General features: G+C 43.0%; 2 protein-coding genes across 4 annotated transcripts; one reads left to right on the top strand and one right to left on the bottom strand.

Moving 5' to 3' along the window:
* Positions 1-10,165: 10,165 nt before the first annotated feature.
* On the top strand, positions 10,166-30,583 carry LOC135510143 (butyrophilin subfamily 1 member A1-like). Of its 3 annotated transcripts, none has more exons than XM_064930923.1 (5): positions 10,166-10,327; positions 11,144-11,527; positions 12,183-12,467; positions 12,589-12,710; positions 27,182-30,583. In XM_064930923.1, the coding sequence occupies exons 1-5, from the start codon at positions 10,234-10,236 to the stop codon at positions 27,278-27,280; spliced, it is 984 nt and encodes a 327-aa protein (XP_064786995.1). In that variant the 5' UTR covers positions 10,166-10,233; the 3' UTR covers positions 27,281-30,583. The 3 variants fall into 3 exon arrangements, with proteins under 3 accessions (XP_064786995.1, XP_064786996.1, XP_064786997.1); XM_064930924.1 differs by having other exon boundaries at positions 11,144-11,464; XM_064930925.1 differs by lacking the exon at positions 12,589-12,710 and having other exon boundaries at positions 12,183-12,454.
* Positions 30,584-45,643: 15,060 nt separating this feature from the next.
* Positions 45,644-64,905, bottom strand: LOC135510151 (butyrophilin subfamily 2 member A2-like). Its single transcript, XM_064930934.1, has 4 exons — positions 64,841-64,905; positions 64,081-64,365; positions 63,831-63,958; positions 45,644-45,963 (listed from the first exon to the last, which is right to left on the bottom strand). The coding sequence occupies exons 2-4, from the start codon at positions 64,328-64,330 to the stop codon at positions 45,859-45,861; spliced, it is 483 nt and encodes a 160-aa protein (XP_064787006.1). The 5' UTR covers positions 64,331-64,365; positions 64,841-64,905; the 3' UTR covers positions 45,644-45,858.
* Positions 64,906-72,089: the final 7,184 nt, after the last annotated feature.

Consider the following 72,089-nt stretch of genomic DNA (forward strand, 5'->3'; position numbering starts at 1 on the left):
ACAGAGAGTTCTCCATAGTCTCTGATGCTGTAACACAGAGAGTTCTCCATAGTCTGATGCTGTAACACCTAGAGAGTTCTCCATAGTCTGATGCTGTAACACCTAGAGAGTTCTCCATAGTCTCTGATGCTGTAACACAGAGAGTTCTCCATAGTCTCTGATGCTGTTACACAGAGAGTTCTCCATAGTCTCTGATGCTGTAACACAGAGAGTTCTCCATAGTCTCTGATGCTGTAACACAGAGAGTTCTCCATAGTCTCTGATGCTGTAACACAGAGAGTTCTCCATAGTCTCTGATGCTGTAACACAGAGAGTTCTCCATAGTCTCTGATGCTGTAACACAGAGAGTTCTCCATAGTCTGATGCTGTAACACAGAGAGTTCTCCATAGTCTGATGCTGTAACACAGAGAGTTCTCCATAGTCTCGTATGCTGTAACACCTAGAGAGTTCTCCATAGTCTCTGATGCTGTAACACAGAGAGTTCTCCATAGTCTCTGATGCTGTAACACAGAGAGTTCTCCATAGTCTGATGCTGTAACACAGAGAGTTCTCCATAGTCTCTGATGCTGTAACACAGAGAGTTCTCCATAGTCTCTGATGCTGTAACACAGAGAGTTCTCCATAGTCTGATGCTGTAACACAGAGAGTTCTCCATCGTCTCTGATGCTGTAACACAGAGAGTTCTCCATAGTCTCTGATGCTGTTACACAGAGAGTTCTCCATAGTCTCTGATGCTGTTCCATCTGGAACTCTCAAGTATTATTAGCGTGGTCGTAAACATCATTTCCTCCACATAGGTATTTAATTTGGAACAATAAGGACATTTTGTATAGACACAAGCCTTTATGTTCTAAGAACTGGTTTAATAACCATATCCTGCTGGTGAATCAACTTTATGATGTAGAAGGATTGTTACTCAATTATGAGGACCTTTTATCTTGTTACAATATCCCTGTTACACCGAGAGAGTTCGCCATAGTCTTTGATGATGCTGTTCCATCTGGAACTCTCACGTTGTTTAGAGGTGTAACCAGACCTCAACCTTCTTGATCCACCCTCCTTAATCCAGTTGACTCTCCAATGGGGAAACTATGTTTCTCCTCGTTCCCTCAGAACAACAGATCTGCTTCATTTCAAAGGGAGATTGTATCCATTCCTTATGTCACAACTTACTGGAATACATTGGTCACTAATATCTGTTGGGAAAAGTCTGGTTATTACCACACAAATACCTGCTTGTTAACAAGGTCAAAGAGGTCTCCTTCAGAATGATCCATGAGTATTACCCTGAGAATCATTACCTGAAGAAACCCAAAAAAGACATTAACATTGATTGTACTTTTTGTGTTGAGCATCCAGAAACAGTTAATTTATTTTGGCATTGTCTACATGTAAAACAATTATGGAAAGATATTTATAGTTTTATAATTGTTAATATTCTTGATGTCTTTTGTTTGTTTTGGGAGAATGTGCTGCTCGGTCTCCTTAACCATAAAATCGATAAAGAAAACCTATTTTACCTTTATAAATTCAAATGTGCGAATGGAAAAATGTCATATTCATAAATGTAAATTCACTAATAAAAAAACTTCCGTGTTTTCTTTTACGAATTCGAGCAGTAAATTAAGACCATTCAGCGGGGCGGCAGGGAAGCCTAGTGGTTAGAGCGTTGGACTGGTATCCGAAAGGTTGCAAGTTCAAATCCCCGAGCTGACAAGGTACAAATCTGTCATTCTGCCCCTGAACAGGCAGTTAACCCACTGTTCCCAGGCCGTCATTGAAAATAAGAATTTGTTCTTAACTGACTTGCCTAGTAAAATAAAAAATAAAAAAATTAATTATGCAAATCAGCCATATCTGTCTTGTAAAATAAAGGTAAAATTAAAAGTAAAAATAAAAAAATCTTCTGTTCAAACAATCAATCTGTGATTCTTTTAAGGTCTTTATATAATCTGTAATTTGTTGTACCCCCCCCCCCCCCAGCATATGTTATCACTATCTATTTACGTACTTATTGTATATATACAGACTATTCTACATTATTATTAAAATAAATATGTTAAAAATAAATAAATTAAATATAATGGATCAGCTAGCATGCTGTGGCTGGTTTGTTGCTATGCTTTAGAGAGAGGACGGAGAGATGAGAGAGAGATGAGAGAGGAGGGTGAGATGAGAGGAGGGAGAGATGAGAGAGAGAGATGAGAGGAGGGAGAGATGAGAAAGGAGGGAGAGATGAGAAAGGAGGGAGAGATGAGAGGAGGGAGAGATGAGAGGAGGGAGAGATGAGAGAGAGAGATGAGAGGAGGGAGAGATGAGAGAGAGAGGAGGACAGAGAGGAGGGAGAGAGAGATGAGAGGGAGAGAGCAGGGAGAGATGAGAGGAGGGAGAGATGAGAGAGAGATGAGGACAGAGAGGAGGGAGAGAGAGATGAGAGGGAGAGAGCAGGGAGAGATGAGAGGAGGGAGAGATGAGAGAGAGATGAGGACAGAGAGGAGGGAGAGAGAGATGAGAGGGAGAGAGCAGGGAGAGATGAGAGGAGGGAGAGATGAGGACAGAGAGGAGGGAGAGAGAGATGAGAGGGAGAGAGCAGGGAGAGATGAGAGGAGGGAGAGATGAGAGAGAGATGAGAGGGAGAGAGCAGGGAGAGATGAGAGGGAGAGATGAGAGAGAGAGATGAGGGAGAGATGAGGGAGAAAGCAGGGAGAGATGAGAGGAGGGAGAGATGAGAGGGAGAGAGGAGGGAGAGATGAGAGGGAGAGAGCAGGGAGAGGTGAGAGGAGGGAGAGATGAGAGAGAGATGAGAGGAGGGAGAGATGAGGGAGAGATGAGAGGAGGGAGAGATGAGGGAGAGAGGGGGTGATGGAGTGAGAGGTATATTTTTAGACATGGTAGCTGTTATGCTGGACGGTATGATGTGGTAGTTGGTATGGTCAGTCTGTCTCTATTACCTCAGCGTCAGGTCAGTCTGTCTCTCTCTCTTGCCTCAGCGTCAGGTCAGTCTGTCTCTCTCTCTTGCCTCAGCGTCAGGTCAGTCTCTCTCTCTTGCCTCAGCGTCAGGTTAGTCTGTCTCTCTCTCTTGCCTCAGCGTCAGGTCAGTCTGTCTCTCTCTCTTGCCTCAGCGTCAGGTCAGTCTGTCTCTCTCTCTTGCCTCAGCGTCAGGTCAGTCTGTCTCTCTCTTGCCTCAGCGTCAGGTCAGTCTGTCTCTCTCTCTTGCCTCAGCGTCAGGTCAGTCTGTCTCTCTCTCTTGCCTCAGCGTCAGGTCAGTCTGTCTCTCTTGCCTCAGCGTCAGGTCAGTCTGTCTCTCTTGCCTCAGCGTCAGGTCAGTCTGTCTCTCTTGCCTCAGAGTCAGGTCAGTCTGTCTCTCTTGCCTCAGCGTCAGGTCAGTCTGTCTCTCTCTCTTGCCTCAGCGTCAGGTCAGTCTGTCTCTCTTGCCTCAGCGTCAGGTCAGTCTGTCTCTCTTGCCTCAGCGTCAGGTCAGTCTGTCTCTCTCTTGCCTCAGCGTCAGGTCAGTCTGTCTCTCTCTTGCCTCAGCGTCAGGTCAGTCTGTCTCTCTCTCTTGCCTCAGCGTCAGGTCAGTCTGTCTCTCTCTCTTGCCTCAGCGTCAGGTCAGTCTGTCTCTCTTGCCTCAGCGTCAGGTCAGTCTGTCTCTCTTGCCTCAGCGTCAGGTCAGTCTGTCTCTCTTGCCTCAGCGTCAGGTCAGTCTGTCTCTCTTGCCTCAGCGTCAGGTCAGTGTCTCTCTTGCCTCAGCGTCAGGTCAGTCTGCTTCTCTAGCCTCAGCGTCAGGTCAGTCTGTCTCTCTAACCTCAGCGTCAGGTCAGTTTGCCTCTCTTACCTTAGCGTCAGGTGTGTCTTTAGTTACCTTCCACTGAATGCAGGGAGACATTAATAATTTTTACAGCAGCTCAACCAGTGACATTTTTATGAGAAATAATAGTATTTATTGTTTGTGGACTTGGACAAAAGGGGAACATTTCCTGTTTCAAGTGTGGCTGAAAGTGGGACGTAAATTCTCACAATCTGTTTTTAGTCTGCTGGTTTAGTGTAACTGAATGCAATGATGTGGATAATAAAACACAGATGATGGAGACTAATTGGACAATCAATCAATCAATCAAAACCTGTCCTGTTCACTGAGCACATGGAGTGGAGGTTTGAAAACTGGAACAAGGCTGACACCTGCTGGTGAAATGATTCTACAACACTGTATGAAAATCCTTCTTGACCAGCTCCAGGTATGTTTAGAGACATGGTAGCTTCTTGACCAGCTCCAGGTATGTTTAGAGACATGGTAGCTTCTAGACCAGCTCCAGGTATGTTTAGAGACATGGTAGCTTCTAGACCAGCTCCAGGTATGTTTAGAGACATGGTAGCTTCTAGACCAGCTCCAGGTATGTTTAGAGACATGGTAGCTTCTAGACCAGCTCCAGGTATGTTTAGAGACATGGTAGCTTCTTGACCAGCTCCAGGTATGTTTACAGACATGGTAGCTTCTTGACCAGCTCCAGGTATGTTTAGAGACATGGTAGCTTCTTGACCAGCTCCAGATATGTTTAGAGGGGCGGCAGGGTAGCCTAGTGGTGGGAGCGTTGGACTAGTAACCGGAAGGTTGCAAGTTCAAACCCCCCGAGCTGACAAGGTACAAATCTGTCGTTCTGCCCCTGAACAGGCAGTTAACCCACTGTTCCTAGGCCGTCATTGAAAATAAGAATTTGTTCTTAACTGACTTGCCTGGTTAAATAAAGGTAAAATAAAAAATAAAATAAAAGAGACAGGTATGACAGGTATGTTTAGAGACATGGTAGCTTCTTGACCAGCTCCAGGTATGTTTAGAGACATGGTAGCTTCTTGACCAGCTCCAGGTATGTTTAGAGACATGGTAGCTAGCTGGTATGCTGGACCATGGCTGGTGGGATAAATAAATACAGTAGGGGAAGAGCTGGAGCCCGTGCTACAAATGGGTGTTGCTATGGTGACCAGTGAGCTGAGATAAGGCGTGGCGTTACCCAGCAAAGACTTATAGATGACCTGGAGCCAGTGGGTGACGACAGCGTACAGGTCGCAGTGGTGGGCAGTATATGGGGCTTTGGTGACAAAACGGATGACACTGTGATAGACTGCATCCAATTTGTTGAGTCGAGTGTTGGAGGCTATTTTGTAAATGACATCGCCTTCCGTTTGAATTAGCACACATGGATCTGGTCAGATCGTTACGTCATACTGGCAAGTAATAACCCAAAAAGTGTTAAACAAATCAAAACATATTTTATATATTTCAGATTCTTCAAAGGAGCCACCCTTTGTCTTGATGACAGCTTTGCACACTTGGCATTCTCTCAACCAGTTTCATGAGGTAGTCACCTGGAATGCATTTCAATTAACTGGTGTGCCTTGTTAAATTAATTTGTGGAATTTCTTTCCTTCTTAATGTGTTTGAGCCAGTTGTGATGTGACAAGGTAGTGGTGGTATACAGAAGATATCTCTATTTGGTAAAAGACCAAGTCCATATTATGGCAAGAACAGCTCAAATAAGCAAAGAGAAACAACAGTCCTTCACTACTTAAAGACATGAAGGTCAGTCAATGCGGAACATTTCAAGAACTTTGAAAGTTTCTTCTACGATGAAACTGGCTCTCATGAGGACCGCCACAGGAATGGAAGACCCAGAGTTACCTCTGCTGCAGAGGATAAGTTCATTAGAGTTACCAGCCTCAAAAATTGCAGCCCAAATAAATGCATCACAGAGTTCAAGTAACAGACACATCTCATCATCAGCTGTTCAGAGGAGACTGCATGAATCAGGCCTTCATGGTTGAATTGCTGCAAAGAAACAACATTCTAAAGGACACCAATAAGAAGAGACTAACTTGGGTCAAGAAACACGAGCAATGGACATTAGACCGGTGGAAATCTGTCCTTTGGTCTGATGAGTCCAAATTTGAGATTTTTGGGTCCAACCGCCGAGTCGGCGAACGGATTATCTCCGCATGTGTGGTTCCCACGGTGAAGCATGGAGGAGCATGGATGAGGAGGTGTGGTGGTCAAACAACAAGTCATAATCTTCACGGTGAAGCATGGAGGAGCATGGATGAGGAGGTGTGGTGGTCAAACAACAAGTCATAATGTGCTCTTCACGGTGAAGCATGGAGGAGCATGGATGAGGAGGTGTGGTGGTCAAACAACAAGTCATAATGTGCTCTTCACGGTGAAGCATGGAGGAGCATGGATGAGGAGGTGTGGTGGTCAAACAACAAGTCATAATGTGCTCTTCACGGTGAAGCATGGAGGAGCATGGATGAGGAGGTGTGGTGGTCAAACAACAAGTCATAATCTTCACAGTGAAGCATGGAGGAGCATGGATGAGGAGGTGTGGTGGTCAAACAACAAGTCATAATGTGCTCTTCACGGTGAAGCATGGAGGAGCATGGATGAGGAGGTGTGGTGGTCAAACAAGTCATAATGTGCTCTTCACGGTGAAGCATGGAGGAGCATGGATGAGGAGGTGTGGTGGTCAAACAACAAGTCATAATGTGCTCTTCACGGTGAAGCATGGTGGAGCATGGATGAGGAGGTGTGGTGGTCAAACAACAAGTCATAATCTTCACAGTGAAGCATGGAGGAGCATGGATGAGGAGGTGTGGTGGTCAAACAACAAGTCATAATGTGCTCTTCACGGTGAAGCATGGAGGAGCATGGATGAGGAGGTGTGGTGGTCAAACAACAAGTCATAATGTGCTCTTCACGGTGAAGCATGGAGGAGCATGGATGAGGAGGTGTGGTGGTCAAACAACAAGTCATAATGTGCTCTTCACGGTGAAGCATGGAGGAGCATGGATGAGGAGGTGTGGTGGTCAAACAACAAGTCATAATGTGCTCTTCACGGTGAAGCATGGAGGAGCATGGATGAGGAGGTGTGGTGGTCAAACAACAAGTCATAATGTGCTCTTCACGGTGAAGCATGGGGGAGCATGGATGAGGAGGTGTGGTGGTCAAACAACAAGTCATAATCTTCACGGTGAAGCATGGAGGAGCATGGATGAGGAGGTGTGGTGGTCAAACAACAAGTCATAATCTTCACGGTGAAGCATGGAGGTGTTCTGCTGGTGACACTGTCTGTGAATTATTTAGAATTCAAGGCAACAACAAAAATCTGTGAAAGTAAAGTCTGTCAATGTTTACATATTTAAATCAATATTTATATATATCATATTTAAATCTGCTGTTTCACAATTATTGTAAATTTAAGCTTTAAAAAAAAATAACATGCCAGACAAGACAGTGTTTGAATCAAATGTATTAATGGAGTGGAAATGAGCTGATTTTGTGATCTGTAAAGTAAGTGAATCTGTGTGTGTGTGTAACGGTTTTCTTGAGTTGAAGGAGAGGCGGACCAAAACACAGCGTGGTTATTATATTAATAAAGAAACTACACATGAATAGACTAACAAAACAAGAAATGTGAAAAACCAAAACAGCCCTCCCTGGTGCAAACACAGAGACAGGAACAATCACCCACAAAACCCAACACCAAACAGCCTACCTAAATATGGTTCCCAATCAGAGACAATGACTAACACCTGCCTCTGATTGAGAACCATATCAGGCCAAACATAGAACTAGACAAACTAGACATGAAACATAGAATGCCCACTCAGATCACACCCTGACCAAACAAAACATAGAAACATACAAAGCAAACTATGGTCAGGGTGTGACAGTGTGGGAGGCACATCGACGCAGATGGTAGTGAATATCATTAACCGCAAATTAATAGGAAAACATTAAAAACGTATCAATAGGACTACGTTTAGCCTAATTTGAAACAAATATCGCCCGAGGTAAAGTATATCATTATAAGCCGAATAACACATTACCTACTGTATTCTTTTTTTCTACCTTTATTTTACTAGGCAAGTCAGTTAAGAACAAATTCTTATTTTCAATGACGGCCTAGGAACAGTGGGTTAACTGCCTGTTCAGGGGCAGAAGGACAACCTTTCGGTTACTAGTCCAACACTCTAACCACTAGGCTACCCCGCCGCCCTGCCTTCATAGCTGTTTACATACAGTTGAAGTCGGAAGTTTACATACACCTTAGCCATCGACATTTAAACTCAGTTTTTTCACAATTCTTGATATTTTATCCTAGTAAAAATTCCCTGTCTTAGGTCAGTTAGGATCACCACTTTATTTTAAGAATGTGAAATGTCAGAATAATATAGTAGAGAGAATTATTCATTTTCAGCTTTTATTTCTTTCATCGCATTCCCAGAGGGTCAGAAGTTTACATAAACTCAATTAGTATTTGGTAGCATTGCCTTTAAATTGTTTAACTTGGATTAAATGTTTTGGGTAGCCTTCCACAAGCTTTCGAAAATAAGTTGGGTGAATTTTGGCCCATACCGCCTGACAGAGCTGGTGTAACTGAGTCAGGTTTGTAGGCCTCCTTGCTTGCACACACTTTTTCAGTTCTGCCCGCAAATGTTCTATAGGATTGAGGTCAGGGCTTTGTGATGGCCACTCCAATACCTTGACTTTGTTGTCCTTAAGCCATTTTGCCACAACTTTGGAAGTATGCTTGGGGTCATTGTCCATTTGGAAGACCCATTCTTTAACGACCAAGCCTTAACTTCCTAACTGATGTCTTGAGATGTTGCTTCAAAATTTTCCACGATGTCAAGCAAAGAAGCACTGCGTTTGAAGGTAGGCCTGGAAATACATCCACAGGTACACCTCCAATTGGATACAGCATTTCACTGTGAGGTCTACTACACCTGTTGTATTCAGCATGTCACTGTAAGGTCTACTACACCTGTTGTATTCAGCATGTCACTGTAAGGTCTACTACACCTGTTGTATTCAGCATGTCACTGTAAGGTCTACTACACCTGTTGTATTCAGCATTTCACTGTAAGGTATACTACACCTGTTGTATTCAGCATTTCACTGTGAGGTCTACTACACCTGTTGTATTCAGCATTTCACTGTGAGGTCTACTACACCTGTTGTATTCAGCATTTCACTGTAAGGTCTACTACACCTGTTGTATTCAGCATTTCACTGTAAGGTCTACTACACCTGTTGTATTCAGCATTTCACTGTGAGGTCTACTACACCTGTTGTATTCAGCATTTCACTGTAAGGTATACTACACCTGTTGTATTCAGCATTTCACTGTGAGGTCTACTACACCTGTTGTATTCAGCATTTCACTGTGAGGTCTACTACACCTGTTGTATTCAGCATTTCACTGTAAGGTATACTACACCTGTTGTATTCAGCATTTCACTGTGAGGTCTACTACACCTGTTGTATTCAGCATTTCACTGTGAGGTCTACTACACCTGTTGTATTCAGCATTTCACTGTAAGGTCTACTACACCTGTTGTATTCAGCATTTCACTGTAAGGTCTACTACACCTGTTGTATTCAGCATTTCACTGTGAGGTCTACTACACCTGTTGTATTCAGCATTTCACTGTGAGGTCTACTACACCTGTTGTATTCAGCATTTCACTGTGAGGTCTACTACACCTGTTGTATTCAGCATTTCACTGTAAGGTCTACTACACCTGTTGTATTCAGCATTTCACTGTAAGGTCTACTACACCTGTTGTATTCAGCATTTCACTGTAAGGTCCTCTACACCTGTTGTATTCAGCTGTCGGCACATGTGACTAATAACATTTCATTTGAGGGTTGCAGAGATAGCAGGTACAGTGGAAGAGACACACTAAGGGCAGGCATGTATTTCAAGTACAGAGGAAAGTCGTGTAGGGGAGGACGGCAGGAAGGGACAGAAGAGAGGAGGCTAATTTTACAAGATTAAGGGGTTGAGACCTTAAATGTGATAGGAAAGCATCCAATGGGAAAGTGTGAATATTGCCAGGAAAAGAGACTCTGGGGCATGTATAGCTACAGTGTGTTCAGTATCAGAGGGAAAGAGAGAGGCTAAGATATATTATGAGGGAGAAGGGTATACAGGAAATTAGTTTAAAGAGTATATTGACAAGAACGTCTTAGATATAGTCTAAAATATTTTGCTATCTTTTTTTAAGAGCAACGGGGCTGGAAGGTAGGATTTAGTTGCTCCCAGTTCCTCCAGTACAGTAGGAGGCGGTAACGCACCATAACATTGGACAACAACTACTGATTAACATCCGTCACAGCGAGCGACTTACGCAAATTCCGGAAGTATCTATATATTTTTTTTACCTTTATTTAACTTGGCATGTCAGCCAATATGAAGACTTCTTTGCCCTTCTGGTTGTGTACAATGTCAATGTCAATCATCGGAATATCATCAACATCTAGTGATACACTTGGTAAGTAAGTTAGCTTGCTTGGGCTAATGTGGATTATATATAGCTTCTGTAGCATTGAACACGGCCCGGTTAGGATCCTACGGTTCTAACGATAAACGTTGCCTTAAGATGCTTCTTGTAAACCGGAGCCAAATCAAAGTTTATTTGTCGTGTACACTGATTTGCAGGTGTAACATTTTGCCGAAACAAGGGCACGGAATAGGCTTTGTTATTGTTTCAACAGCTAATTGCCGCTTTAAAGAAATGTCTGCAGGTAACTGTTCAGGAGAACTATTAAAGGCCCAGTGCAGTCAAACATGTGATTTTCCTGTGTTTTATATTTACACACTGAGGAATAATGCTGTGGAATTGTGAAAATTATGATTATGCCATTTTAGTGTTGGAGATGCCACTTCTATTCTATCACAAAAAAAACGTGATCTCTTTAACTTAAGTTCCCCAGAAATGATTTGATATTCAGATTGGACCTTTTAAAAGTGTCTCCTGAGGTCGCCTAGCATCATGTGAAAGCTCTCACTAAAGAGAGATCAGCTGTCTGTGGAAATGTGATTGATTCAAACACCCCCGATCAACTCATCAATAAACCGATTGTTCTAACTGATCCCTACTATTTAGTGAGACGCTTTATTGAATTGTGTATGAGAGTAAAGTGCACATTTGTAGGACTGATGTTAGTCAATGTTCATGGACCATTTCATGTTTCAAATGACCTTAGCTGCTGTGGGAGTCACTGTCAACCTGCTCAACATTCAGTAGGCATATGTCTTGCTTTGTCTCACAGTATATGAATCTGTAATCTGTCTCTCTCACGGACAGTTCAACCCATTGTGGCCTTAGTTGGTGATGACGTCATCCTGCCTTGCACCCTGAGACACACCGTCAGTGCTGTGCATCAGTCAGTAGAGTGGCAGAGACCGGACCTAAAACCAAAAGAGGTCCATCTTTACAGAGATGAGAAGGACGATCTTGTGCTCCAGAATCCAGTCTTCAAGGGAAGGACGTCACTGTTTAAAGAAGAACTAGAGAACGGCAACACTAGTTTAAAGTTGACCAGAGTGAAACTATCTGATGCTGGAAACTACACCTGTTACATTCCACTGCTGGACCACCAGAAAACCATCATTCAACTCCTTGTTGGTGAGTCAACACACCTGCTGACCACCCAAACCCCCTTGAGAGACAGATCTCATGAAATCAAGGGTGAGTTCAATGTCAAGTCCATTGCAAGATGAATATTAGTTCCATACTGTAGATTGGTTAGACTACATACTTACCTTTAATTTTTTTTTTTTAATTTTACCTTTATTTTACTAGGCAAGTCGTTTAAGAACAAATTAACAAATTCTTATTTTCAATAACGGCCTAGGAACAGTGTACCTTGTCAGCTCGGGGATTCGAACTTGCAACCTTTCGGTTACTAGTCCAACGCTCTAACCACTAGGCTACCCTGCTACCTTAACCCAAGTCCATGTACAATGCTGTGATCTATTGTTAGTTCCTCGTTTAATTTAAAGGTCCAAGAATATCAACAAACCCTTGTGTTATATTTAAGCAATAAGGCCCTGGGGTGTGGTATATGGCCGATATATCACGGCTATGGCCTGTCCTTATGCACGATACAGCCATTAGCCGTGGTATATTGGCCATATACTACTAACCCTGAGTTGCCTTATTGCTATTGTAAACTGGTTACCAAGGTAACAGAACAGGTTACCAAGGCAACAGAACAGTTAAAAAGTATTGTTTTGTCATACCTGTGGTATACGGTCTGATATCACATACATTATAAACTAGGTGGTTTGAGCCCTGAATGCTGATTGGCTGAAAGCTGTGGTATATCTGTGTCCCTGTATAGGTGCTGTGTCCAGACCAGTTATCATCATTGAGGGAATGGAAGGTGATGAGGTGGTCCTGCGGTGTGAGGCTGAAGGCTGCTACCCAGAACCTGTCATGGAGTGGTGTGACGCTCAGGGACGTGTCCTTCCTGCTGCTGGACCTACAGAGACGTCCAGAGACCGTGAAGGCTGCTACACTGTGACAAGCCATGTCACCGTCCCGAACTCTGACAACAACACCTTCACCTGTCGGGTTCAACAGTTGGAGATCAAACACATGAAGGAGAGACAGGTTCATGTTCCAGGTGAGAGTCTGTTTTGGATATTTGAATGAAGGCACTATCTGTAAAAAATGTCCTGTTTTAAAAGTAATTTCATGTGTAATAAGCATTAGGTATTGTAATAATTCTACATCCTGTGTTTCAGATCAAATGTTTCCTAAGACGTGTCATTCCTGCTGGCTGACAGTTCTTGTAGCAGTTCTTGTTGAAGCTGTAGCTGGAGGTCTCTACCTGTTGACAAAAAAAGGGATATTGACCTTCAGAAAGGTAAGTCACACTTCCTGGTGTGGTAGTGTTACTTCCTGGTGTGGTAGTGTTATGGGGTGGAGTTACTTCCTGTTGTGGTGGAGTTACTTCCGGGTGTGGCGGAGTTACTTCCTGGTGTGGTAGTGTTATGGGTGGAGTTACTTCCTGTTGTGGTGGAGTTACTTCCGGGTGTGGCGGAGTTACTTCCTGGTGTGGTAGTGTTACTTCCTGTTGTGGTGGAGCTACTACTTTAACGCCTGAAGGTACCATGTTCATCTGTACAAACAATAGTACACTAGTATAAACACCATTGGACAATACAGCCGTCATACCGCTCACGAAGGAGACGCGTTCTGTCTCCTAGAGATGAACGTATTTTGGTGCGAAAAGTGCAAATCAATCCCAGAACAACAGCAAACGACCTTGGGAAGATGCTGGAGGAAACAGGTACAAAAGTATCTACATCCACAGTAAAACTATTCCTTTAGCGACATAACCTGAAAGGCCACTCAGCAAGGAAGAAGCCACTGCTCCAAAACTGGCATAACAAAGCCAAACTACGGTTTGTAACAACCACCACTGTAGCTGTAATGAATGAATACAACCACCCCTGTAGCTGTAATGAATGAATACAACCACCCCTGTAGCTGTAAAGAATGAATACAACCACCCCTGTAGCTGTAAAGAATGAATACAACCACCACTGTAGCTGTAATGAATGAATATAACCACCACTGTAGCAGTAATGAATGAATACAACCACCCCTGTAGCTGTAATGAATGAATACAACCACCCCTGTAGCTGTAAAGAATGAATACAACCACCAGTGTAGCTGTAATGAATGAATACAACCACCAGTGTAGCTGTAATGAATGAATACAACCACCACTGTAGCTGTAATGAATGAATACAACCACCAGTGTAGCTGTAATGAATGAATACAACCACCAGTGTAGCTGTAATGAATGAATACAACCACCAGTGTAGCTGTAATGAATGAATACAACCACCACTGTAGCTGTAATGAATGAATACAACCACCACTGTAGCTGTAATGAATGAATACAACCACCAGTGTAGCTGTAATGAATGAATACAACCACCAGTGTAGCTGTAATGAATGAATACAACCACCAGTGTAGCTGTAATGAATGAATACAACCACCAGTGTAGCTGTAATGAATGAATACAACCACCAGTGTAGCTGTAATGAATGAATACAACCACCAGTGTAGCTGTAATGAATGAATACAACCACCAGTGTAGCTGTAATGAATGAATACAACCACCACTGTAGCTGTAATGAATGAATACAACCACCACTGTAGCTGTAATGAATGAATACAACCACCACTGTAGCTGTAATGAATGAATACAACCACCACTGTAGCTGTAATGAATGAATACAACCACCACTGTAGCTGTAATGAATGAATACAACCACCCCTGTAGCTGTAATGAGTACAACCACCACTGTAGCTGTAATGAGTACAACCACCCCTGTAGCTGTAATGAGTACAAACACCCCTGTAGCTGTAATGAATACAACCACCCCTGTAGCTGTAATGAATACAACCACCCCTGTAGCTGTAATGAATGAATAAAACCACCACTGTAGCTGTAATGAATGAATACAACCACCACTGTAGCTGTAATGAGTACAACCACCACTGTAGCTGTAATGAATGAATACAACCACCCCTGTAGCTGTAATGAATGAATACAACCACCACTGTAGCTGTAATGAATACAACCACCCCTGTAGCTGTAATGAATGAATACAACCACCACTGTAGCTGTAATGAATACAACCACCACTGTAGCTGTAATGAATACAACCACCACTGTAGCTGTAATGAGTACAACCACCCCTGTAGCTGTAATGAATGAATACAACCACCACTGTAGCTGTAATGAATACAACCACCACTGTAGCTGTAATGAGTACAACCACCCCTGTAGCTGTAATGAGTACAACCACCCCTGTAGCTGTAATGAGTACAAACACCCCTGTAGCTGTAATGAATACAACCACCCCTGTAGCTGTAATGAATACAACCACCCCTGTAGCTGTAATGAATGAATAAAACCACCACTGTAGCTGTAATGAATGAATACAACCACCACTGTAGCTGTAATGAATACAACCACCCCTGTAGCTGTAATGAATGAATACAACCACCACTGTAGCTGTAATGAATACAACCACCACTGTAGCTGTAATGAATACAACCACCACTGTAGCTGTAATGAGTACAACCACCCCTGTAGCTGTAATGAATGAATACAACCACCCCTGTAGCTGTAATGAATGAATACAACCACCCCTGTAGCTGTAATGAATGAATACAATCACCACTGTAGCTGTAATGAATACAACCACCCCTGTAGCTGTAATGAATGAATACAACCACCACTGTAGCTATAATGAATACAACCACCACTGTAGCTGTAATGAATACAACCACCACTGTAGCTGGAATGAATACAACCACCACTGTAGCTGTAATGAGTACAACCACCCCTGTAGCTGTAATGAATGAATACAACCACCCCTGTAGCTGTAATGAATGAATACAATCACCACTGTAGCTGTAATGAATGAATACAATCACCACTGTAGCTGTAATGAATGAGTACAACCACCACTGTAGCTGTAATGAATACAATCACCCCTGTAGCAGTAATGAATGAGTACAACCACCACTGTAGCTGTAATGAATACAACCACCACTGTAGCTGGAATGAATACAACCACCACTGTAGCTGTAATGAATACAACCACCACTGTAGCTGGAATGAATACAACCACCACTGTAGCTGTAATGAGTACAACCACCCCTGTAGCTGTAATGAATGAATACAACCACCCCTGTAGCTGTAATGAATGAATACAACCACCCCTGTAGCTGTAATGAATGAATACAACCACCCCTGTAGCTGTAATGAATGAATACAACCACCCCTGTAGCTGTAATGAATGAATACAATCACCACTGTAGCTGTAATGAATACAACCACCCCTGTAGCTGTAATGAATGAATACAACCACCACTGTAGCTGTAATGAATACAACCACCACTGTAGCTGTAATGAATACAACCACCACTGTAGCTGGAATGAATGAATACAACCACCCCTGTAGCTGTAATGAATGAATACAACCACCACTGTAGCTGTAATGAATACAACCACCACTGTAGCTGGAATGAATACAACCACCACTGTAGCTGTAATGAGTACAACCACCCCTGTAGCTGTAATGAATGAATACAACCACCCCTGTAGCTGTAATGAATGAATACAATCACCACTGTAGCTGTAATGAATACAACCACCCCTGTAGCTGTAATGAATGAGTACAACCACCACTGTAGCTGTAATGAATGAGTACAACCACCACTGTAGCTGTAATGAATACAATCACCCCTGTAGCAGTAATGAATGAATACAACCACCCCTGTAGCTGTAATGAATGAGTACAACCACCACTGTAGCTGTAATGAATACAACCACCCCTGTAGCTGTAATGAATGAATACAACCACCCCTGTAGCTGTAATGAATGAATACAACCACCACTGTAGCTGTAATGAGTACAACCACCCCTGTAGCTGTAATGAGTACAACCACCCCTGTAGCTGTAATGAGTACAACCACCCCTGTAGGTGTAATGAATGAATACAACCACCACTGTAGCTGTAATGAATGAATACAACCACCACTGTAGCTGTAATGAATACAACCACCACTGTAGCTGTAATGAATACAACCACCACTGTAGCTCTAATGAATGAATACAACCACCCCTGTAGCTCTAATGAATGAATACAACCACCCCTGTAGCTGTAATGAATGAGTACAACCACCACTGTAGCTGTAATGAATACAATCACCCCTGTAGCAGTAATGAATGAATACAACCACCCCTGTAGCTGTAATGAATGAGTACAACCACCACTGTAGCTGTAATGAATACAACCACCCCTGTAGCTGTAATGAATGAATACAACCACCACTGTAGCTGTAATGAATGAATACAACCACCACTGTAGCTGTAATGAGTACAACCACCCCTGTAGCTGTAATGAGTACAACCACCCCTGTAGCTGTAATGAATGAATACAACCACCACTGTAGCTGTAATGAATGAATACAACCACCACTGTAGCTGTAATGAATACAACCACCACTGTAGCTGTAATGAATACAACCACCACTGTAGCTGTAATGAATACAACCACCACTGTAGCTGTAATGAATACAACCACCCCTGTAGCTCTAATGAATGAATACAACCACCCCTGTAGCTGTAATGAATGAGTACAACCACCACTGTAGCTGTAATGAATGAATACAATCACCCCTGTAGCAGTAATGAATGAATACAACCACCCCTGTAGCTGTAATGAATGAGTACAACCACCCCTGTAGCTGTAATGAATACAACCACCCCTGTAGCTGTAATGAATACAACCACCACTGTAGCTGTAATGAATGAATACAACCACCCCTGTAGCTGTAATGAATGAATACAATCACCACTGTAGCTGTAATGAATGAATACAATCACCACTGTAGCTGTAATGAATACAACCACCCCTGTAGCTGTAATGAATACAATCACCCCTGTAGCAGTAATGAATGAATACAACCACCCCTGTAGCAGTAATGAATGAATACAACCACCCCTGTAGCTGTAATGAATGAGTACAACCACCACTGTAGCTGTAATGAATACAACCACCCCTGTAGCTGTAATGAATGAATACAACCACCACTGTAGCTGTAATGAATACAACCACCACTGTAGCTGTAATGAATACAACCACCACTGTAGCTGTAATGAATACAACCACCCCTGTAGCTGTAATGAGTACAACCACCCCTGTAGCTGTAATGAGTACAACCACCCCTGTAGCTGTAATGAGTACAACCACCCCTGTAGCTGTAATGAATGAATACAACCACCCCTGTAGCTGTAATGAATGAGTACAACCACCCCTGTAGCTGTAATGAATGAATACAACCACCCCTGTAGCTGTAATGAATGAGTACAACCACCACTGTAGCTGTAATGAATACAATCACCCCTGTAGCAGTAATGAATGAATACAACCACCCCTGTAGCTGTAATGAATGAGTACAATCACCACTGTAGCTGTAATGAATACAACCACCCCTGTAGCTGTAATGAATGAATACAATCACCACTGTAGCTGTAATGAATACAACCACCACTGTAGCTGTAATGAGTACAACCACCCCTGTAGCTGTAATGAATGAATACAAGCACCCCTGTAGCTGTAATGAATGAATACAACCACCCCTGTAGCTGTAATGAATGAATACAACCACCACTGTAGCTGGAATGAATACAACCACCACTGTAGCTGGAATGAATACAACCACCACTGTAGCTGTAATGAATACAACCACCACTGTAGCTGTAATGAATACAACCACCCCTGTAGCTGTAATGAATGAGTACAACCGCCACTGTAGCTGTAATGAATACAATCACCCCTGTAGCAGTAATGAATGAATACAACCACCCCTGTAGTGTTAATGAATGAGTACAACCACCACTGTAGCTGTAATGAATACAACCACCCCTGTAGCTGTAATGAATGAATACAATCACCACTGTAGCTGTAATGAATACAACCACCACTGTAGCTGTAATGAATACAACCACCACTGTAGCTGTAATGAATACAACCACCACTGTAGCTGTAATGAATACAACCACCCCTGTAGCTGTAATGAATGAATACAATCACCACTGTAGCTGTAATGAATGAATACAATCACCACTGTAGCTGTAATGAATACAACCACCACTGTAGCTGTAATGAATACAACCACCACTGTAGCTGTAATGAATACAACCACCACTGTAGCTGTAATGAGTACAACCACCCCTGTAGCTGTAATGAATGAATACAAGCACCCCTGTAGCTGTAATGAATGAATACAAGCACCCCTGTAGCTGTAATGAATGAATACAACCACCACTGTAGCTGTAATGAATACAACCACCACTGTAGCTGTAATGAATACAACCACCACTGTAGCTGTAATGAATGAATACAACCACCACTGTAGCTGTAATGAGTACAACCACCCCTGTAGCTGTAATGAATGAATACAATCACCACTGTAGCTGTAATGAATACAACCACCCCTGTAGCTGTAATGAATGAGTACAACCACCACTGTAGCTGTAATGAATACAATCACCCCTGTAGCAGTAATGAATGAATACAACCACCCCTGTAGCTGTAATGAATGAGTACAACCACCACTGTAGCTGTAATGAATACAACCACCCCTGTAGCTGTAATGAATGAATACAATCACCACTGTAGCTGTAATGAATACAACCACCACTGTAGCTGTAATGAATACAACCACCACTGTAGCTGTAATGAATACAACCACCACTGTAGCTGTAATGAATACAACCACCACTGTAGCTGTAATGAATACAACCACCACTGTAGCTGTAATGAATACAACCTCCCCTGTAGCTGTAATGAATGAATACAATCACCACTGTAGCTGTAATGAATACAACCACCCCTGTAGCTGTAATGAGTACAAGCACCCCTGTAGCTGTAATGAGTACAAGCACCCCTGTAGCTGTAATGAATGAGTACAAGCACCCCTGTAGCTGTAATGAATGAATACAACCACCACTGTAGCTGTAATGAATACAACCACCACTGTAGCTGTAATGAATACAACCACCACTGTAGCTGTAATGAGTACAAGCACCCCTGTAGCTGTAATGAATGAATACAACCACCACTGTAGCTGTAATGAATACAACCACCACTGTAGCTGTAATGAGTACAACCACCCCTGTAGCTGTAATGAATGAGTACAACCACCCCTGTAGCTGTAATGAATGAATACAACCACCCCTGTAGCTGTAATGAGTACAACCACCACTGTAGCTGTAATGAATGAGTACAAACACCCCTGTAGCTGTAATGAATGAGTACAACCACCACTGTAGCTGTAATGAATACAACCACCCCTGTAGCTGTAATGAATACAACCACCCCTGTAGCTGTAATGAATACAACCACCCCTGTAGCTGTAATGAATGAATACAACCACCACTGTAGCTGTAATGAATGAATACAACCACCCCTGTAGCTGTAATGAATGAATACAACCACCCCTGTAGCTGTAATGAATGAATACAACCACCCCTGTAGCTGTAATGAATGAATACAACCACCACTGTAGCTGTAATGAATACAACCACCACTGTAGCTGTAATGAATACAACCACCACTGTAGCTGTAATGAATACAACCACCACTGTAGCTGTAATGAATACAACCACCACTGTAGCTGTAATGAGTACAAACACCACTGTAGCTGTAATGAATGAATACAACCACCCCTGTAGCTGTAGTGAATGAATACAACCACCCCTGTAGCTGTAGTGAATGAATACAACCACCACTGTAGCTGTAGTGAATGAATACAACCACCACTGTAGCTGTAATGAATACAACCACCACTGTAGCTGTAATGAATACAACCACCACTGTAGCTGTAATGAATACAACCACCACTGTAGCTGGAATGAATACAACCACCCCTGTAGCTGTAATGAGTACAACCACCCCTGTAGCTGTAATGAATGAATACAACCACCCCTGTAGCTGTAATGAATGAATACAATCACCACTGTAGCTGTAATGAATACAACCACCCCTGTAGCTGTAATGAATGAGTACAACCACCACTGTAGCAGTAATGAATGAATACAACCACCCCTGTAGCAGTAATGAATGAATACAACCACCCCTGTAGCTGTAATGAATGAGTACAACCACCACTGTAGCTGTAATGAATGAATACAATCACCACTGTAGCTGTAATGAATGAATACAATCACCACTGTAGCTGTAATGAATGAATACAATCACCACTGTAGCTGTAATGAATACAACCACCACTGTAGCTGTAATGAGTACAACCACCCCTGTAGCTGTAATGAGTACAACCACCCCTGTAGCTGTAATGAATGAATACAACCACCACTGTAGCTGTAATGAATGAATACAACCACCACTGTAGCTGTAATGAATGAATACAACCACCACTGTAGCTGTAATGAATACAACCACCCCTGTAGCTGTAATGAATGAATACAACCACCCCTGTAGCTGTAATGAATGAGTACAACCACCACTGTAGCTGTAATGAATACAATCACCCCTGTAGCAGTAATGAATACAATCACCCCTGTAGCAGTAATGAATGAATACAACCACCCCTGTAGCTGTAATGAATGAGTACAACCACCCCTGTAGCTGTAATGAATGAGTACAACCACCCCTGTAGCTGTAATGAATACAACCACCCCTGTAGCTGTAATGAATGAATACAACCACCCCTGTAGCTGTAATGAATGAATACAATCACCCCTGTAGCTGTAATGAATGAATACAATCACCACTGTAGCTGTAATGAATACAATCACCCCTGTAGCAGTAATGAATACAATCACCCCTGTAGCAGTAATGAATGAATACAACCACCCCTGTAGCTGTAATGAATGAGTACAACCACCCCTGTAGCTGTAATGAATGAGTACAACCACCCCTGTAGCTGTAATGAATACAACCACCCCTGTAGCTGTAATGAATGAATACAACCACCCCTGTAGCTGTAATGAATGAATACAATCACCCCTGTAGCTGTAATGAATGAATACAATCACCACTGTAGCTGTAATGAATGAATACAATGACCACTGTAGCTGTAATGAATACAACCACCCCTGTAGCTGTAATGAATGAGTACAACCACCACTGTAGCTGTAATGAATACAACCACCCCTGTAGCTGTAATGAATACAACCACCACTGTAGCTGTAATGAATACAACCACCACTGTAGCTGTAATGAATACAACCACCACTGTAGCTGTAATGAGTACAACCACCCCTGTAGCTGTAATGAGTACAACCACCCCTGTAGCTGTAATGAATGAATACAGGCACCCCTGTAGCTGTAATGAATGAATACAGGCACCCCTGTAGCTGTAATGAATGAATACAGGCACCCCTGTAGCTGTAATGAATAAATACAACCACCCCTGTAGCTGTAATGAATGAATACAACCACCCCTGTAGCTGTAATGAATGAGTACAACCACCCCTGTAGCTGTAATGAATGAGTACAACCACCACTGTAGCTGTAATGAATGAGTACAACCACCACTGTAGCTGTAATGAATACAACCACCCCTGTAGCTGTAATGAATGAATACAACCACCCCTGTAGCTGTAATGAATGAATACAATCACCACTGTAGCTGTAATGAATACAACCACCACTGTAGCTGTAATGAGTACAACCACCCCTGTAGCTGTAATGAATGAATACAGGCACCCCTGTAGCTGTAATGAATAAATACAACCACCACTGTAGCTGTAATGAATAAATACAACCACCACTGTAGCTGTAATGAATACAACCACCACTGTAGCTGTAATGAGTACAACCACCCCTGTAGCTGTAATGAATGAATACAACCACCCCTGTAGCTGTAATGAATGAGTACAACCACCCCTGTAGCTGTAATGAATACAATCACCCCTGTAGCAGTAATGAATGAATACAACCACCCCTGTAGCTGTAATGAATGAGTACAACCACCCCTGTAGCTGTAATGAATGAGTACAACCACCCCTGTAGCTGTAATGAATACAACCACCACTGTAGCTGTAATGAGTACAACCACCCCTGTAGCTGTAATGAATGAGTACAACCACCCCTGTAGCTGTAATGAATGAATACAACCACCCCTGTAGCTGTAATGAATGAGTACAACCACCACTGTAGCTGTAATGAATGAGTACAACCACCACTGTAGCTGTAATGAATACAACCACCCCTGTAGCTGTAATGAATGAATACAACCACCCCTGTAGCTGTAATGAATGAATACAATCACCACTGTAGCTGTAATGAATACAACCACCACTGTAGCTGTAATGAATGAATACAGGCACCCCTGTAGCTGTAATGAATAAATACAACCACCACTGTAGCTGTAATGAATAAATACAACCACCACTGTAGCTGTAATGAATACAACCACCACTGTAGCTGTAATGAGTACAACCACCCCTGTAGCTGTAATGAATGAATACAACCACCCCTGTAGCTGTAATGAATGAGTACAACCACCCCTGTAGCTGTAATGAATGAGTACAACCACCCCTGTAGCAGTAATGAATGAATACAACCACCCCTGTAGCTGTAATGAATGAATACAACCACCCCTGTAGCTGTAATGAATGAGTACAACCACCCCTGTAGCTGTAATGAATGAGTACAACCACCCCCGTAGCTGTAATGAATACAACCACCACTGTAGCTGTAATGAGTACAACCACCCCTGTAGCTGTAATGAATGAATACAACCACCACTGTAGCTGTAATGAATACAATCACCCCTGTAGCAGTAATGAATGAGTACAACCACCCCTGTAGCTGTAATGAATACAACCACCCCTGTAGCTGTAATGAGTACAACCACCCCTGTAGCTGTAATGAATGAGTACAACCACCACTGTAGCTGTAATGAATGAATACAACCACCACTGTAGCTGTAATGAATGAATACAACCACCACTGTAGCTGTAATGAATGAATACAACCACCACTGTAGCTGTAATGAATGAATACAACCACCCCTGTAGCTGTAATGAATACAACCACCCCTGTAGCTGTAATGAATACAACCACCCCTGTAGCTGTAATGAATGAATACAACCACCCCTGTAGCTGTAATGAATTAATACAACCACCCCTGTAGCTGTAATGAATGAGTACAACCACCCCTGTAGCTGTAATGAATGAATACAATCACCCCTGTAGCAGTAATGAATGAATACAACCACCCCTGTAGCTGTAATGAATGAGTACAACCACCCCTGTAGCTGTAATGAATACAACCACCCCTGTAGCTGTAATGAATACAACCACCACTGTAGCTGTAATGAATGAATACAACCACCCCTGTAGCTGTAATGAATGAATACAATCACCCCTGTAGCAGTAATGAATGAATACAACCACCCCTGTAGCTGTAATGAATACAACCACCCCTGTAGCTGTAATGAATACAACCACCACTGTAGCTGTAATGAATACAACCACCACTGTAGCTGTAATGAATACAACCACCACTGTAGCTGTAATGAGTACAACCACCCCTGTAGCTGTAATGAGTACAACCACCCCTGTAGCTGTAATGAATGAATACAACCACCACTGTAGCTGTAATGAATACAACCACCACTGTAGCTGTAATGAATACAACCACCACTGTAGCTGTAATGAATACAACCACCACTGTAGCTGTAATGAATACAACCACCCCTGTAGCTGTAATGAATGAATACAACCACCCCTGTAGCTGTAATGAATGAGTACAACCACCACTGTAGCTGTAATGAATACAATCACCCCTGTAGCAGTAATGAATACAATCACCCCTGTAGCAGTAATGAATGAATACAACCACCCCTGTAGCTGTAATGAATGAGTACAACCACCCCTGTAGCTGTAATGAATACAACCACCCCTGTAGCTGTAATGAATACAACCACCCCTGTAGCTGTAATGAATACAACCACCACTGTAGCTGTAATGAATGAATACAATCACCACTGTAGCTGTAATGAATGAATACAATCACCACTGTAGCTGTAATGAATACAACCACCCCTGTAGCTGTAATGAATGAGTACAACCACCACTGTAGCTGTAATGAATACAACCACCCCTGTAGCTGTAATGAATGAATACAACCACCCCTGTAGCTGTAATGAATGAATACAACCACCCCTGTAGCTGTAATGAATGAATACAACCACCCCTGTAGCTGTAATGAATGAATACAACCACCCCTGTAGCTGTAATGAATGAATACAACCACCCCTGTAGCTGTAATGAATGAATACAACCACCCCTGTAGCTGTAATGAATGAATACAACCACCACTGTAGCTGTAATGAATGAATACAACCACCCCTGTAGCTGTAATGAATGAATACAACCACCCCTGTAGCTGTAATGAATGAATACAACCACCCCTGTAGCTGTAATGAGTACAACCACCACTGTAGCTGTAATGAGTACAACCACCACTAGCTGTAATGAGTACAACCACCACTGTAGCTGTAATGAGTACAACCACCACTGTAGCTGTAATGAGTACAACCACCACTGTAGCTGTAATGAGTACAACCACCCCTGTAGCTGTAAGTAATGAGTACAACCACCCCTGTAGCTGTAATGAATGAATACAACCACCACTGTAGCTGTAATGAATGAATACAACCACCACTGTAGCTGTAATGAATGAATACAACCACCACTGTAGCTGTAATGAATGAATACAACCACCCCTGTAGCTGTAATGAATGAATACAACCACCCCTGTAGCTGTAATGAGTACAACCACCACTGTAGCTGTAATGAGTACAACCACCACTGTAGCTGTAATGAGTACAACCACCACTGTAGCTGTAATGAGTACAACCACCCCTGTAGCTGTAATGAATGAATACAACCACCCCTGTAGCTGTAATGAATACAACCACCCCTGTAGCTGTAATGAATGAATACAACCACCCCTGTAGCTGTAATGAATGAATACAACCACCCCTGTAGCTGTAATGAATGAATACAACCACCCCTGTAGCTGTAATGAATGAATACAACCACCACTGTAGCTGTAATGAATGAATACAACCACCACTGTAGCTGTAATGAATGAATACAACCACCCCTGGAGCTGTAATGAGTACAATCACCACTGTAGCTGTAATGAATACATTCACCACTGTAGCTGTAATGAATACAACCACCACTGTAGCTGTAATGAATGAGGACAAACACCACTGTAGCTGTAATGAATGAGGACAAACACCACTGTAGCTGTAATGAATGAGGACAAACACCACTGTAGCTGTAATGAATGAGGACAAACACCACTGTAGCTGTAATGAATGAGGACAACCACCCCTGTAGCTGTAATGAATGAATACAACCACCCCTGTAGCTGTAATGAATGAATACAACCACCCCTGTAGCTGTAATGAATGAATACAACCACCCCTGTAGCTGTAATGAGTACAACCACCACTGTAGCTGTAATGAGTACAACCACCACTGTAGCTGTAATGAGTACAACCACCCCTGTAGCTGTAATGAGTACAACCACCACTGTAGCTGTAATGAGTACAACCACCCCTGTAGCTGTAAGTAATGAGTACAACCACCCCTGTAGCTGTAATGAATGAGTACAACCACCCCTGTAGCTGTAATGAATGAATACAACCACCACTGTAGCTGTAATGAATGAATACAACCACCACTGTAGCTGTAATGAGTACAACCACCACTGTAGCTGTAATGAATGAATACAACCACCCCTGGAGCTGTAATGAGTACAACCACCCCTGTAGCTGTAAGTAATGAGTACAACCACCCCTGTAGCTGTAATGAATGAATACAACCACCACTGTAGCTGTAATGAATGAATACAACCACCACTGTAGCTGTAATGAATGAATACAACCACCACTGTAGCTGTAATGAATGAATACAACCACCCCTGGAGCTGTAATGAGTACAATCACCACTGTAACTGTAATGAATACAATCACCACTGTAGCTGTAATGAATACAACCACCCCTGTAGCTGTAATGAATGAGTACAACCACCACTGTAGCTGTAATGAATGAGTACAACCACCACTGTAGCTGTAATTAATACAATCACCACTGTAGCTGTAATGAATACAACCACCACTGTAGCTGTAATGAATACAACAACCACCCCTGTAGCTGTAATGAATACAACAACCACCCCTGTAGCTGTAATGAATACAACAACCACCCCTGTAGCTGTAATGAATACAACAACCACCCCTGTAGCTGTAATGAATACAACAACCACCCCTGTAGCTGTAATGAATACAACAACCACCCCTGTAGCTGTAATGAATACAACAACCACCCCTGTAGCTGTAATGAATACAACAACCACCCCTGTAGCTGTAATGAATACAACAACCACCCCTGTAGCTGTAATGAATACAACAACCACCCCTGTAGCTGTAATGAATACAACAACCACCCCTGTAGCTGTAATGAATACAACAACCACCCCTGTAGCTGTAATGAATACAACAACCACCCCTGTAGCTGTAATGAATACAACAACCACCCCTGTAGCTGTAATGAATACAACAACCACCCCTGTAGCTGTAATGAATACAACAACCACCACTGTAGTTGTAATGACTACAACCACCACTGTAGCTGTAATGACTACAACCACCCCTGTAGCTGTAATGAATGAGGACAGGTGACTGTTAGTTGACTGATCATGTGAGGTTCTATTAGACAGTTCTGTTCTAATCTTGTCTCCCGTTTAAACAGGAAGCGTGGACGTCAGTAATGAAGAACAAGGAGACGACGAAGAATGAGGAAGATGAGGCCAGTGAATCCCAGTCTGTCATCGGTTTAAATGTGAAATGATCTATGATAATAGTATGATGTGCCATTTAACAGACATGTTTGGATGGTCCCAGGAATCAAACCCACTATCCTGGAGTTACAAGAACCTTAACTATGACTACATAGGAATATGCATGGTTATGTTTACATTTGAGGCATTTAGGAGACGCTCTTATCCAGAGCAACTTACAGGAACAATTCGGGTACATTGGCATACTTTTCATCTTGTGGTTCAGGGATTTGAACCAGCGACATTGGTTACCGGCCCCACGCTCTTAACCACTAGTCTACCTGCCACTCCATATATGGCACTGTGTCAGAAGCATTAGTTTTTTATATCAGACTTCTTTGGTGTAGTTTATGTTGTCTGTAATAGGTGCGGATTTATTTGACAGGGACAATGCATATAGTGAAAGGACCAGCTATTGCATACAGAAGCAATCAATGCCTGGCTGAGTTGGTGAGAGACTTCTGTGATGCCGGGGTCACGACAGAGGTCACACGTAGGGAGTTGCAGAAGGGACGGTCTTATCAGGCTCTTCTAAGGTACTAAGATTTGTCTCTGGGGTCATAATGACCTTTAACTGTGCCAGTAATCTGGAGGAGGAGTTGGTGAGGGTTACAGTGTTTCTCAATCTTGCTCCTGGAGACCTCAAGGGGTACATGGTTTTGTTTTGGGAAACAATGGCATGGTATCATACACATCACTCATATGGAAACCACATGTTTGACTCCATTCCAGTGATTCCGTTCCAGCCATTACAATGTTACAATGAGCCTGTCCTCCTATATCTCCTCCCACCAGCCTCCACTGACTGGGTTAGAGAGTAATGATTGTTAACTTCTCGGAGGGGACCATCACAGGAGACGTGAGGGCGATGTGTCTGTAGTGTTTGAGTTCCCATGAAAAGATGGGGGAAACGCTCTCTAGAGTTTCTCGTCACTGCAACGGATTTCCGAAGATGTCGTTTTGAAAATCAACAGGTGGTGGGGGGGGGGACGGGACTCTGATAGAGGTGCTGGTTTAGATACAGGGCCTTCGGAAGGTATTCACACCCCTTTTCCACATTCTGTTACTTTACAGACTCATTCTAAAAATGGATTAAATAAAATCGTCAATCTAGACACAATACCCCATGATGACATCACAATACCCCATAATGACATCACAATACCCCATAATGACATCACAATACCCCATAATGACATCACAATACCCCATAATGACAAAACAGGTATATAGAATCTTTAGCAAATTGATTAAAAATAAAAGCTGAAATAACTTATTTACAGAGCCAGGTAAAGGGTACCAAAGAATGCACAAAAAAACCAACGATTTAATCCATTTAAGAATAAGGTTGTAAATGTAAAAAAATGTGGGAAAAGTCAAGGGGTCTAAACATTTTCTGAATGCAGCTGGGGGATTCGATCCAGCAACCTTTCGTTTACTGGCCCAACGCTTTTCTCTAGGCTACCTGCCGCCCCATGGCTCTATGTAGTAAGGTGTTGGCAATGGTCTTATATGATAAACTTAGCACACAATATATACAGCTAGCAAAAGTAATAACTTAGCACGCTAGGATAGCAGGCTGAATATATATTAATGAATGTGAACTCAGCAACCGTAATTCCAGAACAGTCCCACTGTTGTAAGCTCTTTTTTTCTAAATCAGCCTTTGGATTCCTTGCACCTTGCGTTTGGAAGGATCTACAATGCACTTAAATGGGAGGAATTGGTGTCTCTGGGGCATTTGACAGTTGTTAGGTGACCTTTTTATTGAAGAATGTCTTTTTTTTGTGATCGTGTTTTACTTTTCATGTATTTTAAGGCCAATATCAAAGCTGTCACCCCTGGTGAACAGCTAAAAGAGTTTTTATTTACTAACTCTATTTTATCAATGTACCAATCAGGCTTCAGGAACAAGCATAGCACAATTACAGCAACCATGAAGGATTTAAATGATATCACTGAAGCCATTGACAAAAAACAGCACTGTGTCTCACTTTTTATTGATCTCTCGAAGGCTTTCGATACAGTTGATCATGCTATACTAAGGGAGAGATTGTCGAGTGTAGGTCTTTTGGGGGAGCATGCTCAGTGCACTCAATTTGATAGGCTTATGTCTGTTAAATTGTCTGTCTTGAATGGTGTGCCCCAAGGCTCTGTACTTGGTCCTCTCTAATTCACTATTTATATAAATGATGTAGACAAATGTCCAATGCACAACTTTATTTATATGCTGATGATACTGTTATTTACTGTTGTGCCTCGTCTCTTACAAAAGCTTTCCAGAACATGCAAACTGCTTTTCATACTGTTCAACATACCTTGTGTCAATTGAAGCTGACTAAACTAATGGTGTTTTCTAAAGCAAGAAATAGACCTCTGAACCTTTCACCTATTACTACCTGTCAGAGCAAGGAGAATGAGGTTGTAACCTCATATAAATATCTTGGAATTTTAATTGATGACGGCCTCTCTTTTAAATTGCATTTTCAACAACTTACAAAATAATTTAAGCTGAAATTGGGATTTTATTTGAGGAATAAGGCCTGTTTTTCTTTTGAAGCCAGAAGGAGGCAAGTATCAGCTACATTTATGCCTTTACTAGACTTTGGGGATATTTTATATATGAATGCTTCCACTCAGTGTTTGAGATCAATTGATACTCTTTACCATGGCACTTTGAGATTTATTTTAAACTGCAAACCCTTACGCACCACCACTGCACTTTGTATACCAGGGTTGGCTGTCCTTCTCTAGTCACTCGTAGGCTCAGTCACTGGTATACTTTTATTTACAAAGCTATTTTGGGTTTACTACCTTTTTATTTGGGCATTTTTATTGTTCAGAAATATAGTGGGTCGTCTCTTCGTTCGCTGGACTTTATCCTGCTAACTGTTCCAAATGTCCCAACTGAATTTGGTAAAAGGTCTTTTATGTATTCTGCACCATCGGCTTGGAACACCTTACAAAATACTTATAAACTGGAAGAACTTGACCTGATTGGTGTTTTTAAATCACTGATGAAGGACTGAGGCTGATTCCCTGACCTGTCAATGTTTTTATTTAGCTGTTTTATACTCTTGTGAATTCAATGGTTTTTACTAGATTACTTGTAGTTTTTCATCTTGTCTGTCTGTAGTTTCTTTTGTAATGACTTGGTGCTGCCTATCTTGGCCAGGAATTTTAATCTCAATGAGCCCTTCCTGGTTGAATAAATAAAATGTGTAGTGTATTGTGGTGATATACAGGGCTCACCTGGAAATGAGACCTGTCTCAGCATTAACTTCCTGTCAAAATACAAAAATGTGAAAAATGTTCATTTGGCTCCATGATTTGTAAACTGTAACTGTTGCTTGTTGAGCTCCAGACATGGATTATCTGCAGATAAATGATCAAAACATTCTCTGAAGATGTAATTCCTCAGGGCAGGAACTATATAGAGAGGACAGCGCATCATTCTGGTCCAGTCTCATTTGTTCAGTCCATGTTTGTTGTTGCAGACCATCTAATAATTTGGTAAAAATGTATTTCAACTCACATTTCACCATCTGACATAATGGTAGTCAACGTTTTAGAGTTTGTGGGGACTATTTCCATTTCTAAGCCATACTGAACAAACAGCCGTTCGGGAGCTGAATGAACGTCTCTTTTAAGGTGGACCGAGACAAAGGATCCGGCTCACAGAAGACTGAATGACCATCACGACACAACAGAGAAAACGGGAAAATTACCAAATTTTATCATATAAATGAAAACATCTCATTTTAGAGTGAATAATAACTAGTCATTATTTATGTATTTATAATACCAATCATGAAGTGAGACCAACCCCAGGCTTCTGGACCTTTTAGTAATATAATACCAATCAGGAAGTGAGACCAACCCCAGGCTTCTGGACCTTTTAGTAATATAATACCAATCAGGAAGTGAGACCAACCCCAGGCTTCTGGACCTTTTAATAATATAACACCAATAACTATAGATGGGCTGTATGGTCCACTGTGTTACACTATAGATGGGCTGTATGGTCCACTGTGTTACACTATAGATGGGCTGTATGGTCCACTGTGTTACACTATAGATGGGCTGTATGGTCCACTGTGTTACGCTATAGATGGGCTGTATGGTCCACTATGTTACACTATAGATGGGCTGTATGGTCCACTATGTTACACTATAGATGGGCTGTATGGTCCACTGTGTTCCACTATAGATGGGCTGTATGGTCCACTGTGTTACACTATAGATGGGCTGTATGGTCCACTATGTTACACTATAGATGGACTGTATGGTCCACTATGTTACACTATAGATGGGCTGTATGGTCCACTGTGTTACACTATAGATGGGCTGTATGGTCCACTATGTTACACTATAGATGGGCTGTATGGTCCACTGTGTTACACTATAGATGGGCTGTATGGTCCACTATGTTAAACTATAGATGGGCTGTATGGTCCACTATGTTACACTATAGACTGGCTGTATGTTACACTATAGATGGGCTGTATGGTCCACTATGTTACACTATAGACTGGCTGTATGGTCCACTATGTTACACTATAGATGGGCTGTATGGTCCACTGTGTTACACTATAGATGGGCTGTATGGTCCACTATGTTACACTATAGATGGGCTGTATGGTCCACTGTGTTACACTATAGATGGGCTGTATGGTCCACTATGTTACAATACTACACTATAGATGGGCTGTATGGTCCACTATGTTACACTATAGATGGACTGTATGGTCCACTGTGTTACACTATAGATGGGCTGTATGGTCCACTGTGTTACACTATAGATGGGCTGTATGGTCCACTATGTTACACTATAGATGGGCTGTATGGTCCACTGTGTTACACTATAGATGGGCTGTATGGTCCACTATGTTACAATACTACACTATAGATGGGCTGTATGGTCCACTATGTTACACTATAGATGGGCTGTATGGTCCACTATGTTACACTATAGATGGGCTGTATGGTCCACTGTGTTACACTATAGATGGGCTGTATGGTCCACTATGTTACACTATAGATGGGCTGTATGGTCCACTACAGCTCAGTGTGTGCCCCCTACAATAGGGACTGTTACTGCATCAATGCCCCCTACAATAGGGGCGCCCTGGAGATTTTGTAACATTCTTGTGTAATTTCGGCAAAATAGAGAAAGTGGCAATTTCAGGGTGTTGAACATCCCAAAAGTCGTGTTATTTTTTGGTGATTTGACCAGAACTTAAATACCCATCTAGGACAGTAAATATAGTATTCTGAAATTGGGAAGTGGGGTCACTTCTGAGTTTCTTGTAAAAGGTGTTGTCAAGCATCTGTCTATGACCCTCATTTACATAAACTGTCCTATCCATGAGTACAACCGACCCACCCTTATCAGCAGGGAGGGTAAGGACCGACTATCGGATTGTAAATCAAGCAAAGCTTGTTTATCATCCGGAGGTAAATGATGGTAAGAGATGTTCTCCTGTTTGTTCTTCAGTAGATTAACACCAAAGAGATTGTGATTGGATGGCGGTACAAAATACCTCTTATTTCTAAAAGGAGCAAAATAGCACGTGTGTAAACACCACTCCCTAATGCAGGACAGACCACTGGGTGTTGACCAATCATATCTAGTGGTTCTCATATCGAATTTGACGCGACATTCTTCAGCAGAAAAGGGAGGATCGGGCAGACTGCATTACCAAGGGTACTTCCTGCTGCAGCGGAGGAGACTATAAGACAGTGTGTTTGCTGCACCTCAGCGGTTTCAGGTCAATGTATCCTGTCATGTTGACATGATCCTATAGTTCTACATGACTTCTGTCTTTAACCGGACAATATGAGGATTTATTCGGTCTGCATGTTGTGTTCACTAATTATTATATCATCAACAGCAAGTGACACAGGCGGTAAGTACGTTTTCTAGCTAGTGATAATGTGGGTTTTGCAGTTGTAACGTTACTTTCTACAACACAGGATCTGTAGAGTCGAACCGGGTTGGGTCAAACAACTAATACCAAGTCGTATAGCGGCAGAGTAAGATACCAGGTAGGGAGTGAGACATTTAGTTACGTTTTTCACTCCCCACGTTTATTCCGGAAAATGCCTGTCCTCACTCTAGTAGTTATGGACAAACATGAATAAAGGTACGTGGTGGGTTGATGCCTATTCGTCAACTTGTTGAATTGATCGCGCTACTTGTTTGAATGTTAAATGACGAGACGGAGGCATTGATGCGAGTAACCAGTCTTGTTCTGTACGTCTCAATCTGGGCATCTCAAACACACCAGGAAAAACCATGCCTTTCAGTAATGAACATTTACCAGTCGATGGCGTCACTGTGCCATCTTACACCCATAACACTACTTTGCATGCGTTGTTTGTTGGTAACCTTGTTATTTACCAAGTTTTAGTAAACAGATTCCTGTTGGAACGTTACACAAATTATATCCACCCAGACAGTCTGGCCGTGTACCAGGGATGCAAACTCGTCACCTTTAGGCGAAATTCACCGCGTTGAATCCAAGACAGTTTACCAACGTGATTCCTGTAGATCCGATGAGTTGTTGAGGGGGGGGGGGTGCTTTGGATCAGTACTGTCTGTATCCAAGACTGGTGAGCACTACCTGTCTGTATCCAAGACTGGAGAGCACTACCTGTCTGTACCCAAGACTGGTGAGCACTGCCTGTCTGTACCCAAGACTGGTGAGCACTGCCTGTCTGTATCCAAGACTGGTGAGCACTACCTGTCTGTATCCAAGACTGGTGAGCACTACCTGTCTGTATCCAAGACTGGTGAGCACTACCTGTCTGTATCCAAGACTGGTGAGCACTACCTGTCTGTATCCAAGACTGGTGAGCACTACCTGTCTGTATCCAAGACTGGTGAGCACTACCTGTCTGTATCCAAGACTGGTGAGCACTACCTGTCTGTATCCAAGACTGGTGAGCACTACCTGTCTGTATCCAAGACTGGTGAGCACTACCTGTCTGTATCCAAGACTGGTGAGCACTACCTGTCTGTATCCAAGACTGGTGAGCACTACCTGTCTGTATCCAAGACTGGTGAGCACTACCTGTCTGTATCCAAGACTGGTGAGCACTACCTGTCTGTATCCAAGACTGGTGAGCACTACCTGTCTGTATCCAAGACTGGTGAGCACTACCTGTCTGTATCCAAGACTGGTGAGCACTACCTGTCTGTATCCAAGACTGGTGAGCACTGCCTGTCTGTACCCAAGACTGGTGAGCACTGCCTGTCTGTACCCAAGACTGGTGAGCACTGCCTGTCTGTACCCAAGACTGGTGAGCACTGCCTGTCTGTACCCAAGACTGGTGAGCACTGCCTGTCTGTACCCAAGACTGGTGAGCACTGCCTGTCTGTACCCAAGACTGGTGAGCACTGCCTGTCTGTACCCAAGACTGGTGAGCACTGCCTGTCTGTACCCAAGACTGGTGAGCACTGCCTGTCTGTACCCAAGACTGGTGAGCACTGCCTGTCTGTACCCAAGACTGGTGAGCACTGCCTGTCTGTACCCAAGACTGGTGAGCACTGCCTGTCTGTACCCAAGACTGGTGAGCACTGCCTGTCTGTATCCAAGACTGGTGAGCACTGCCTGTCTGTATCCAAGACTGGTGAGCACTGCCTGTCTGTATCCAAGACTGGTGAGCACTGCCTGTCTGTATCCAAGACTGGTGAGCACTGCCTGTCTGTATCCAAGACTGGTGAGCACTGCCTGTCTGTATCCAAGACTGGTGAGCACTGCCTGTCTGTATCCAAGACTGGTGAGCACTGCCTGTCTGTACCCAAGACTGGTGAGCACTGCCTGTCTGTACCCAAGACTGGTGAGCACTACCTGTCTGTACCCAAGACTGGTGAGCACTACCTGTCTGTACCCAAGACTGGTGAGCACTACCTGTCTGTACCCAAGACTGGTGAGCACTACCTGTCTGTACCCAAGACTGGTGAGCACTACCTGTCTGTACCCAAGACTGGTGAGCACTACCTGTCTGTACCCAAGACTGGTGAGCACTACCTGTCTGTACCCAAGACTGGTGAGCACTACCTGTCTGTACCCAAGACTGGTGAGCACTACCTGTCTGTACCCAAGACTGGTGAGCACTACCTGTCTGTACCCAAGACTGGTGAGCACTACCTGTCTGTACCCAAGACTGGTGAGCACTACCTGTCTGTACCCAAGACTGGTGAGCACTACCTGTCTGTACCCAAGACTGGTGAGCACTACCTGTCTGTACCCAAGACTGGTGTGTTTTTTCAAGTGTCCAGTGTGTGTTTACAGGTGATTTGAACACTTGTTATGGGCATTTTACACACTTTCATTACACCTGTCCAGTGTGTGTTTACATATATACCTGTTGTATTCAGCATTTCACTGTGAGGTCTGCTACACCTGTTGTATTCAGCATTTCACTGTGAGGTCTACTACACCTGTTGTATTCAGCATTTCACTGTGAGGTCTGCTACACCTGTTGTATTCAGCATTTCACTGTGAGGTCTACTACACCTGTTGTATTCAGCATTTCACAGTGAGGTCTACTACACCTGTTGTATTCAGCATTTCACTGTGAGGTCTACTACACCTGTTGTATTCAGCATTTCACTGTGAGGTCTGCTACACCTGTTGTATTCAGCATTTCACTGTGAGGTCTACTACACCTGTTGTATTCAGCATTTCACTGTGAGGTCTACTACACCTGTTGTATTCAGCATTTCACTGTGAGGTCTACTACACCTGTTGTATTCAGCATTTCACTGTGAGGTCTGCTACACCTGTTGTATTCGGTGCATGTGACAAATAACATTTGATTTGAGGGTTTGTCTCAGACATTGAAAACACCTGTTGTAGATGGGTACATTAGGATTAGCTATGGAAATGCTATGCATATAGATGAAGATTTGACTCCAGTCCACATCCAGTATGTTTACTATAAACAGCTACAACACTTCCTGTATGATGAAACACATGACGGTCAAAAATAGGAAAAGGAAAAAGCGCAATTTTTATTTCTCTGCAACGGGGTAAAGCAACACCAAGACAAATCCCATTACTGAAGCTCAAGTGGATCTGATGAGTTATCTGGGGCCAAGTTAACCTCCCCGTTCAACAGAGAGGATCATTTTGTACATGTTTTACACTGCGAGTTGGACCAATTCCGGTCCCATTGAGGATCAGGGGTCCTCCCAGTTTTACTTTTTAAAGGAACCTTCTACTCCTAATGAATTAACAATAATGCATGTTCAAATTATCAGAGCCTTGTAGCCCAACAATAGCCTATCTATGTTGGAACATAGTGGACCATACAGCCTAACAAAGTGGACCATACAGCCCATCTATAGTGGACCATACAGCCCATCTATATTGTAACATAGTGGACCATACAGCCCATCTAGAGTGTATTATTGTAAAACAGTGGACCATACAGCCCATCTATAGTGTATTATTGTAACACAGTGGACCATACAGCCCGTCTATAGTGTATTATTGTAACATAGTGGACCATACAGCCCATCTATAGTGGACCATACAGCACATCTATAGTGTAACATAGTGGACCATACAGCCCATCTATAGTGTAACATAGTGGACCATACAGCCCATCTATAGTGTAACACAGTGGACCATACAGCCCATCTATAGTGTAACACAGTGGACCATACAGCCCATCTATAGTGTAACATAGTGGACCATACAGCCCATCTATAGTGTAACACAGTGGACCATACAGCCCATCTATAGTGTAACATAGTGGACCATACAGCCCATCTATAGTGTAACATAGTGGACCATACAGCCCATCTATAGTGTAACATAGTGGACCATACAGCCCATCTATAGTGTAACACAGTGGACCATACAGCCCATCTATAGTGTAACACAGTGGACCATACAGCCCATCTATAGTGTAACACAGTGGACCATACAGCCCGTCTATAGTGTAACAGAGTGGACCATACAGCCCATCTATAGTGTAACATAGTGGACCATACAGCCCATCTATAGTGGACCATACAGCCCATCTATAGTGTATTATTGTAACACAGTGGACCATACAGCCCATCTATAGTGTATTATTGTAAGACAGTGGACCATACAGCCCGTCTATAGTGTAACACAGTGGACCATACAGCCCATCTATAGTGGACCATACAGCCCATCTATAGTGGACCATACAGCCCATCTATAGTGGACCATACAGCCCATCTATAGTGTAACATAGTGGACCATACAGCCCATCTATAGTGGACCATACAGCCCATCTATAGTGGACCATACAGCCCATCTATAGTGTATTATTGTAACACAGTGGACCATACAGCCCATCTATAGTGTATTATTGTAAGACAGTGGACCATACAGCCCATCTATAGTGGACCATACAGCCCATCTATAGTGGACCATACAGCCCATCTATAGTGGACCATACAGCCCATCTATAGTGGACCATACAGCCCATCTATAGTGGACCATACAGTCCATCTATAGTGTAACATAGTGGAACATACAGCCCATCTATAGTGGACCATACAGCCCATCTATAGTGGACCATACAGCCCATCTATAGTGTATTATTGTAACATAGTGGACCATACAGCCCATCTATAGTGGACCATACAGCCCATCTATAGTGGACCATACAGCCCATCTATAGTGGACCATACAGTCCATCTATAGTGTAACATAGTGGACCATACAGCCCATCTATAGTGGACCATACAGCCCATCTATAGTGGACCATACAGCCCATCTATAGTGTATTATTGTAACATAGTGGACCATAAAGCCCGTCTATAGTGTAACAGAGTGGACCATACAGCCCATCTATAGTGGACCATACAGCCCATCTATAGTGTATTATTGTCCAACTTCCGGCGCCGACAGAGATGGCCGCCTCGCTTCGCGTTCCTAGGAAACTATGCAGTTTTTTGTTTTTGTATGTGTTATTTCTTACATTAGTACCTCAGGTCATCTTAGGTTTCATTACATACAGCCGAGAAGAACTACTGTATATAAGATCAGCGTCAACTCACCATCAGTACGACCAAGAATATGTTTTTCGCGACGCGGATCCTGTGTTCTGCCTTACAAACAGGACAACGGAATGGATCGCATGCAGCGACCCCAAAAAACGACTCCGAAAAAGAGGGAAACGTAGCGGTCTTCTGGTTAGACTACGGAGACGGGCACATCGTGCCCCACTTCCTAGCATTCTTCTTGCCAATGTCCAGTCTCTTGACAACATGGTTGATGAAATCCGAGCAAGGGTAGCATTCCAGAGGGACATCAGAGACTGTAACGTTCTGTGCTTCACGGAAACATGGCTCACTGGAGAGACGCTATCCGATGCGGTGCAGCCAACGGGTTTCTCCACGCATCGCGCCGACAGAAACAAACACCTTTCTGGTAAGAAGAGGGGTGGGGGTGTATGCCTTATGGCTAACGAGGCATGGTGCGATGAAAGAAACATACAGGAACTCAAATCCTTCTGTTCACCTGATTTAGAATTCCTCACAATCAAATATAGACTGCATTACCTACCAAGAGAATTCTCTTCGATTATAATCACAGCCGTATATATCCCCCCAAGCAGACACATCGATGGCTCTGAACGAACTTTATTTAACTCTTTGCAAACTGGAAACCATTTATCCGGAGGCTGCATTCATCGTTGTTGGGGATTTTAACAAGGCTAATCTGAAAACAAGACTCCCTAAATTTTATCAGCATATCTTATTGCGCAACCAGGGGCGGAAAAACCTTGGATCACTGTTACTCTAACTTCCGCGACGCATATAAGGCCCTGCCCCGCCCCCCTTTCGGAAAAGCTGACCACAACTCCATTTTGCTGATACCTGCCTACAGACAAAAGCTAAAAGAAGCTCCCACGCTGAGGTCTGTCCAACGCTGGTCCGACCAAGCTGACTCCACACTCCAAGACTGCTTCCATCACGTGGACTGGGACATGTTTCGTATTGCGTCAAATAACAACATTGACGAATACGCTGATTCGGTGTGCGAGTTCATTAGAACGTGCGTTGAAGATGTCGTTCCCATAGCAACGATTAAAACATTCCCTAACCAGAAACCTTGGATTGATGGCAGCATTCGTGTGAAACTGAAAGCACGAACCACTGCTTTCAATCAGGGCAAGGTGTCTGGTAACATGACTGAATACAATCAATGCAGCTATTCCCTCCGTAAGGCTATCAAACAAGCTAAGCGTCAGTACAGAGACAAAGTAGAATCCCAATTCAACGGCTCAGACACAAGAGGCATGTGGCAGGGTCTACAGTCAATCACGGACTACAGGAAGAAATCCAGCCCAGTCACGGACCAGGATGTCTTGCTCCCAGGCAGACTAAATAACTTTTTTGCCCGCTTTGAGGACAATACAGTGCCACTGACACGGCCTGCAACGGAAAAATGCGGTCTCTCCTTCACTGCAGCCGAGGTGAGTAAAACATTTAAACGTGTTAACCCTCGCAAGGCTGCAGGCCCAGACGGCATCCCCAGCCGCGCCCTCAGAGCATGCGCAGACCAGCTGGCTGGTGTGTTTACAGACATATTCAATCAATCCCTATACCAGTCTGCTGTTCCCACATGCTTCAAGAGGGCCACCATCGTTCCTGTTCCCAAGAAAGCTAAGGTAACTGAGCTAAACGACTACCGCCCGTAGCACTCACTTCCGTCATCATGAAGTGCTTTGAGAGACTAGTCAAGGACCATATCACCTCCACCCTACCTGACTCCCTAGACCCACTCCAATTCGCTTACCGCTCAAATAGGTCCACAGACGATGCAATCTCAACCACACTGCACACTGCCCTAACCCATCTGGACAAGAGGAATACCTATGTGAGAATGCTGTTCATCGACTACAGCTCGGCATTCAACACCATAGTACCCTCCAAGCTCGTCATCAAGCTCGAGACCCTGGGTCTCGACCCCGCCCTGTGCAACTGGGTACTGGACTTCCTGACGGGCCGCCCCAGGTGGTGAGGGTAGGTAACAACATCTCCTCCCGCTGATCCTCAACACTGGGGCCCCACAAGGGTGCGTTCTGAGCCCTCTCCTGTACTCCCTGTTCACCCACAACTGCGTGGCCACGCACGCCTCCAACTCAATCATCAAGTTTGCGGACGACACAACAGTGGTAGGCTTGATTACCAACAACGACGAGACGGCCTACAGGGAGGAGGTGAGGGCCCTTGGAGTGTGGTGTCAGGAAAATAACCTCACACTCAACGTCAACAAAACTAAGGAGATGATTGTGGACTTCAGGAAACAGCAGAGGGAACACCCCCCTATCCACATCGATGGAACAGTAGTGGAGAGAGTAGCAAGTTTTAAGTTCCTCGGCATACACATCACAGACAAACTGAATTGGTCCACTCACACAGACAGCATCGTGAAGAAGGCGCAGCAGCGCCTCTTCAACCTCAGGAGGCTGAAGAAATTCGGCTTGTCACCAAAAGCACTCACAAACTTCTACAGAGGCACAATCGAGAGCATCCTGGCAGGCTGTATCAATTCCTGGTACGGCAACTGCTCTGCCCTCAACCGTAAGGCTCTCCAGAGGGTAGTGAGGTCTGCACAACGCATCATCGGGGGCAAACTACCTGCCCTCCAGGACACCTACACCACCCGATGTTACAGGAAGGCCATAAAGATCATCAAGGACATCTACCACCCGAGCCACTGCCTGTTCACCCCGCTATCATCCAGAAGGCGAGGTCAGTACAGGTGCATCAAAGCTGGGACCGAGAGACTGAAAAACAGCTTCTATCTCAAGGCCATCAGACTGTTAAACAGCCACCACTAACATTGAGTGGCTGCTGCCTACACACTGACACTGACTCAACTCCAGCCACTTTAATAATGGGAATTGATGGGAAATGTTGTAAATATATCACTAGCCACTTTAAACAATGCTACCTTATATAATGTTACTTACCCTACATTATTCATCTCATATGCATACCTATATACTGTACTCTATATCATCGACTGCATCCTTATGTAATACATGTATCACTAGCCACTTTAACTATGCCACTTTGTTTACATACTCATCTCACATGTATATACTGTACTCGATACCATCTACTGTATCTTGCCTATGCTGCTCTGTACCATCACTCACTCATATATCCTTATGTACATATTCTTTATCCCCTTACACTGTGTATAAGACAGTAGATTAGGAATTGTTAGTTAGATTACTTGTTGGTTATTACTGCAGTGTCGGAACTAGAAGCACAAGCATTTCGCTACACTCGCATTAACATCTGCTAACCATGTGTATGTGACAAATAAAATTTGATTTGATTTGTAACACAGTGGACCATACAGCCCATCTATAGTGGACCATACAGCCCATCTATAGTGGACCATACAGCCCATCTATAGTGGACCATACAGCCCATCTATAGTGGACCATACAGCCCATCTATAGTGTAACACAGTGGATCATACAGCCCATCTATAGTGGATCATACAGCCCATCTATAGTGGACCATACAGCCCATCTATAGTGTTTTATTGTAACATAGTGGACCATAAAGCCCGTCTATAGTGTAACACAGTGGACCATACAGCCCATCTATAGTGTAACATAGTGGACCATACAGCCCATCTATAGTGGACCATACAGCCCATCTATAGTGGAACATACAGCCCATCTATAGTGTATTATTGTAACACAGTGGACCAAACAGCCCATCTATAGTGTAACATAGTGGACCATACAGCCCATCTATAGTGGACCATACAGCCCATCTATAGTGTAACACAGTGGACCATACAGCCCATCTATAGTGTAACACAGTGGACCATACAGCCCATCTATAGTGTAACATATTGGACCATACAGCCCATCTATAGTGTATTATTGTAACACAGTGGACCATACAGCCCATCTATAGTGTATTATTGTAACACAGTGGACCATACAGCCCATCTATAGTGTATTATTGTAACACAGTGGACCATACAGCCCGTCTATAGTGTATTATTGTAACACAGTGGACCATACAGCCCATCTATAGTTATTGTTAATAGGATATTTGAGAGTCGACTATAGATGTGCTTTATGATTCACTATCAGATGTTCTATGAACAATAACCATGATAATCTGTAGAACAACTGATGCAGCATAGTGGCTGGAAAAGGTCCAGAAGCCTGGGGTTGGTCCATCTGCATTTACCCCACTGGCTACTTCCTGATTGGTGTTATATTATTAAAAGGTCCAGAAGCCTGGGGTTGGTCTCACTTCCTGATTGGTATTATATTACTAAAAGGTCCAGAAGCCTGGGGTTGGTCTCACTTCATGATTGGTATTATATTACTAAAAGGTCCAGAAGCCTGGGGTTGGTCTCACTTCATGATTGGTATTATAAATACATAAAAAATGACTAGTTATTATTCACTCTAAAATGAGAGGTTTTCATTTATATGATAAAATATGGTCATATTCCCGTTCTCTCTGTTGTGTCGTGATGGTCATTCAGTCTTCTGTGAGCCGGATCCTTTGTCTCGGTCCACCTTAAAAGAGACGTTCATTCAGCTCCCGAACGGCTGTTTGTTCAGTATGGCTTAGAAATGGAAATAGTCCCCACAAACTCTAAAACGTTGACTACCATTATGTCAGATGGTGAAATGTGAGTTGAAATACATTTTTACCAAATTATTAGATGGTCTGCAACAACAAACATGGACTGAACAAATGAGACTGGACCAGAATGATGCGCTGTCCTCTCTATATAGTTCCTGCCCTGAGGAATTACATCTTCAGAGAATGTTTTGATCATTTATCTGCAGATAATCCATGTCTGGAGCTCAACAAGCAACAGTTACAGTTTACAAATCATAAAACGTTGACTACCATTATGTCAGATGGTGAAATGTGAGTTGAAATACATTTTTACCAAATTATTAGATGGCCTGCAACAAAAAACATGGACTGAAATAGCTGGTTCTTTCACTATATGATGTGCATTGAGACATTTACACACACAAAGAAAATGCGTGGACCAGAATGTTGTGCTCTTCTCTCCTCTCTAAACTGTTCTTGCTCTGAGTAATACTATCAGAGAATTAAAAAAAAAAAAATTAATACAAATCATTGAACCAAAGGAACCTTTCTATCACATTTAATTTGACCTTTATTTTGAGTCTGAGACAAAGGTCTCTTTTCCAGGTGAGACCTGTACAGCACCACAATACAATAAACACATGACACCTTCAAATAAATAGAATTATACAATACACAAAAAGCTAAATACGATCATTTAAAACAGACAGGCTTCAGTGGCTCAGTTGTCTCAGGCACTGCATCTCAGTACAAGAGGTGTCAATGCAGTACCTGGTTCGAATCCAGGCTGTATCACATCCGGCCGTGCTTGGGAATCCCATAAGAATTTGTTCTTAGCGGGCTTGACTAGTTAAATAAGGGTTACAATTAAAAAAACAATCAAATGCCCTAGAGGCACCAATTCCTCAAATCTTAGTGCATTGTTGAATATTCCAAATGTAAATAAACCAAAGGCTGATTTACCTAAATCTCTAGACCCCAAAGGAAATATGTAAAACAGTGTCATACTTGAGTAAAATTAAAGATGCATTTTAATAGAAAATTACTCAAAATAATTACTTGAGTAAAAGTCTAAAAGTAATTGGTTTTAAATATACTTTTTTAAGTATCAAAAGTAAAAATAAGAACGTAACGAGAATGTGACTTGGGTGTCACGGAAAATGTATGGAGTAAAAAGTTAATTTTCATTAGGAATGTATTGGAGTCAAATATTTAGTAATATAAACATAAATAGTACAGAAACCCCCCAAAACTAGGCGCTAATGCATCCAGTGTTTATATGCCAGTAATTAATGTATGGGTACTATCCATACTGCATATCCTGTTTATCTATCCTCTTGGCATAGTTCTGGGTACAGAACAGTATTCAGGCCTTCCATTGGTGGTTGTGTCTAAGATGGCTACCAGGCGATCATTCTTACACAGCCAATATGGCCGATCGGTGAAGTCATCACACCCGGTCACTTCCTCATACGAACCTCTACCAAGATGGCTGTCTGTTTACATATTAGCATTGTTAGCCACACAGCATGCTAACTCGCTACCACTAATGGTGCGGGTTTTATTATTGCTATATATTCAGCCTGCTATCCTAGCGTGCTAAGTTATTACTTTTGCTAGCTGTATATATTGTGTGCTAAGTTTATCATATACGACCATTGCGAACACCTTACTACATAGAGCCATGGGGCGGCAGGTAGCCTTGAAAAGCGTTGGGCCAGTAAACGAAAGGTTGCTGGATCGAATCCCCCAGCTGCATTCAGAAAATATTTAGACCCCTTGACTTTTCCCACATTTTTTTACATTTACAACCTTATTCTTAAATGGATTAAATCGTTGTGCATTCTTTGGTACCCTTTACCTGGCTCTGTAAATAAGTTATTTCAGCTTTTATTTTTAATCAATTTGCTAAAGATTCTATATGCCTGTTTTGTCATTATGGGGTATTGTGATGTCATTATGGGGTATTGTGTCTAGATTGACGATTTTATTTAATCCATTTTTAGAATGAGTCTAAAGTAACAGAATGTGGAAAAGGAGAAGGGGTGTGAATACCTTCCGAAGGCACTGTATCTAAACCAGCACCTCTATCAGAGTCCCCCCCCCCCCCCTGTTGATTTTCAAAACGACATCTTCGGAAATCCGTTGCAGTGACGAGGAAAACTCGAGAGTGTTTCCCCCATCTTTTCATGGGAACTCAAACGCTACAGACCCGTCGCCCTCACGTCTCCTGTGATGGTCCCCTCCGAGAAGTTAACAACCATTACTCTCTAACCCAGTCAGTGGAGGCTGGTGGGAGGAGATATAGGAGGACAGGCTCATTGTAACATTGTAATGGCTGGAACGGAATCACTGGAATGGAGTCAAACATGTGGTTTCCATATGAGTGATGTGTATGATACCATGCCATTGTTTCCCAAAACAAAACCATGTACCCCTTGAGGTCTCCAGGAGCAAGATTGAGAAACACTGTAACCCTCACCAACTCATCCTCCACATTACTGGCACACTTAAAGGTCATTATGACCCCAGAGACAAATCTTAGTACCTTAGAAGAGCCTGATAAGACCGTCCCTTGTGCAACTCCCTACGTGTGACCTCTGTCGTGACCCCGGCATCACAGAAGTCTCTCACCAACTCAGCCAGGCATTGATTGCTTCTGTATGCAATAGCTGGTCCTTTCACTATATGCATTGTCCCTGTCAAATAAATCCGCACCTATTACAGACGACATAAACTACACCAAAGAAGCCTGATATAAAAAACTAATGCTTCTGACACAGTGCCATATATGGAGTGGCAGGTAGACTAGTGGTTAAGAGCATGGGGCCGGTAACCAATGTCGCTGGTTCAAATCCCTGAACCACAAGATGAAAAGTATGCCAATGTACCCGAATTGTTCCTGTAAGTTGCTCTGGATAAGAGCGTCTCCTAAATTACTAAAATGTAAACATAACCATGCATATTCCTATATAGTCATAGTGAAGGTCCTTGTAACATCGCAGTGCTAGTTGTGCCACTGGCTTCATCTTCCTCATTCTTCGTCGTCTCCTTGTTCTTCATTACTAACGTCCACGCTTCCTGTTTAAACGGGAGACAAGATTAGAACAGAACTGTCTAATAGAACCTCACATGATCAGTCAACTAACAGTCACCTGTCCTCATTCATTACAGCTACAGTGGTGGTTGTAGTCATTACAGCTACAGTGGTGGTTGTATTCATTCATTTCAGTGGTGGTTACAGCTCATTCATTACAGCTACAGTGGTGGTTGTATTCATTACAGCTACAGTGGTGGTTGTATTCATTCATTACAGCTACAGTGGTGGTTGTATTCATTCATTACAGCTACAGTGGTGGTTGTATTCATTCATTAGCTACAGTGGTGGTTGTATTCAGTGGTGGTTGTATTCATTACAGCTACAGTGGTGGTTGTATTCATTCATTACAGCTACAGTGGTGGTTGTATTGTATTCATTCATTACAGCTACAGTGGTGGTTGTATTCATTCATTACAGCTACAGTGGTGGTTGTATTCATTCATTACAGCTACAGTGGTGGTTGTATTCATTCATTACAGCTACAGTGGTGGTTGTATTCATTCATTACAGCTACAGTGGTGGTTGTATTCATTCATTACAGCTACAGTGGTGGTTGTATTCATTCATTACTGCTACAGTGGTGGTTGTATTGTATTCATTCATTACTGCTACAGTGGTGGTTGTATTCATTCATTACAGCTACAGTGGTGGTTGTATTCATTCATTACAGCTACAGTGGTGGTTGTATTGTATTCATTCATTACAGCTACAGTGGTGGTTGTATTGTATTCATTCATTACAGCTACAGTGGTGGTTGTATTGTATTCATTCATTACAGCTACAGTGGTGGTTGTATTGTATTCATTCATTACAGCTACAGTGGTGGTTGTATTCATTCATTACAGCTACAGTGGTGGTTGTATTCATTCATTACAGCTACAGTGGTGGTTGTATTCATTCATTACAGCTACAGTGGTGGTTGTATTCATTCATTACAGCTGTATTCATTCAGTGCTACAGTGGTGGTTGTATTCATTCATTACAGCTACAGTGGTGGTTGTATTCATTCATTACAGCTACAGTGGTGGTTGTATTCATTCATTACATTACAGCTACAGTGGTGGTTGTATTCATTCATTACAGCTACAGTGGTGGTTGTATTCATTCATTACAGCTACAGTGGTGGTTGTATTCATTCATTACAGCTACAGTGGTGGTTGTATTCATTCATTACAGCTACAGTGGTGGTTGTATTCATTTACAGTGGTGGTTGTATTCATTCATTACAGCTACAGTGGTGGTTGTATTCATTCATTACAGCTACAGTGGTGGTTGTATTCATTCATTACAGCTACAGTGCTACAGTGGTGGTTGTATTCATTCATTACAGCTACAGTGGTGGTTGTATTCATTCATTACAGCTACAGTGGTGGTTGTATTCATTCATTACAGCTACAGTGGTGGTTGTATTCATTCATTACAGCTACAGTGGTGGTTGTATTCATTCATTACAGCTACAGTGGTGGTTGTATTCAGTGGTGGTTGTATTCATTCATTACTGCTACATTCACAGCTACAGTGGTGGTTGTATTCATTCATTACTGCTACAGTGGTGGTTGTATTCATTACAGCTACAGTGGTGGTTGTATTCATTCATTATTGTATTCATTCATTACAGCTACAGTGGTGGTTGTCATTCATTACAGCTACAGTGGTGGTTGTATTCATTACAGCTACAGTGGTGATTGTCATTCATTACAGCTACAGTGGTGGTTGTATTGTATTCATTCATTACAGCTACAGTGGTGGTTGTATTGTATTCATTCATTACAGCTACAGTGGTGGTTGTATTGTATTCATTCATTACAGCTACAGTGGTGGTTGTATTGTATTCATTCATTACAGCTACAGTGGTGGTTGTATTCATTCATTACAGCTACAGTGGTGGTTGTATTGTATTCATTCATTACAGCTACAGTGGTGGTTGTATTGTATTCATTCATTACAGCTACAGTGGTGGTTGTATTGTATTCATTCATTACAGCTACAGTGGTGGTATTCATTCATTTGCTACAGTGGTGGTTGTATTCATTCATTACAGCTACAGTGGTGGTTGTATTATTACAGCTACAGTGGTGGTTGTATTCATTACAGCTACAGTGGTGGTTGGTTGTATTCATTCATTACAGCTACAGTGGTGGTTGTATTCATTCATTACAGCTTGTATTCATTCATTACAGCTACAGTGGTGGTTGTATTCATTCATTACTGCTACAGTGGTGGTTGTATTCATTCATTATTCATTCACAGCTACAGTGGTGGTTGTATTCATTCATATTCATTACAGCTACAGTGGTGGTTGTATTCATTCATTACAGCTACAGTGGTGGTTGTATTCATTCATTACAGCTACAGTGGTGGTTGTATTCATTCATTACAGCTACAGTGGTGGTTGTATTCATTACAGCTACTGTGGTGGTTGTATTCATTACAGCTACAGTGGTGGTTGTATTCATTCATTACTGCTACAGTGGTTGTTGTATTCATTCATTACAGCTACAGTGGTGGTTGTATTCATTCATTACAGCTACATTCATTACAGCTACAGTGGTGGTTGTATTCATTCATTGTATTCATTCATTACAGCTACAGTGGTGGTTGTATTCATTTCATTATTCATTACTGCTACAGTGGTGGTTGTATTCATTCATTACAGCTACAGTGGTGGTTGTATTCATTCATTACAGCTACAGTGGTGGTTGTATTCATTCATTACAGCTACAGTGGTGGTTGTATTCATTCATTGCTATTGTATTCATTACAGCTACAGTGGTGGTTGTATTCATTCATTACAGCTACAGTGGTGGTTGTATTCATTACAGCTACAGTGGTGGTTGTATTCATTCATTACTGCTACAGTGGTTGTTGTATTCATTCATTACTGCTACAGTGGTGGTTGTATTCATTCATTTCAGTGGTGGTTTATTCATTGCTACAGTGGTGGTTGTATTCATTACAGCTACAGTGGTGGTTGTATTCATTACAGCTACAGTGGTGGTTGTATTCATTACAGCTACAGTGGTGGTTGTATTCATTCATTACTGCTACAGTGGTGGTTGTATTCATTCAGTGGTGGTTTATGCTACAGTGGTGGTTGTAGTTCATTACTGCTACAGTGGTGGTTGTATGCTACAGTGGTGGTTGTTCATTACTGCTACATTCATTACTGCTACAGTGGTGGTTGTCATTCATTACAGCTACAGTGGTGGTTGTATTCATTACAGCTACAGTGGTGGTTGTATTCATTACAGCTACATTCATTACAGCTACAGTGGTGGTTGTATTCATTCATTACAGCTACAGTGGTGGTTGTATTCATTCATTACAGCTACAGTGGTGGTTGTATTCATTCATTACAGCTACAGTGGTGGTTGTATTCATTCATTACAGCTACAGTGTGGTGGTTGTATTCATTCATTACAGCTACAGTGGTGGTTGTATTCATTCATTACAGCTACAGTGGTGGTTGTATTCATTCATTACAGCTACAGTGGTGGTTGTATTCATTCATTACAGCTACAGTGGTGGTTGTATTCATTCATTAGCTACAGTGGTGGTTGTATTCATTCATTACTGCTACAGTGGTGGTTGTATTCATTCATTACTGCTACAGTGGTGGTTGTATTACTGCTACAGTGGTGGTTGTATTCATTCATTGCTACAGTGGTGGTTGTATTCATTCATTACTGCTACAGTGGTGGTTGTATTCATTACAGCTACAGTGGTGGTTGTATTCATTACAGCTACAGTGGTGGTTGTATTCATTACAGCTACAGTGGTGGTTATTAATTACAGCTACATTCATTACAGCTACAGTGGTGGTTGTATTCATTACAGCTACAGTGGTGGTTGTATTCATTCATTACTGCTACAGTGGTGGTTGTATTCATTCATTACTGCTACAGTGGTGGTTGTATTCATTCATTACTGCTACAGTGGTGGTTGTATTCATTCATTACTGCTACAGTGGTGGTTGTATTCATTCATTACTGCTACAGTGGTGGTTGTATTCATTACTGCTACAGTGGTGGTTGTATTCATTACTGCTACAGTGGTGGTTGTATTCATTACAGCTACAGTGGTGGTTGTATTCATTACAGCTACAGTGGTGGTTGTATTCATTCATTACAGCTACAGTGGTGGTTGTATTCATTCATTACTGCTACAGTGGTGGTTGTATTCATTACAGCTACAGTGGTGGTTGTATTCATTACAGCTACAGTGGTGGTTGTATTCATTACAGCTACAGTGGTGGTTGTATTCATTCATTACAGCTACAGTGGTGGTTGTATTCATTACAGCTACAGTGGTGGTTGTATTCATTACAGCTACAGTGGTGGTTGTATTCATTCATTACAGCTACAGTGGTGGTTGTATTCATTACAGCTACAGTGGTGGTTGTATTCATTACAGCTACAGTGGTGGTTGTATTCATTCATTACAGCTACAGTGGTGGTTGTATTCATTACAGCTACAGTGGTGGTTGTATTCATTACAGCTACAGTGGTGGTTGTATTCATTACAGCTACAGTGGTGGTTGTATTCATTCATTACTGCTACAGTGGTGGTTGTATTCATTCATTACAGCTACAGTGGTGGCTGTATTCATTCATTACAGCTACAGTGGTGGTTGTATTCATTCATTACAGCTACAGTGGTGGTTGTATTCATTCATTACAGCTACAGTGGTGGTTGTATTCATTCATTACAGCTACAGTGGTGGTTGTATTCATTCATTACAGCTACAGTGGTGGTTGTATTCATTCATTACAGCTACAGTGGTGGTTGTATTCATTCATTACAGCTACAGTGGTGGTTGTATTCATTCATTACAGCTACAGTGGTGGTTGTATTCATTACAGCTACAGTGGTGGTTGTATTCATTACAGCTACAGTGGTGGTTGTATTCATTACAGCTACAGTGGTGGTTGTATTCATTCATTACAGCTACAGTGGTGGTTGTATTCATTCATTACAGCTACAGTGGTGGTTGTATTCATTCATTACAGCTACAGTGGTGGTTGTACTCATTCATTACAGCTACAGTGGTGGTTGTATTCATTCATTACAGCTACAGTGGTGGTTGTATTCATTCATTACAGCTACAGTGGTGGTTGTATTCATTCATTACAGCTACAGTGGTGGTTGTATTCATTCATTACAGCTACAGTGGTGGTTGTATTCATTCATTACAGCTACAGTGGTGGTTGTATTCATTCATTACAGCTACAGTGGTGGTTGTATTCATTCATTACAGCTACAGTGGTGGTTGTATTCATTCATTACAGCTACAGTGGTGGTTGTATTCATTCATTACAGCTACAGTGGTGGTTGTATTCATTCATTACAGCTACAGTGGTGGTTGTATTCATTCATTACAGCTACAGTGGTGGTTGTATTCATTCATTACAGCTACAGTGGTGGTTGTATTCATTCATTACTGCTACAGTGGTGGTTGTATTCATTCATTACAGCTACAGTGGTTGTTGTATTCATTCATTACTGCTACAGTGGTTGTTGTATTCATTCATTACTGCTACAGTGGTGGTTGTATTCATTCATTACTGCATTCATTATTCATTACAGCTACAGTGGTGGTTGTATTCATTACAGCTACAGTGGTGGTTGTATTCGTTCATTACTGCTACAGTGGTGGTTGTATTCGTTCATTACTGCTACAGTGGTGGTTGTATTCGTTCATTACTGCTACAGTGGTGGTTGTATTCATTCATTACTGCTACAGTGGTGGTTGTATTCATTACTGCTACAGTGGTGGTTGTAGTCATTACAGCTACAGTGGTGGTTGTAGTCATTACAGCTACAGTGGTGGTTGTAGTCATTACAGCTACAGTGGTGGTTGTAGTCATTACAGCTACAGTGGTGGTTGTAGTCATTACAGCTACAGTGGTGGTTGTATTCATTCATTACAGCTACAGTGGTGGTTGTATTCATTCATTACAGCTACAGTGGTGGTTGTATTCATTCATTACAGCTACAGTGGTGGTTGTATTCATTCATTACAGCTACAGTGGTGGTTGTATTCATTCATTACAGCTACAGTGGTGGTTGTATTCATTCATTACAGCTACAGTGGTGGTTGTATTCATTCATTACAGCTACAGTGGTGGTTGTATTCATTCATTACAGCTACAGTGGTGGTTGTATTCATTCATTACAGCTACAGTGGTGGTTGTATTCATTCATTACAGCTACAGTGGTGGTTGCATTCATTCATTACAGCTACAGTGGTGGTTGCATTCATTCATTACAGCTACAGTGGTGGTTGTATTCATTCATTACAGCTACAGTGGTGGTTGTATTCATTCATTACAGCTACAGTGGTGGTTGTATTCATTCATTACAGCTACAGTGGTGGTTGTATTCATTCATTACAGCTACAGTGGTGGTTGTATTCATTCATTACAGCTACAGTGGTGGTTGTATTCATTCATTACAGCTACAGTGGTGGTTGTATTCATTCATTACAGCTACAGTGGTGGTTGTATTCATTCATTACAGCTACAGTGGTGGTTGTATTCATTACAGCTACAGTGGTGGTTGTATTCATTCATTACAGCTACAGTGGTGGTTGTATTCATTCATTACTGCTACAGTGGTGGTTGTATTCATTCATTACTGCTACAGTGGTGGTTGTATTCATTACAGCTACAGTGGTGGTTGTATTCATTACAGCTACAGTGGTGGTTGTATTCATTCATTACTGCTACAGTGGTGGTTGTATTCATTCATTACAGCTACAGTGGTGGTTGTATTCATTCATTACAGCTACAGTGGTGGTTGTATTCATTCATTACAGCTACAGTGGTGGTTGTATTCATTCATTACAGCTACAGTGGTGGTTGTATTCATTCATTACAGCTACAGTGGTGGTTGTATTCATTCATTACAGCTACAGTGGTGGTTGTATTCATTCATTACAGCTACAGTGGTGGTTGTATTCATTCATTACAGCTACAGTGGTGGTTGTATTCATTCATTACTGCTACAGTGGTGGTTGTATTCATTCATTACTGCTACAGTGGTGGTTGTATTCATTCATTACTGCTACAGTGGTGGTTGTATTCATTCATTACTGCTACAGTGGTGGTTGTATTCATTCATTACTGCTACAGTGGTGGTTGTATTCATTCATTACTGCTACAGTGGTGGTTGTATTCATTCATTACTGCTACAGTGGTGGTTGTATTCATTCATTACTGCTACAGTGGTGGTTGTATTCATTCATTACTGCTACAGTGGTGGTTGTATTCATTCATTACAGCTACAGTGGTGGTTGTATTCATTCATTACAGCTACAGTGGTGGTTGTATTCATTACAGCTACAGTGGTGGTTGTAGTCATTACAGCTACAGTGGTGGTTGTAGTCATTACAGCTACAGTGGTGGTTGTAGTCATTACAGCTACAGTGGTGGTTGTAGTCATTACAGCTACAGTGGTGGTTGTAGTCATTACAGCTACAGTGGTGGTTGTAGTCATTACAGCTACAGTGGTGGTTGTAGTCATTACAGCTACAGTGGTGGTTGTATTCAGTCATTACAGCTACAGTGGTGGTTGTATTCAGTCATTACAGCTACAGTGGTGGTTGTATTCATTCATTACAGCTACAGTGGTGGTTGTATTCATTCATTACAGCTACAGTGGTGGTTGTATTCATTCATTACAGCTACAGTGGTGGTTGTATTCATTCATTACAGCTACAGTGGTGGTTGTATTCATTCATTACTGCTACAGTGGTGGTTGTATTCATTCATTACTGCTACAGTGGTGGTTGTATTCATTACTGCTACAGTGGTGGTTGTATTCATTCATTACTGCTACAGTGGTGGTTGTATTCATTCATTACTGCTACAGTGGTGGTTGTATTCATTACAGCTACAGTGGTGGTTGTATTCATTACAGCTACAGTGGTGGTTGTATTCATTCATTACTGCTACAGTGGTGGTTGTATTCATTCATTACTGCTACAGTGGTGGTTGTATTCATTCATTACTGCTACAGTGGTGGTTGTATTCATTCATTACTGCTACAGTGGTGGTTGTATTCATTCATTACAGCTACAGTGGTGGTTGTATTCATTCATTACAGCTACAGTGGTGGTTGTATTCATTCATTACTGCTACAGTGGTGGTTGTATTCATTCATTACTGCTACAGTGGTGGTTGTATTCATTCATTACTGCTACAGTGGTGGTTGTATTCATTCATTACTGCTACAGTGGTGGTTGTATTCATTCATTACTGCTACAGTGGTGGTTGTATTCATTACAGCTACAGTGGTGGTTGTATTCATTACAGCTACAGTGGTGGTTGTAGTCATTACAGCTACAGTGGTGGTTGTATTAATTACAGCTACAGTGGTGATTGTATTCATTACAGCTACAGTGGTGATTGTATTCATTACAGCTACAGTGGTGGTTGTATTCATTCATTACAGCTACAGTGGTGGTTGTATTCATTCATTACAGCTACAGTGGTGGTTGTATTCATTCATTACAGCTACAGTGGTGGTTGTATTCATTCATTACAGCTACAGTGGTGGTTGTATTCATTCATTACAGCTACAGTGGTGGTTGTATTCATTCATTACAACTACAGTGGTGGTTGTATTCATTACAGCTACAGTGGTGGTTGTATTCATTCATTACAGCTACAGTGGTGGTTGTATTCATTCATTACAGCTACAGTGGTGGTTGTATTCATTCATTACAGCTACAGTGGTGGTTGTATTCATTCATTACAGCTACAGTGGTGGTTGTATTCATTCATTACAGCTACAGTGGTGGTTGTATTCATTCATTACAACTACAGTGGTGGTTGTATTCATTACAGCTACAGTGGTGGTTGTATTCATTCATTACTGCTACAGTGGTGGTTGTATTCATTCATTACTGCTACAGTGGTGGCTGTATTCATTCATTACAGCTACAGTGGTGGTTGTATTCATTCATTACAGCTACAGTGGTGGTTGTATTCATTCATTACAGCTACAGTGGTGGTTGTATTCATTCATTACAGCTACAGTGGTGGTTGTATTCATTACAGCTACAGGGGTGGTTGTATTCATTACAGCTACAGTGGTGGTTGTATTAAAATTGCTAGGCTGATCAACTTGCAGACCTGTTTTCGAGTTGCTGTGCTGTGCGTTTTGCTGCCAACCTATTTTGCTACCTGACAATTTTACGGTTTTTACTTTTTAATTACTGTTGTTATACACACACACATATATATATATATATATATATATATATATTTTTTTTTTCCACCCACAACTTTTTCACTCCGGACGCTTTATCTGGACACGATTCGTCAGGACCTCCAACACCCGAAGCTAAGTAGTAACATTAACATGATGCCTTCTAATTGCAGTCGCTGTACTCGCCTTACGGCGAGGATAGCTGTGCTACAAGCCCGGCTTCAGACGCATCGTTAGGCAAGGGTAATTTCAGTGTAGGAAAGGATGAAACAGCGTCTGTGCCACCAGCAAGTACAGATAGTAGTATAAATCCCCTGGCACAGTCCCCGCAGCCGGACAACTTTCTCACGGTTTCTGGAAGGAAATGCTGTAGGAACGCTCAACCGGTGTCGCTCATTCAGCCGACAGAAACTTTCAACCGGTTTTCCCCATTAAGTAGCGAGTCGGAGTCAGAGGCCGAGCCTTCTCTGGTCTATACTCCTCCCGTTACGGGGTCTGAGACGCCGAAGCTTCCCACCATTAGCTCTGACAAATTGAAAACTCTAGTCATTGGCGACTCCATTACCCGCAGTATTAGACTTAAAACGAATCATCCAGCGATCATACACTGTTTACCGGGGGCAGGGCTACCGACGTTAAGGCTAATCTGAAGATGGTGCTGGCTAAAGCTAAAACTGGCGAGTGTAGAGAGTATAGAGATATTGTTATCCACGTCGGCACCAACGATGTTAGGATGAAACAGTCAGAGATCACCAAGCGCAACATAGCTTCTGCGTGTAAATCAGCTAGAAAGATGTGTCGGCATCGAGTAATTGTCTCTGGCCCCCTCCCAGTTAGGGGGAGTGATGAGCTCTACAGCAGAGTCTCACAACTCAATCGCTGGTTGAAAACTGTTTTCTGCCCCTCCGAAAAGTTAGAATTTGTAGATAATTGGCCCTCTTTTTGGGACTCACCCACAAACAGGACCAAGCCTGACCTGCTGAGGAGTGACGGACTCCATCCAAGCTGGAGGGGTGCTCTCATCTTATCTACCAACATAGACAGGGCTCTAACTCCTCTAGCTCCACAATGAAATAGGGTGCAGGCCAGGCAGCAGGCTGTTAGCCAGCCTGCCAGCATAGTGGAGTCTGCCACTAGCATAGTCAGTGTAGTCAGCTCAGCTATTACCATTGAGACCGTGTCTGTGCCTCGACCTAGGTTGCGCAAAACTAAACATGGCGGTGTTCGCCTTAGCAATCTCACTAGGATAAAGACCACCTCCATTCCTGTCATTATTGAAAGAGATCATGATACCTCACATCTCAAAATAGGGCTACTTAATGTTAGATCCCTTACTTCAAAGGCAATTATAGTCAATGAACTAATCACTGATCATAATCTTGATGTGATTGGCCTGACTGAAACATGGCTTAAGCCTGATGAATTTACTGTGTTAAATGAGGCCTCACCTCCTGGCTACACTAGTGACCATATCCCCGTGCATCCCGCAAAGGCGGAGGTGTTGCTAACATTTACGATAGCAAATTTCAATTTACAAAAAAAAAAATGACGTTTTCGTCTTTTGAGCTTCTAGTCATGAAATCTATGCAGCCTACTCAATCACTTTTTATAGCTACTGTTTACAGGCCTCCTGGGTCATATACAGCGTTCCTCACTGAGTTCCCTGAATTCCTATCGGACCTTGTAGTCATAGCAGATAATATTCTAATCTTTGGTGACTTTAATATTCACATGGAAAAGTCCACAGACCCACTCCAAAAGGCTTTCGGAGCCATCATCGACTCAGTGGGTTTTGTCCAACATGTCTCTGGACCCACTCACTGTCACAGTCATACGCTGGACCTAGTTTTGTCCCATGGAATAAATGTTGTGGATCTTAATGTTTTTCCTCATAATCCAGGACTATCGGACCACCATTTTATTACGTTTGCAATTGCAACAAATAATCTGCTCAGACCCCAACCAAGGAACATCAAAAGTCGTGCTATAAATTCACAGACAACACAAAGATTCCTTGATGTCCTTCCAGATTCCCTCTGTCTACCCAATGACACCAGAGGACAAAAATCAGTTAACCACCTGAGGAACTCAATTTAACCTTGCGCAATACCCTAGATGCAGTTGCACCCCTAAAAACTAAAAACATTTCTCATAAGAAACTAGCTCCCTGGTACACAGAAAATACCCGAGCTCTGAAGCAAGCTTCCAGAAAATTGGAACGGAAATGGCGCCACACCAAACTGGAAGTCTTCCGTCTAGCTTGGAAAGACAGTACCGTGCAGTACCGAAGAGCCCTTACTGCTGCTCGATCATCCTATTTTTCTAACTTAATTGAGGACAATAAGAACAATCCAAAATTCCTTTTTGATACGGTCGCAAAGCTAACTAAAAAGCAGCATTCCCCAAGAGAGGATGACTTTCACTTTAGCAGTGATAAATTCATGAACTTCTTTGAGGAAAAAATTATGATTATTAGAAAGCAAATTACAGACTCCTCTTTAAATCTGCGTATTCCTTCAAAGCTCAGTTGTCCTGAGTCTGCACAACTCTGCGTGGACCTAGGATCAAGAGAGACGCTCAAGTGTTTTAGTACTATATCTCTTGACACAATGATGAAAATAATCATGGCCTCTAAACCTTCAAGCTGCTTACTGGACCCTATTCCAACTAAACTACTGAAAGAGCTGCTTCCTGTGCTTGGCCCTCCTATGTTGAACATAATAAACGGCTCTCTATCCACCGGATGTGTACCAAACTCACTAAAAGTGGCAGTAATAAAGCCTCTCTTGAAAAAGCCAAACCTTGACCCAGAAAATATAAAAAACTATCGGCCTATATCGAATCTTCCATTCCTCTCAAAAATCTTAGAAAAGGCTGTTGCTCAGCAACTCACTGCCTTCCTGAAGACAAACAATGTATATGAAATGCTTCAGTCTGGTTTTAGACCCCATCATAGCACTGAGACGGCACTTGTGAAGGTGGTAAATGACATTTTAATGGCATCGGACCGAGGCTCTGCATCTGTCCTCGTGCTCCTAGACCTTAGTGCTGCTTTTGATACCATCGATCACCACATTCTTTTGGAGAGATTGGAAACCCAAATTGGTCTACACGGACAAGTTCTGGCCTGGTTTAGATCTTATCTGTCGGAAAGATATCAGTTTGTCTCTGTGGATGGTTTGTCCTCTGACAAATCAACTGTAAATTTCGGTGTTCCTCAAGGTTCCGTTTTAGGACCGCTGTTGTTTTCACTATATATTTTACCTCTTGGGGATGTTATTCGAAAACATAATGTTAACTTTCACTGCTATGCGGATGATACACAGCTGTACATTTCAATGAAACATGGTGAAGCCCCAAAATTGCCCTCGCTAGAAGCATGTGTTTCAGACATAAGGAAGTGGATGGCAGCAAACTTTCTACTTTTAAACTCGGATAAAACAGAGATGCTTGTTCTAGGTCCCAAGAAACAAAGAGATCTTCTGTTGAATCTGACAATTAATCTTAATGGTTGTACAGTCATCTCAAATAAAACTGTGAAGGACCTCGGCGTTACTCTGGACCCTGATCTCTCTTTTGAAGAACATATCAAGACCATTTCAAGGACAGCTTTTTTCCATCTACGTAACATTGCAAAAATCAGAAACTTTCTGTCCAAAAATGATGCAGAAAAATTAATCCATGCTTTTGTCACTTCTAGGTTAGACTACTGCAATGCTCTACTTTCCGGCTACCCGGATAAAGCACTAAATAAACTTCAGTTAGTGCTAAATACTGCTGCTAGAATCCTGACTAGAACCAAAAAATTTGATCATATTACTCCAGTGCTAGCCTCCTTACACTGGCTTCCTGTCAAAGCAAGGGCTGATTTCAAGGTTTTACTGCTAACCTACAAAGCATTGCATGGGCTTGCTCCTACCTATCTCTCTGATTTGGTCCTGCCGTACATACCTACACGTACGCTACGGTCACAAGACGCAGGCCTCCTAATTGTCCCTAGAATTTCTAAGCAAACAGCTGGAGGCAGGGCTTTCTCCTATAGAGCTCCATTTTTATGGAACGGTCTGCCTACCCATGTCAGAGACGCAAACTCGGTCTCAACCTTTAAGTCTTTACTGAAGACTCATCTCTTCAGTGGGTCATATGATTGAGTGTAGTCTGGCCCAGGAGTGGGAAGGTGAACGGAAAGGCTCTGGAGCAACGAACCACCCTTGCTGTCTCTGCCTGGCCGGTTCCCCTCTTTCCACTGGGATTCTCTGCCTCTAACCCTATTACAGGGGCTGAGTCACTGGCTTGCTGGGGCTCTCTCATGCCGTCCCTGGAGGGGGTGCGTCACCTGAGTGGGTTGATTCACTGATGTGGTCATCCTGTCTGGGTTGGCGCCCCCCCCTTGGGTTGTGCCGTGGCGGAGATCTTTGCGGGCTATACTCAGCTTTGTCTCAGGATGGTAAGTTGGTGGTTGAAGATATCCCTCCAGTGGTGTGGGGGCTGTGCTTTGGCAAAGTGGGTGGGGTTATATCCTTCCTGTTTGGCCCTGTCCGGGGTGTCCTCGGGTGGGGCCACAGTGTCTCCTGACCCCTCCTGTCTCAGCCTCCAGTATTTATGCTGCAGTAGTTTATGTGTCGGGGGCTGGGGTCAGTTTGTTATATCTGGAGTACTTCTCCTGTCCAATTCGGTGTCCTGTGTGAATCTAAGTGTGCGTTCTCTAATTCTCTCCTTCTCTCTCTCGGAGGACCTGAGCCCTAGGACCATGCCCCAGGACTACCTGACATGATGACTCCTTGCTGTCCCCAGTCCACCTGGCCGTGCTGCTGCTCCAGTTTCAACTGACCTGAGCCCTAGGACCATGCCCCAGGACTACTTGACATGATGACTCCTTGCTGTCCCCAGTCCACCTGGCCGTGCTGCTGCTCCAGTTTCAACTGTTCTGCCTTATTATTATTCGACCATGCTGGTCATTTATGAACATTTGAACATCTTGGCCATGTTCTGTTATAATCTCTACCCGGCACAGCCAGAAGAGGACTGGCCACCCCACATAGCCTGGTTCCTCTCTAGGTTTCTTCCTAGGTTTTGGCTTTTCTAGGGAGTTTTTCCTAGCCACCGTGCTTCTACACCTGCATTGCTTGCTGTTTGGGGTTTTAGGCTGGGTTTCTGTACAGCACTTTGAGATATCAGCTGATGTACGAAGGGCTATATAAATAAATTTGATTTGATATTCATTCATTACTGCTACAGTGGTGGTTGTATTCATTCATTACAGCTACAGTGGTGGTTGTATTCATTCATTACAGCTACAGTGGTGGTTGTATTCATTACAGCTACAGTGGTGGTTGTATTCATTCATTACAGCTACAGTGGTGGTTGTATTCATTCATTACTGCTACAGTGGTGGTTGTATTCATTCATTACAGCTACAGTGGTGGTTGTATTCATTCATTACTGCTACAGTGGTGGTTGTATTCATTCATTACTGCTACAGTGGTGGTTGTATTCATTCATTACTGCTACAGTGGTGGTTGTATTCATTCATTACTGCTACAGTGGTGGTTGTATTCATTCATTACTGCTACAGTGGTGGTTGTATTCATTCATTACAGCTACAGTGGTGGTTGTATTCATTCATTACTGCTACAGTGGTGGTTGTATTCATTACAGCTACAGTGGTGGTTGTATTCATTCATTACAGCTACAGTGGTGGTTGTATTCATTCATTACAGCTACAGGGGTGGTTGTACTCATTACAGCTACAGTGGTGGTTGTATTCATTACAACTACAGTGGTGGTTGTATTCATTCATTACAGCTACAAGGGTGGTTGTATTCATTCATTACAGCTACAGTGGTGGTTGTATTCATTCATTACAGCTACAGTGGTGATTGTATTCATTACAGCTACAGTGGTGGTTGTATTCATTACAGCTACAGTGGTGGTTGTATTCATTCATTACAGCTACAGTGGTGGTTGTATTCATTCATTACAGCTACAGTGGTGATTGTATTCATTACAGCTACAGTGGTGGTTGTATTCATTACAGCTACAGTGGTGGTTGTATTCATTCATTACAGCTACAGTGGTGGTTGTATTCATTCATTACAGCTACAGTGGTGGTTGTATTCATTACAGCTACAGGGGTGGTTGTATTCATTACAGCTACAGTGGTGGTTGTATTCATTACAGCTACAGGGGTGGTTGTATTCATTACAGCTACAGGGGTGGTTGTATTCATTACAGCTACAGTGGTTGTTGTATTCATTCATTACAGCTACAGTGGTGGTTGTATTCATTCATTACTGCTACAGTGGTGGTTGTATTCATTCATTACTGCTACAGTGGTGGTTGTATTCATTCATTACTGCTACAGTGGTGGTTGTATTCATTACAGCTACAGTGGTGGTTGTATTCATTCATTACAGCTACAGTGGTGGTTGTATTCATTCATTACTGCTACAGTGGTGGTTGTATTCATTCATTACAGCTACAGTGGTGGTTGTATTCATTCATTACAGCTACAGTGGTGGTTGTATTCATTCATTACAGCTACAGTGGTGGTTGTATTTATTCATTACTGCTACAGTGGTGGTATTCATTCATTACAGCTACAGTGGTGGTTGTATTCATTCATTACAGCTACAGTGGTGGTTGTATTCATTCATTACTGCTACAGTGGTGGTTGTATTCATTCATTACTGCTACAGTGGTGGTTGTATTCATTCATTACTGCTACAGTGGTGGTTGTATTCATTCATTACTGCTACAGTGGTGGTTGTATTCATTCATTACTGCTACAGTGGTGGTTGTATTCATTCATTACAGCTACAGTGGTGGTTGTATTCATTCATTACAGCTACAGTGGTGGTTGTATTCATTCATTACAGCTACAGTGGTGGTTGTATTCATTCATTACAGCTACAGTGGTGGTTGTATTCATTCATTACTGCTACAGTGGTGGTTGTATTCATTCATTACTGCTACAGTGGTGGTTGTATTCATTCATTACTGCTACAGGGGTGGTTGTATTCATTCATTACAGCTACAGTGGTGGTTGTATTCATTCATTACTGCTACAGTGGTGGTTGTATTCATTCATTACAGCTACAGTGGTGGTTGTATTCATTCATTACAGCTACAGTGGTGGTTGTATTCATTCATTACTGCTACAGTGGTGGTTGTATTCATTCATTACAGCTACAGTGGTGGTTGTATTTATTCATTACTGCTACAGTGGTGATTTTATTCATTACAGCTACAGTGGTGGTTGTATTCATTCATTACAGCTACAGTGGTGGTTGTATTCATTACAGCTACAGTGGTGGTTGTATGCATTCATTACAGCTACAGTGGTGGTTGTATTCATTCATTACAGCTACAGGGGTAGTTGTATTCATTACAGCTACAGTGGTGGTTGTATTCATTCATTACAGCTACAGTGGTGATTGTATTCATTACAGCTACAGTGGTGGTTGTATTCATTACAGCTACAGTGGTGGTTGTATTCATTACAGCTACAGGGGTGGTTGTATTCATTACAGCTACAGGGGTGGTTGTATTCATTCATTACAGCTACAGGGGTGGTTGTATTCATTCATTACAGCTACAGTGGTGGTTGTATTAATTCATTACAGCTACAGTGGTGGTTGTATTCATTACAGCTACAGGGGTGGTTGTATTCATTACAGCTACAGGGGTGGTTGTATTCATTACAGCTACAGGGGTGGTTGTATTCATTACAGCTACAGGGGTGGTTGTATTCATTACAGCTACAGGGGTGGTTGTATTCATTACAGCTACAGGGGTGGTTGTATTCATTCATTACAGCTACAGGGGTGGTTGTATTCATTCATTACAGCTACAGTGGTGGTTATATTCATTCATTACAGCTACAGTGGTGGTTGTATTCATTCATTACAGCTACAGTGGTGGTTGTATTCATTCATTACAGCTACAGTGGTGGTTGTATTCATTCATTACAGCTACAGTGGTGGTTGTATTCATTCATTACAGCTACAGTGGTGGTTGTATTCATTCATTACAGCTACAGTGGTGGTTGTATTCATTACAGCTACAGTGGTGGTTGTTACAAACCGTAGTTTGGCTTTTTTATGCCAGTTTTGGAGCAGTGGCATCTTCCTTGCTGAGCGGCCTTTCAGGTTATGTCGATATAGGACTCGTTTTACTGTGGAAATAGATACTTTTGTACCTGTTTCCTCCAGCATCTTCCCAAGGTCGTTTGCTGTTGTTCTGGGATTGATTTGCACTTTTCGCACCAAAGTACGTTCATCTCTCGGAGACAGAACGCGTCTCCTTCGTGAGCGGTATGACGGCTGCATGGTCCCATGGTGTTTATACTTGCGTACTATTGTCTGTACAGATGAACATGGTACCTTCAGGCGTTAAAGTAGTAGCTCCACCACACCAGCAAGTAACTCCACCACACCAGGAAGTAACTCTACCACACCAGGAAGTAACTCCACCACACCTTGAAGTAACTCCACCACACCCGGAAGTAACACTACCACACCAGGAAGTAACTCCACCACACCAGGAAGTAACTCCACCACACCCGGAAGTAACTCCACCCCATAACACTACCACACCAGGAAGTAACACTACCACACCAGGAAGTGTGACTTACCTTTCTGAGGGTCAATATCCCTTTTTTTATCAACAGGTAGAGACCTCCAGCAACAGCTACAGCTTCAACAAAAACTGCTCCAAGAACTGTCAGCCAGCAGGAATGACAAGTCTTAGGAAACATTTGATCTGAAACACAGGATGTAGAATTATTACAATACCTAATGCTTATTACACATGAAAGGACTTTTAAAAACAGGACATTTTTTACAGATAGTGCCTTCATTCAAATATCCAAAACAGACTCTCACCTGGAACATGAACCTGTCTCTCCTTCATGTGTTTGATCTCCAACTGTTGAACCCAACAGGTGAAGGTGTTGTTGTCAGAGTTCGGGACGGTGACATGGCTTGTCACAGTGTAGCAGCCTTCACGGTCTCTGGACGTCTCTGTAGGTCCAGCAGCAGGAAGGACACGTCCCTGAGCGTCACACCACTCCATGACAGGTTCTGGGTAGCAGCCTTCAGCCTCACACCGCAGGACCACCTCATCACCTTCCATTCCCTCAATGATGATAACTGGTCTGGACACAGCACCTATACAGGGACACAGATATACCACAGCTTTCAGCCAATCAGCATTCAGGGCTCAAACCACCTAGTTTATAATGTTTGTGATATCAGACCGTATACCACAGGTATGACAAAACAATACTTGTTGCTGTTCTGTTACCTTGGTAACCTGTTCTGTTACCTTGGTAACCAGTTTACAATAGCAATAAGGCAACTCAGGGTTAGTAGTATATGGCCAATATACCCCGGCTAATGGCTGTATCGTGCATAAGGACAGGCCATAGCCGTGATATATCGGCCATATACCACACCCCCTGGGCCTTATTGCTTAAATATAACACAAGGGTCTGATGATATTCTTGGACCTTTAAATTAAAATAGGAACTAACAATAGATCACAGCATTGTACATGGACTTGGGTTAAGGTAAGTATGTAGTCTAACCAATCTACAGTATGGAACTAATACTCATCTTGCAATGGACTTGACATTGAACTCACCCTTGATTTCATGAGATCTGTCTCTCAAGGGGGTTTGGGTGGTCAGCAGGTGTGTTGACTCACCAACAAGGAGTTTGAATGATAGTTTTCTGGTGGTCCAGCAGTGGAATGTAACAGGTGTAGTTTCCAGCATCAGATAGTTTCACTCTGGTCAACTTTAAACTAGTGTTGCCGTTCTCTAGTTCTTCTTTAAACAGTGACGTCCTTCCCCTGAAGACTGGATTCTGGAGCACAAGATCGTCCTTCTCATCTCTGTAAAGATGGACCTCTTTTGGTTTTAGGTCCGGTCTCTGCCACTCTACTGACTGATGCACAGCACTGACGGTGTGTCTCAGGGTGCAAGGCAGGATGACGTCATCACCAACTAAGGCCACAATGGGTTGAACTGTCCGTGAGAGAAACAGATTACAGATTCATATACTGTGAGACAAAGCAATGCCCAATGCTTGTTCGATGAACCATAAACAATTAATGAACATGAACCCGTGGAACGGTCATTAAGACACTAACAGCTTACAGACGGTAGGCAATTAAGGTCACAGTTATGAAAACTTAGGACACTAAAGAGGCCTTTCTACTGACTCTGAAAAACACCCAAAGAAAGGTGCCCAGGGTCCCTGCTCATCTGAGTGAACGTTCCTTAGGCATGCTGCAAGGAGGCATGAGGACTGCAGATGTGGCCAGGGCAATAAATTGCAAAGTCCGTACTGTGAGACGCCTAAGACAGCGCTACAGGGAGACAGGACGGACAACTGATAGTTCTCACAGTGGCAGATCACGTGTAACAACACCTGCACAGGATCGGTACATCCCAACATCACACCTGCGGGACAGGTACAGGACTGCAGCAACAACTGCCCGAGTTACACCAGGAACGCACAATCCCTCCATCAGTTTTCAGACTGTCTGCAATAGGCTGAGAGAGGCTGGACTGGGGGCTTGTAGGCCTGTTGTAAGACAGATCCTCACCAGACATCACCGGCAACAACGTCGCCTATGGGCACAAACCCACTGTCGCTGGACCAGACAGGACTGGCAAAAAGTGCTCTTCGCTGACGAGTTGTGGTTTTGTCTCACCAGGGGTGATGGTCGGATTCGCGTTTATCATCGAAGGAATGAGCGTTACACCGAGGCCTGTACTCTGGAGCGGGATCGATTTGGAGGTGTAAGGTCCGTCATGGTCTGGGGCGGTGTGTCACAGCATCATCGGACTGAGCTTGTTGTCATTGCAGGCAATCTCAACACTCTGCGTTACAGGGAAGACATCCTCCTCCCTCATGTCGTTCCCTTCCTGCAGGCTCATCCTGACATGACCCTCCAGCATGACAATGCCACCAGCCATACTGCTCGTTCTGTGCGTGATTTCCTACAAGACAGGAATGTCAGTGTTCTGCCATGCTGAAAATAAACGCAGTTGACAGTGAGAGGACTTCTTTTTTTTGCTGAGAATATATATACATACATACATACATGCATATATACATATAAATGTATTGAAGTGCTTTGAGAGACTAGTCAAGGACCATATCACCTCCACCCTACCTGACACCCTAGACCCACTCCAATTTGATTACCGCCCAAATAGGTCCACAGACGATGCAATCTCAACCACACTGCACACTGCCCTAACCCATCTGGACAAGAGGAATACCTATGTGAGAGTGCTGTTCATCGACTACAGCTCGGCATTTAACACCATAGTACCCTCCAAGCTCGTCATCAAGCTCGAGACCCTGGGTCTCGAGCCCGCCCTGTGCAACTGGGTACTGGACTTCCTGACGGGCCGCCCCCAGGTGGTGAGGGTAGGCAACAACATCTCCACCCCGCTGATCCTCAACACTGGGGCCCCACAAGGGTGCGTTCTGAGCCCTCTCCTGTACTCCCTGTTCACCCACGACTGCGCGGCAACGCACGCCTCCAATTCAATCATCAAGTTTGCGGACGACACAACAGTGGTAGGCTTGATTACCAACAACGACGAGACGGCCTACAGGGAGGAGGTGGGGGCCCTCGGAGTGTGGTGTCAGGACAATAACCTCACACTCAACGTCAACAAAACTAAGGAGATGATTGTGGACTTTAGGAAACAGCAGAGGGAACTTCCCCCTATCCACATCGACTTATCAAATTACTCAAAGAAATACTACAGAAAATACACGGTGAGGAAAAATGCAAACGATGAGCACGAGAAGTGACCTGATGCTGAGGTAAGAGAGACAGACTGACGCTGAGGTTAGAGAGACACACTGACCTGATGCTGAGGTAAGAGAGACACACTGACCTGACGCTGAGGTAAGAGAGACAGACTGACCTGACGCTGAGGTTAGAGAGACAGACTGACCTGACGCTGAGGCTAGAGAGACAGACTGACCTGACGCTGAGGCTAGAGAGACAGACTGACCTGACGCTAAGGCAAGAGAGACAGACTGACCTGACGCTGAGGTAAGAGAGACAGACTGACCTGACGCTGAGGTAAGAGAGACACACTGACCTGACGCTGAGGCAAGAGAGACAGACTGACCTGACGCTGAGGCAAGAGAGACACACTGACTTGACGCTGAGGTAAGAGAGACAGACTGACCTGACGCTGAGGCAAGAGAGACACACTGACTTGATGCTGAGGTAAGAGAGACAGACTGACCTGACGCTGAGGTTAGAGAGACAGACTGACCTGACGCTGAGGTGAGAGAGACAGACTGACCTGACGCTGAGGTGAGAGAGACAGACTGACCTGACGCTGAGGTTAGAGAGACAGACTGACCTGACGCTGAGGTAATAGAGACAGACTGACCTGATGCTGAGGTAAGAGAGACAGACTGACCTGACGCTGAGGTTAGAGAGACAGACTGACCTGACGCTGAGGTAATAGAGACAGACTGACCTGACGCTGAGGTTAGAGAGACAGACTGACCTGACGCTGAGGTTAGAGAGACAGACTGACCTGACGCTGAGGTTAGAGAGACAGACTGACCTGACGCTGAGGTAAGAGAGACAGACTGACCTGACGCTGAGGTAGAGAGACAGACTGACCTGAGGCAAGAGAGACAGACTGACCTGACGCTGAGGTAATAGAGACAGACTGACCTGACGCTGAGGCAAGAGAGACAGACTGACCTGACGCTGAGGCAAGAAAGACAGACTGACCTGACGCTGAGGTAATAGAGACAGACTGACCTGACGCTGAGGTTAGAGAGACAGACTGACCTGACGCTGAGGTAAGAGAGACAGACTGACCTGACGCTGAGGTAGAGAGACAGACTGACCTGAGGCAAGAGAGACAGACTGACCTGACGCTGAGGTAATAGAGACAGACTGACCTGACGCTGAGGCAAGAGAGACAGACTGACCTGACGCTGAGGCAAGAGAGACAGACTGACCTGACGCTGAGGCAAGAGAGACAGACTGACCTGACGCTGAGGCAAGAAAGACAGACTGACCTGACGCTGAGGTAATAGAGACAGACTGACCTGACGCTGAGGTTAGAGAGACAGACTGACCTGCCGCTGAGGCAAGAGAGACAGACTGACCTGAGGTAAGAGAGACAGACTGACCTGACGCTGAGGTTAGAGAGACAGACTGACCTGATGCTGAGGTTAGAGAGACACACTGACCTGAGGTAAGAGAGACAGACTGCCCTGAGGTAAGAGAGACAGACTGACCTGACACTGAGGCAAGAGAGACAGACTGACCTGACGCTGAGGCAAGAGAGACAGACTGACCTGAGGCAAGAGAGACAGACTGACCTGACGCTGAGGTTAGAGACAGACTGACCTGACACTGAGGTTAGAGAGACAGACTGACCTGACGCTGAGGTACCAACTACCACATCATACTGTCCATCATAACAGTTACCATACCAACTACCACATCATACTGATGTGACGCGTCTGCAGAAATCTTTGTGCTTTTCTCTGGATCATAGAACCTGAGAACTGGCTCTTCAGTCTGTAGGTTCATCCATTTTTGTGATGAAATCCATCTTTCCATGCGTACGAGTTCCTCTTTGAGCTTTTTCCTCAGTGCAAATGGAACTTCTCTGCATGCATGCAAAACTGGAGTCATTTTGTCATCAGTACATATGTTGTGTTCTCCTGGTAAACATCCAAGACCCTCAAACACATCCTCATACTCAGCCAGTAGCAATTCTTGGTCATTTTCAGTCTGTGATGTCACACTCTTTTCAACAAATGGAGCTTTTCACATGCAATGATTCCTAGAATAGTCTGTACACCATTTTCCACAATCAGCAGCTGTGCTCTGAACTGTTTTTCTTTATGTTGTAAAGTTACTATGCAGCTACCTCTGACTGGTACGTTCTCCCCAGTATAACCAGTAACATTCACGCCCGACTAGCATCACCACCCTGGATGGTTCCGACCTTGAATATGTGGACATCTATATGTACCTAGGTGTCTGGCTAGACTGTAAACTCTCCTTCCAGACTCATATCAAACATCTCCAATCTAAAATCAAATCTAGAGTCGGCTTTCTATTCCGCAACAAAGCCTCCTTCACTCACGCCGCCAAACTTACCCTAGTAAAACTGACTATCCTACCGATCCTCGACTTCGGCGATGTCATCTACAAAATAGCTTCCAACACTCTACTCAGCAAACTGGATGCAGTTTATCACAGTGCCATCCGTTTTGCCACTAAAGCACCTTATACCACCCACCACTGCGACCTGTATGCTCTAGTCGGCTGGCCCTCGCTACATATTCGTCGCCAGACCCACTGGCTCCAGGTCATCTACAAGTCCATGCTAGGTAAAGCTCTGCCTTATCTCAGTTCACTGGTCACGATGGCAACACCCATCCGTAGCACGCGCTCCAGCAGGTGTATCTCACTGATCATCCCTAAAGCCAACACCTCATTTGGCCACCTTTCCTTCCAGTTCTCTGCTGCCTGTGACTGGAACGAATTGCAAAAATCCCTGAAGTTGGAGACTTATCTCCCTTACCAACTTCAAACATCTGCTATCTGAGCAACTAACCGATCGCTGCAGCTGTACATAGTCCATCAGTATATAGCCCACCCAATTTACCTACCAATTTTCTGAAATAACACACACTCACTAAACCCTCCGTAAATAACTCAGTTCTTAACGTAAAGACTTAAAACTCAGGATTCTGTAAAGGCATACCCCAATGAGGATATGAGTTTATTTATAGCTTCCTGTGCCAACAGGAAGTGCCTTAAATGGTGTCATAGTGGCTGTATCCAAGGGTTAAAAAGGTCAGATCTTTTCAAAACTTCATATGTGATTAGGCAACCCTCCTGAACTGTAAAATCAGTCATTTCTCCCAACAGATGTCAAAGAAAAGCTCTCACACACACACACAGCAAGGATGGAGTGACAAAGCGCGGTGTTTAAAGACACAGAGAGCAGGCAATGGCATAAACATAATCCCAAGGCCGTGCCGAGTTCAACGAGATATCCCGCTTGACCGTAGCTCGCTCGGTCTAAGCGCAGCGACCATGAGAAAAGTAGGCCCAATATGAAGCCTGCACCAGAATGTCATTTGATTTTGGGTGACAGCGGCGGAACCGTTAGGTTTAGAAGGACAATTCAAACACAGGACTGTTCCTAAGGTCCTCCCGATCTGTGCAAGCCTAACCTTGACCGTGTGACATTAACCCTTCACAGGTAAAAGGTGTTTACATAAACAGTTTGCATTGACTTCTCTCCCCATAGGAATACATTGCCTGCTCCCCTAAATACAACCTGGAGTCTATATGGGTTATGAATGCTGTATGAACCTGTCTTTGGTACCAGTCCATCAGGCCACCATAAGGTCTACGTGTGTCGATTCTAAGCTTCCTGGACCAACCGGAAGTGGTTCAAATCGCCCTAAAAGTGTATACCCATAACCTGCCTGCAGTTTGATAGACATAGTGCATTCAACCCTGTGTAAATCAGTCAGTTTTAATGGTAAAGACTTAAAACTGAGGATTCTGTAATAGAATACCCCAATGAGGATGTGTGTTGAGTTACAGCTTCCTGTGCCAACCGGAAGTGACATAATTGGTGTCTCATGGGCTGTTTCGAGGGGTTAAAAAAAACAGATCTTTCCAAAACTTCATATATGTGATTAGGCAACCCCCATTAACTGTAAATCAGTAATTTTTCCCATAAAATTTCAAAGGAAAACTAAATCACACACACACACAGCTTGGAAGTAGGGACCCATTGGGGTGCGTAGAGACAAACACTCCCTGCATTAGTTAACCTTGTTGGAACTTTTGAAGAACCGTCAGACCTAGAGTTCCGAAACTTTAGAATCCTGTTCTAGACCTCAGGTCGATAGTGCGTGGTGAGTTACGGCGCTCTAGAAGGTTCTCGAACCGAGAAACAGCCTCGAACATTTGCAATGACTTCAATTCATTTTGACCATTACGAAAATGGCGACATTTAGAAATGTCCCAGAGTCACAAGACTAGGTGCATTGTGACCGTCTCGGACCATAGAGACAGAACCCAACGATTTTTATAGCATGACAAATTGGTGATGGTGAATGCCCAGTTAACCATATTGCAAATGCACAGTGACTTTGCAAGAGTGAGAAACATCACAAAATGGACATTCTGGAATCAACCCTAACGAGCGATGGAGAGGTACCAGAATCACTGCCCAGCCATCCCGAGTTCATCGGGCCAGTCAATTTGGCATTTCTGCAGGATTTTTGAGCATGTCAAATTTCTTATGACATTTGGCCCCCACAAAACATATGCCTTATGCACAAGTAAAAAATAAAAATAAAAATTATGATAATAAAATATGACTAAAGTATATTCATACAGTTCTTACACAGGTGTAATTGACAAAAAAAGCGAAAGAATTTCGAAAAACGGTCCAGAAAGCACTTTTTTAAGGGGTGATAAGTTTTTGACAAAAAATCAATTTTTTCAAAATGTGGCTTTTGGATGTTGACTTGGAGTCCATTTTCAATATGAAAAAACACGGTGGAGCGCACACGCCACCTGTTGGATTTTTGAAGTGTTACAACTGGCAATTGCCATATGGCATTTGAAATACATTTTGCATGAATCAACTTCGATTTGGGTGGTATTGGCCATTGTGTACATGGTTTGTACTATGCCAATGGTTTCCCATTCATTTTTGTCCAATACAGGGGGGTATTCCCTTACTACTTTTAATGAACATATACTTCAGCTCGAACACTCCATGCTTAGTCATGCAAGTCATTATTTTACCATCCGCCTCCCGCTTGGCCTGCTGGGTTATGTA

This window comes from Oncorhynchus masou, chromosome 23 (genome assembly GCF_036934945.1).
Source record: "Oncorhynchus masou masou isolate Uvic2021 chromosome 23, UVic_Omas_1.1, whole genome shotgun sequence".
NCBI lineage: Eukaryota > Metazoa > Chordata > Actinopteri > Salmoniformes > Salmonidae > Oncorhynchus > Oncorhynchus masou.

Coding starts and splice junctions, on each gene's coding strand:
- LOC135510143 (XM_064930923.1), top strand. CDS start 10,234: ATGTCAGCCAATATGAAGACTTCTTTGCCCTTCTGGTTGTGTACAATG. Junction 11,528..12,182: donor CAGATCTCATGAAATCAAGG/GTGAGTTCAATG, acceptor GTCCCTGTATAG/GTGCTGTGTCCAGACCAGTT. Junction 12,711..27,181: donor GGATATTGACCTTCAGAAAG/GTAAGTCACACT, acceptor CCGTTTAAACAG/GAAGCGTGGACGTCAGTAAT.
- LOC135510151 (XM_064930934.1), bottom strand. CDS start 64,330: ATGGAAGGTGATGAGGTGGTCCTGCGGTGTGAGGCTGAAGGCTGCTAC. Junction 63,959..64,080: donor GAGACAGGTTCATGTTCCAG/GTGAGAGTCTGT, acceptor CCTGTGTTTCAG/ATCAAATGTTTCCTAAGACT. Junction 45,964..63,830: donor GGATATTGACCCTCAGAAAG/GTAAGTCACACT, acceptor CCGTTTAAACAG/GAAGCGTGGACGTTAGTAAT.